Raw genomic sequence first — 68,692 nt, forward strand, 5'->3', positions numbered from 1 at the left:
ACATCCCATGAATAAACTTTTTTAACTGGCGTGTTTGAGGCCAGTTGCTGAGGGAATGTTCTGTAGCTGTTTGTAAACCTCCTGCTAACAGGAAAAGCCTGGGCTTTCAATGCCAGAAAGAGAAAGTTGGAGGTTGCTTTCTGTCTTGTTTTGTACTTTTGATGTGTGGTAGACGTATATTAGTCAGGAATATGGATATGCATTAAAATTTGAATTCAAAATGTGTTGAGTTTAATATCCACTCTGGAGACTTCAGTACCTGGTCCAGGTTGGCCCTCTGATACTGAGGGAGTGCTACACTGTAGAAGGTGCTGTCTTTCAGATGAGACATCAAACCACGATCCCATGTACCCTTTCAGATGGACGTGAAAAATCCCATTGCACTATTTTGAAGGAGAGAAGAGGGAGATATCCCTGGTGTCTTGGCCAATATTTATCCCTCAAACAATGGGGTGACAATGTGACACTGCTGCCTCACAGAGCCAGGGACCTGGGTTCGATTCCCGGCTTGGATCACTGTCTGTGTGGAGTTTGCACATTCTCCCCGTGTCTGTGTGGGTTACCTCCGGGTTTCCTTCCACAGGCCAAAGATGTACGGATTAGGTTGATTGGCCATGATAAATTGACCCTAGTTTTTAGGGGATTGACAGTGTAAACATGTGGAGTTTCAGGAATAGGCCCTGGATGGGATTATGGTTGGTACAGACTCGGTGAGCTGAATGATAAGGATTTTATGATTCTATGAATATCTGGGCCTAGATCTTTCTCCTGAGGCAGGTGAGCAGAATTGGGAAAATTCCCAGCTTGGCACACTCACCTTGGGCGAAACTGCCCCGAGCAGCCAGATTTCCATTACGTGATGGAGTTGAGGCCTCCTTCCTCACAAAGTTCAGAGGCGACCACAAAGACTAAAGTGGGCGGGCTAACTGGCTTACCTCGGTGCTCTGGGACACAGTCCAGTTGCAATAAAAACAGTCCAACCCTCAAGCTTCATCCTGCCCTGCCCCCTCCCCCACCACTCCCCATCTTTCATCCTTGTCACGTAGAGTTTTACAGCACACAGAAGAGGCCCTTCAGCCCATCGTGTTTGTGCTGGCCATCAAGTACCTATCTATTCTACTCCCATTTTCCAGCACTTGGTCCCTATTCTGTGGCATTTCAAGTGTTCATCTAAATACTTCTTAAAATTTGTGATTGTCCCTGCCTCTACCACCCTTTCAGGCAACAACTTCCAGATTCCCACCACCCTCTGGATATCTAAGTATTTCCCAAAATCCTCTCTATAAATATCCCTTAAATCTATGCCCCCGGTTACTGACCCCTCTACTACAGGAAAAAAATGTTCCTATTTACCCTCACTATTGTAACTCTATTTATTTATGTCACTCATTATTTTATACACCTCATCACGTCCCCCCACCCCCCCACGTCCATCCTTCTCTGCTCTAAGGAAAATAACCCTAATCTCTTTGTAGCTGAAATGTTTCAGCCCAGGTAATATCATAGTGAATCTTCTATCAGAGCTGCACTCAGTACTCCAGCTGTGGCTTAACGAATGTCTGGCCCAAATCATGGCCACTCATGCCTTTGATGCCATCCTATGCCCCTCCCTACCTACCACCATGGCTCCTTTAAAGCCACCATGCCAACTTAGTGCCAACCCATATCTCACTCACCCCCACACATGACACCACTGCCATGTTAGTTAAGGGGTGGACTCTCCGTGACTCTATGAAGGCCAATCTCATTGCCGCTGAAGGCCATTCTGCCCCTTCAGGCCACTCAGTTGATCTATACTTTCACCTCCTTTGCTCCATATTCCCTCACACCGATACTCAACAAAAATCTGTTCATCAAAGGCTTTGGAAACTCCAATTATTTGAAAAAGAATGTTTATTGGTTTCATGGTTGAGTGACCTGGACTCTGATGTTTCAGTCGCTGTGAAAGAGGCTTCCAGACAAACATGTGGACGCATTTCAGAGTGACAATGGAATAGTGGCGGAGTATGGATTGAGTGGTGGATAGAAAGTTGTCTGCCTAGGAGCCTCGGGACATTCTCCAGTCAATAGGACATTTGGGACTAAAGGTTTTCGATTCCTTACAGCTACAAAACCCAACACTGCCTCTTTTCAGCTGTAAGTTCTGAGTTCAATGTTCTTTTTCTCTCTTCCCAGATTTGAGTCTTCACCCTAGCGAAACACACACAGTAACTGTCTGAGGAGAAGCCATTGAAGATCTGCATTGAGAATTTCCTCACCGCCTTCACCGCAACCCCCCCCCCCCACCTCCTTTCCCCACCTTCAGCAGCCCACCTCCCCTCCCCCACACCAAACCCGGCCCGGCCCCCAGTCCGAGCTGTGGATCATGGAGCTGAAGGTCTGGGTGGACGGAGTTCAGCGAGTGGTCTGCGGGGTCAGTGAGAAGACCACGTGCCAGGAGGTGGTCATAGCCCTGGCTCAGGCCATGGGTAAGGAGAATACCTTGCGTCTGGGGTGTTGGGTGACACCTGGGAGGAGTGAATGAAGTCCCACAATATCCTGACCTCGTTCCAGACTGGAACTGGCAGGTTCACCCACATCATGATGACGATGGGAGATGTGGAGGCAGCTTTCAGTGATTTAGAGAGAGGTTTTGTTTCTGCTGTGCTGACCTGTCACACATTCTGGAATTCCTGTAGGATGTCAGGGAGGGAGTGGGCTGGACTTTGGGCAGTGATTATAAGCGTTTCTGTGTCTGTGCCCCCTTCAGGAATCCCAGAGTCAGACCACCTTTGAATCATGGAATCAGACTGCAGGAAGGTAGGCCATTTGGCCCATCATGTCGAGTTAGTCCCATTCTTCTGCTCCTTCTCCAAGGCCCCTTTTCCTTTCAAAATATTAATTCAAGCTGTGCTTTCTGGTTCCTTCCTGTTCACCCTGCGCTTGAAGGAGAACAGTCTCAGTTCTCTCAGCTCCACTGAAGTGGAGACACCAGTATCATTCTCACGAACCTCCTCTTCACCAACCTCAAGGCTTTGTCCTGAAATGTAGTTTAGGATTGGACACAATGGGTGGGATTTTCCAGCTCCTCCATGGCATGTTTTCCAGCAGCGGTTTGACACTGCCCACCAACAGGATCTTCCAGTCCTGCCAATGCCGATTTTGTTTTGCATGTCTCACCCACCCACCCTTTTTTTAATTCATTTGTGGGACACGGGCATTGTTGGTTGGCCAACCTTTATTGTCCATCCCTAGGTGCCCTTGGAGGGCAGTTCAGAGTCAACCACATTGCTGTGGCTCTGTAGTCACATGTAGGCCAGACCAGGTAAGGGTGGCAGATTTCCTTCCCTAAAGGACATTAATGAACCAGATGGGTTTTTCCGACAATCGGTAATGGTTTGATGGTCGTCTGTAGATTCTTAATTCCAGATATTTTTTTGAAATCAAAATCCACTATCTGTTATGTGAAGCCAGGTCCCCAGAACATAAGCTGTCTTTCTGGATTAATAGTCTAGCAATAATACCACTAGGCCATTGTCTCCCCCTGACCCTGTGGAGGGGGTCACCTCAGGTGGGACTCAACGATTCTGCTGACAGGAAGGGCTGGAAAATCCCATCCAATTTTCCAGCCAAAATAGAACCAGCTTTTTATAGATTCTTGCAGGATTCTCTGGCCGTGCTCACCCCAAGGTTAGAAAATCCCACCCAAGGTCAAAGTAACTTTGCGATGTCCTTGTCCCACCCACTACAATTCCCATGGCGGACAGGATCATTCCACCCTATGCCTCTGATTATAAAGCCAAGGATCTGGGGCTGCCACCGAACAGGTAGGTAGAATAATAGAGGATGAATTTGTGGCTCTTTACAACTGTCAGTGGGTCGATGGGCTGTGACAGGCACCTCCAATCACTTCACCTCTTTCTGTCAACTTTGACCCTTCAGTTAATTGCTTTGCTATTGGCTGCTTTTCAAAAACGGGCCTTTAGCTGCTGAAATGGGATTTCTTCCCCCTCAGCCATTGGCAACTGGGGGCAACAGGGTCATCCTGCATCCAGGGTATTGGTAACTGGGGGCAACAGGGTCATCGTGTATCCAGGGTATTGGCAACTGGGGGCAACAGGGTCATCCTGCATCCAGGGTATTGGCAACAGTGTCATCCTGCATCCAGGGTATTTAGGAGCAAATTAAGTTGCCTTCATCACATTGAAGATTAGAAAATGGAAGCTAAAAAAGACTATTTCATGGGGATGTGGTCAATGCACTCAAAGACATCTGAAACACATCCAACTTAGTGTCTTTTCAGGCACTCTACGTGCTGTTTATAACTGTAAGGCTCCCTTCCTATGAGTGTCTCACTCCTGCTCGATGGCCCCTTCCTGAGGTTAGGAACTCTGCTCCGACATTCCCACAATGAGTGTCATCATCAACGAGCAGTCACATGGAGCAAGGAGGAGCTGCTGCCAGCCTGATGGCTCCTTTCCTGTTCAGTCCCACTCAGCCCACCACAATCACTGCCTTCCCTGTCCTCCTCCCTGACCCCCCCCAGGGATTTACCTCCCTGAGACAGGCAGCTCCATTTGCATGGATTAGATTGGCCTAGAGGCCCCAGGATTGGCAGCTCACTCCAGTTACTATCATGAGGCCTGAGGCACAGTTTCAGGTGGGTCTTGGAATGTAAGGGTCTGTAACATGTTCCATTGATTATGTGCTCAGGGACAGGCTGCAATTCCACCAATGATAATTGTAAAATTGTCAGTACTGATTATTGGAAGTATTTCCTAAGGGACAAAAGTTTAATGGCCTGTATTTTCAGTGTAAATTTGAAGTGGTTGAGTTAAATGGGAAGTACAATTCAGTAGAAAATGCGAAACTAGTGGTCAGTTTAACCAGTTAGTTCCCCTTAGGATGATTAGGTTAAAATCACCCCTTGGAATTCCGAATTCTCTCTCACTTCCCATCGTGCTGCTAGGTTGGTAGAGGCAGTGAGAAGTCTCACAACACCAGGTTAAAGTCCAGCAGGTTTATTTATAACAAATGCCACTAGCTTTTGGAACTGGCTGTTCCTTCATCAGGTGGGTGAGAGCTCTGATCACAAACAGGGTGTATAAAGACACAAACTCAACTTGCATGAATAATGATTGAAATGTGAGTCTTTATAGCTAATCAATTCTTAAAGCTACAGACAATGTGAGTGGAGAGAGCGGTTAAAAAGATGGGTATTGTTTCCAGACAGGAAAGTTAGTGAGACTCTAAGTCCAGGCAAGTCATAGGGGTTACAGGTAGTGTGACGTGAACCCAAGATCCCGGTTGAGGCCGTCCTCATGTGTGCGGAACTCGGCCACCAGTCTCTGCTCAGCGACTCTGCGTTGTCGTGTGTCGTGAGCAGCAGAAAGTCCGAGGGATTCAAGGCCGCAATCCCACTGACCTTACTGCCCTTAGTCCATTGCAGAGTGGGCAGCCCCTGTGGTGACTGCTCCATCTGCTGGAACCAACAGGCACTGCGGTCTACTCATCGCAGTCGGAGCACCCTCTCCTGGACACCTCTGAGAAACTGGACAATGATGTGGGTATGCCGGCGTTGGACTGGCGTAAACACAGTAAAAAGTCTGACAACACCAGGTTTTAGTCCAACCTATTTATTTGATAATATACTCGCAAGCTTTTGGGTTAGCCCCTTCATCAGGTGACGAAGGGGCTAACCCGAAAGCTTGCGAGTATATTATCAAATAAATAGGTTGGACTAAAACCTGGTGTTGTCAGACTTTAAACTGGACAGTTGACAAAGAGGGAGAATTGCTCTGGCTTCCAGATCAGGATGAGGGGATGTTTGATGCCTTTGAATGAGATTCCAATGACCACCATTTAATAGAAGGTGTTATTACAGATTTACTTTTGATGAATCCTGAGATTCTGCTAAATTAACAGACAAAGGAACACCTTTAGAAAGTACCTTTCGTGTTTGTCTTCTGATACTGTCAATGATTATTTCTAGAATGCCTGTCGCAGCTCTAGAAACTAATTCATCGAGAATGTGTTCATGCATATCATAGAATCATAAAATCCTGCGGTGCAGAAGCCCATTGAGTCTGCACCAACTCTTTGACAGAGCATCTTATCCAGGCTGTACTCCCCTACCTCTCTGTTTAATCCCCTACACATTTTTGGACACTAAGGGGCAATTTAGCATGGTCAATCCAGCTAACCTGCAGATCTTTGGAACGTGGGAGGAAACCAGAGCACCCGGAGGAAACCCACGCAGACATGTGGAGAATGTGCAGACTCCACACAGAGAGTGACCCAAGGCTGGGAATCGAATTGGAGTCCTTGGCGCAGTGAGGTAGCAGTGTTAACCACTGTGCCACCCTCCAGTAATCCAGCATAATTACTTTCCCATAGCCTAACCCTAGCAAAGTTTAAAAAATCTTGAATTTACAAAGCGCCTTTTCATGAGCACCAGATTCTCAAAGCACTTTACTGTTACTGTCATAATGTAGAAAATATGGCAGCCAATTTGCACACAGCAAGATGCCACATGTAGCAATGTGATAATGCCCAGATAATCAGCTTTCTTTTTGAGTGTGACGTTGATTGAAGGATAAATATTGGCTGGAGCATCGAGGATAAATATCCACCCCAGCCCCCTATCATCCCAGTCTGTGCGCTTCTTCAAAGTCATGTTACGGAACTTTTTAAATCCACTGAGAGGATGTAAAAAATCCTGAGAGGGGAGATGGAGCCTCCGTTTAATAACTGATCGCAGGACGGCACCTCCAGTAGTGCCACCCAGAGGCAGCTTCGACTTTTACACTTGAGCTCCTGGAGTGGGGATTCAACCCAGAGCCAGAGATGGGAGTGCTACCAACTGAAGCACAAACCAGCCACGGTCAAGACAAGTCCCTCCAGATAAACTCCAGGCCTATTTAATCCTTCCAAAGAAACTCTGGGCATATTTAATCCTTCCAGAGTAACTCCAGGCCTATTTAATCCTTCCAGAGTAACTCCAGGCCTATTTAGTTCCTCCAGAGTAACTCCGGGCCTACTTAGCCCCTCCGGGCCTACTTAGCCCCTCCGGAGTAACTCCGGGCCTACTTAGCCCCTCCGGAGTAACTCCGGGCCTACTTAGCCCCTCCGGAGTAACTCCGGGCCTACTTAGCCCCTCCGGAGTAACTCCGGGTCTATTTAGACATCAACCATGCGAAGTTACTGTTGATTATCTTAGATTAATAACAGTTTGGAGTATTATCTGATTAGACAAGAGTGGATATAGCTATGAGTATTTCAGGTGGATATAAAAGAGAGGTAATTTCTCTCAGTATCACAGCCAGGAACCCAATGATTTATTTAATTTCCTGTTCCCGGGATCATGCTGTGCACAAATTGGTGGCAACACAGCATGTCAAAAAGTAGCCCGTTACAGAGACAGCACCTTGCACTGACCTGAGTCAGTGTACCATATTATCACCAGTTTGATTGATTTAACTGACTGTGAATCAGTGAGAGATGGAAGAAAGTTATCTTTTCAGGAGAGATACAGATGCTATCAGGCTGGGTTCAGTGGGCAGCACTCTCGCCGAGACGGTTCAAACCCCACTCCAGAGAACTGAGCTCCACACCTCAGCTCACATTTCAGAGCAACACCAAGGCACGTGCTGTCCTTCAGATGGGCCGTTAACCTGAGGCTCGATCCGCCTGCCTCCAGAGGTGACGGAAGGTGCTATACAAATGCAGTTTTCTTTCTTCCCGTCCCATTTGAGGATCAGGCAGTCAGCCACATCTTCCCTTCCTTCACCTACAAACCACTGCCGCCAGGGACACGGGTTCAATTCCAGCCTCGGGTGACTGTGTGGAGTTTGCACATTCTCTCCGTGTCTGCGTGGGTTTCCTCCGGGTGCTCCGGTTTCCCTCCCACAGTCCAAAGATGTTCAGGTCAGATTGATTGGCTATACTTAAGTTGCCCCTTAGTGACAGGGGGATTGGCGGGGTAAATACATGGGATTACGGGGATGGAGCCTGGGTGGGATTGCTCTCGGTGCAGGCTCGATGGGCTGAATGGCCATCTCCTGCAGCGTGCATTGATTCTATGAAAACCAGCATTAGTGACGCACCTTCACTTTCCTTTTGCAGGTCGTACTGGGCGCTACACCCTGAAGGAGAAGTGGAAGGACGTTGAAAGGCATTTCATGCCTGATGAGAAACTCTTGCCGTCCCTCAGCAAGTGGGGCCAGCAAGCTAAGGATGTCCAGCTGATACTAAACCGCACCGGACCCTCCCTCAACCTGCGGCCTGTCTCCGACAAGCCCCGCGGGCCGGAGAGGACCATCCACAGGCAGAGCCTTCCCCCGCTGGCAAAGCTCCGCAATAAAGGCGAGCAAAGCACTCACTCGAAAGAAGGCAAGAGGAAGTCCCTAAACTTTGCCGAGGGAGCTCGGGAATGGTTGGAATCCTTTGGGAAGGGCAAAGAAGGAAAAGGCAAGGGCAAGGATGCCGAGCCTGAGAGAAAGGCCCCAAGTTCTGAGCGGCAAGCGGGAGAGGAGCTGAATCAGCTACTCCGCCTTCAGCAGCAGCAGCTGAAGGGCCTTCGGTCTGAGCTGGCGTCGGCCGAAATGGAGATCGAGGAGCTGAAGGGGAACGACGCGCCCAGCGTCAGCGAGGAGATAACCAGGCTGCAGGAGCTGATAGAAAGCCGGAGCGCCGAGGCGGAGGAAGTGGAGTTCTGGGAGAACGAGCTGAAGGCCGAGCAGCTCCACGGGGGGGAGCTCAGGGCCCAGCTGGAGGAGGTGAGGGAGAAGCTGGAGGAGTGCGAGGAGAAGCTGAGGGACTGTGTCCGGAAAAGCCAGCAGCTGGAGGCCGACGCCCAGGCGCTCAGGTCCCAGAGGGAATGGCAAGAGGCCAAACCCTGCCACGGTCTCAGAACCAAGGTAGAGGAACTGAGAGAGGAGATCAGTGTTAAATCTCAGGAAGCTATTCAACTGCAGCAGGATGTAAGGCTGGTGGAGACGGCCATTCAGAGTGTGGAAAATGAAATTCAGGTCAGTCTGTAGGAGGAGTGTGGGCAATCCCAGTGCCGGTGACTTTTACTTTGTGTTGATATGTTTTACTTGCCATTGCTGAGTGTTGTGGAAAGGAGTTTTTTGTTGGATTTCTCAATGAGTAAACACACTGTGTTCCCTCGTGCCTGGGCTCTGTGTTCCCTCTACGTGACAATACTCTGTCCATGCTGCTGAGAACACTTCCCCAACTCATTTCCTTCTCTCCACTCCTAAAAAGGCAGATAATTTTCCGTTAACTCAGCCAACTGGTCATTAATAATGTGCTGCTTGGCTGGTCAACCACAAAAGCATCACAACTGAATCCTAGGTGTGTTCTGATCAAGTTACATGCACACGCACACTCACAGTTTATTTATTAGTGTCACAGGTAGGCTTTCATTAACACTGCAATGAAGTTACTGTGAAAATCCCCTAATCACCACACTCCAGTGCCTGTTCAGGTACGCCGAGGGATAGTTTAGCGTGGCCAATGCAGCTAACCAGCACGTCTTTCAGACTGTGGGAGGAAACCGGAGCACCCAGAGGAAACCCACGCAGACACGGGGAGAATGTGCAGACTCCGCACAGACAGTGACCCAAGCCGGGGGATTGAACCATGGTCCCTGGCGCTGTGAAGCAGCAGTGCTAACCACTGTGCCATCGCAGTGTGCTCCAGTAAGAGGCATTCAAAAGCAGTCTGAAGCTAGGCCCTGAGTTCAGTGGTACTGAGGCCAATTGGGAAAGATGGTTTAGAGTCCCGCGTTGTTCGGAGCGATGGGGTAGCTCGGTGTAACGTGTAAAGGTCTGGGCAGAGGAGCGGACATGAAAATGGCTAATCCAAAGACAAAATGGTTCAACAAACCTGCCCCACCCTTGTAATGGTAGGAGACACCTGTCTAAACATCCCCCCCGCCGACCCTCCCACAAACCCCTCCACTGCATTACATTCTCCCTCTCCATTCGTGTGTAACCCTTAATCACTTGGGAGAGGGGATAGGGCCAATAAGAGGAGGAAGAACCTCCGGAAAGGGCAATCTGGAATCATTGCGGGAGGTCACAGGGCCCGTGTGTGCATCACCTACCCCCTGTTTAACGTGACCCTGTCTGCTGCAGCCCAGAACCAGGCCAGATCTCTCCTGTTAGTGAGTGAGGCAGTGCGGGGGTAGGTAGGAGGAGAGGGGGTTGTGCGTGAAGAGGGAGGGAGGAGCAGGGGTGGGGAGTGGTGTGGATGAGAGGGAAGAGGGAGGAGCGGGCCGAGGGGGTGGTGTGGGTGAGGGAGGAGTTGGAGTGAGGGGGTGGGACTGAGGGGGGGGGGATGGTGTGGGAGGAGTGGGAGTAGTGTGGAAGGGGGGGAGGGAGAAGTGGGTCGGGGGTGGTGTTGTACACAGAAACGATCTGAGCCATGTGAATGAGTGAGGAGGGAGGGAGGGAGGGAGGGAGGGTCCCAGAGAGACAGCACAGTGCCTGGTATTACCCATAGGAGAAACATCGGACAAGAGGCAATTGTGGGCAATGTTGAAAATAACTCCAGTGTTTAACTTGCCGAGATCCAGTTTAATAAAACATCAGGCAGGAAAATAATCCCAATGGGTAGGAGTGGTTAAATATCAGTTTTGAAGTGTGAAAATGCTTATTGTTTCTGGATTGTGTAATGCTGCCTGTTTAGCACAGAATGTAACTCAATCCCAGATTAACACTAACCCGCATGAAACCTTATGGAGTTAGAGGCAGACTCTAAATCTACTGTGTACACACACACCCACGGATCTCCCGTCTGCTGCACACAGGATGAAGAGTTTCTATATCCCATTAGCAGACCAGTCAGACGCTTAGGGTGGGATTTTCCGGGCACGCTTGTCCCAAAGCTGGAAAATCCTGACCTCTGCATGGTCCGTATCCTGCCCACTATAATTCCACCCTTATTACTTACAGCATTGCTTAGGCACTCCTATCACATTGCGGGGAGGTAGCGTACCTTAAATAAACCAAAGGAGCCTGAATATATCTTTGCTCCCCTATTGGAGGCCACTGAAGGTATGGGACACACGGTCAGCTTCAGATCTCTTGCACCTAGCAATATATTACTGGCCGCTGTGTGTCCACTTGGACCAATTGTTGCACCTGGACTTGAGAATTGCCAACTTTACTTGGAGATTCCATCAGGTGACCTCCTGCTTGCACTGTCATTGGTCACTGAGATGGCCATCCTCTTGGCACACCTCCTTCCCAAACATTGGATTTGGTTGATTCTAGGCTCCTACAATATTTTTAAGCTAATAAAGAAAAGTATTCAAGAAAAATGAAAACTGAACACAAATCTTTCTTCTTGCTTATTCCTTTCTTGTCTCCTAGGTTTCTCGTGTCCAGAATGTTAAACTTCTTAATTCCTGGAGGGCAATCCTGGGGCCTTGGAAAGCCTACTGGCTCAATCTCCAGTCTTTCTCTGAGAGTCTGTGACCAGGCCAGAGAACAGGGCAAAATCTTTACTGAGCCATCAGAGGAGTCTCCCAACACAAGGGAGAGAAACATCTGGAGGTTTTTAGAGTTTTTACTCTGAAGACTCCCATCCTAACTAAATTCTGGAACATGGCAGGAGGGCCTGCAGTTAACCAGACCTCACCTCAGTGATTCCTGGCAAGATCTCCTCAACTTCTCAATAATCAACAGCTAATTTTAACTCCACTTCTCTCTCAGGGGCTGGGGTGAGCTTCAATGAATACTCAATCTCCACCTCCCCAATACTATACCTGGTGAAACTTGTAAACAGGCCATTTGGCCCATCGGGTGTCTGTGTCCTCCCACGATCTGTGCCTGCTCCTTTCTGGTCCAGAGTCAACAGGCTTCAATCAGTTGCCATTTGACATCCCCCCAATCTCTCCCCCAGGTCAGGAAGTGGAATGGTCATAACACTATGGGCAGCATGATGACACAGTGGTTAGCACTGCTGCCTCACAGCGCCAGGGACCCAGGGTCAATTCCAGGCTTGGGTCACTGTCTGTGCAGAGACTGCACATTCTCCCCATGTCTGCATGGGTTTCCTCCAGGTGCTCTGGTTTCCTCCCACAGCCCAAAGATGTGTAGGTTAGGTGGGTTGGTCATGCTAAATGCACAGTGTTATGGGCAGCACAGTGGTTAGCACTGCTGCCTCACAATGCCAGGGACTCAGGTTCGATTCCTGGCTTGGGTGACTGTAAGTGTGGAGTCTGCATGTTCTCCCCGTGTCTGTGTGGGTTTCCTCCGGGTGCTCCAGTTTCCTCCCACAGGCTGAAAGACGTGCTGGTTAGGGTGCATTGGCCGTGCCAAATTCTCCCTCAGTGTACCCGAACAGGCGCTGGAGTGTGGCGACTAGGGGATTTTCACAGTAACTTCATTGCAGTGTTAATGTAAGCCCACTCGTGACACTAATAAATAAACTTAAACTATGACTAACTGTGAGGTCAACGAGTTGAGACGAGACCGGTGAGTAAATCTGCAGCCTTCCTGTTCTGTCTGATTCCGCTGCCCAAACCTTGTAAGAGCAATGACTGATTCAGAGGTCGAGCAGTGCGCTCCTGGCCAATCTTCTATAATCTGTGTGCCAAAGATTGGATTGATGAAGCTGTCCCCATCTGCTGGGAACAGATTTACTTCTGTTATTTCTTGAAAAGTGTTTAAACCAAACCGTGGTCATGGATTTTAACTCATTGGCTCTGCTCACTGGGCCACATCACACAACTCTCCCCCACCCACTCCGCCCCTCCCTATCCCAGAGTTCACATACCATAATGACTAAGTTTTGTCTTTTCTTCCTCTTGCACTAGTGACTCAAGGCTTACAATCCACTCCAAATTGACACACAAGTATTCATTGCTAATTCTAATTATGTGTAATGTCAGCCATCGTTCATTGCTGCAGACTGTAATACATTTCAAACCTGTTTGTAAATGGCAAATTTCCTGTAATAACCCCTTTTTTATGCAAATAAAGTGTGTTTCATTTTTAAGTCATCCAAACAATCATTCATTTCAGACTTCCGCTTCTGAATTCTCTCTCTAAAGTTTGAGGCCTTCTTGTTTCGATGGTGTTGTTAAAAAGCTGTTCCTTCCCCACTGTCCACTCTGCCTCCCAACCCTCAGCCCTCTCTTCATTTAAACAGCCAGCCTTCCCTTTTCTTTTCTTGCAGACAGCTGTTTCAGAAAGGATTCCCTATTTCTAGATCCTCCTGCTACTTGTATTGAATCCGCTGCCCAGTCTCGGCGCACCAGCCTCGCTAAAAGCAGCTCGGGAGTTCAGTTTAGATGAGTATTGTACCTTGAAGGAGTCACAGTTGAGACTGATTCTGATGTCTACACATGTTCCCCATATGTCACAAGCTGGTGTTCGGAAGTAGATTATAAAACAGAAAATGCTGGAAAATCTCTTTTGCTCTATTTTCTCTCCACAGATGCTGAGATTTTCCAACATTTTCTGTTTTTTGTTTCAGATTCTGGCATCCGCAATAATTTGCTTTTGTTTCACAAGTAGCTACCTTCTTTGATCTCCCCTTCTTCCCTCTCCCCTTCCTTCCCCTCTACTTCCCCCTAATCTATTATATCCCACCTATTTCTCCCCTTCATCCTTTTCCTCTTCTCCTCCCTCTCTCCATCTCCTTCCCACTTTCTCCCTTTTCCTTCTCCTCCTCTCACAGGAATAAGAATTGGCCATTTGACCCCTGAGCCTACTCCACCATTCAAAGAATTCATAATTGATTTTGCTCCACACTCTTTTTTAATATCTTTGGATGACAAAAATCCATCAATCTCAAATTTAACATTTACGAATGATCGCTACAGTACCAATTACTGTTTGCAGGAGAGAATTCCAAGACTGGAATTTTCCCACCCCATCTGCCATGGAAATCGTAGTGGACGAGGGTGGACCATACGAAGGTCTGGTGACATCAGGTGGGATTTTCCGGTTTTGGGGTGAGAGTGGCCAGAAAATCCCACCCCAAATGTCCGCCACTATTTGTATTTGTTAGAGGTATACAAAACCATGAGGGGGCCAGGCAGAGTAAACAGGGAGAAAACTGTTCCCATTGATGGAAAGGTCAAGAACCAGAGGGCACAGGTTTAAGATAATTGTCAGACAGAAGCAATGGTGACAGGAGGAGAAACATTTTCACTCTGCGAGCGGTTAGGATCTGAATGCACTGTCCGAGGGTGTGGTGGAGATTGTTTCAACAGAGATGATTAAGAGGAAGTTGGATGATTATCTGTGAAGGAAAAACATGCAAAGAAGAAGGGATAGGTGAGGGCAATGGCTCTTGGTGCATTGCTCCTTCAGAGAGCCAGCGCAAGCGCAATGGCCCGAATGACCAGAAGAAATAGGAACAGGAGTTGGCCATTCAGCCCATCAAGCCCACTCCGCCATGCAATTGAGTCGTGACTGATCCAATATTCCTCACGTCCACTTTCCTGTCCTTTCCCCGTAACCCTTGATTCTGATCAAAAATCTATCTATCTCAGTCTTAAATATACACAATGACTCAGCTCCGGCAGCTCTCTGTGGGAAGGAGTTCCAAAGACTCTCAATCCTCCAAGAGAAGAAATTCCTCCCCATCTCAGACTTCAATTGGTCCTCCTTTAACCTGAGACTCTGCCTCTCCTAGACTCTGCCATGAGGAGAAACATCTTCTCAGTGTTTACTCAGCAAAAGAATCGTATATGCTTTAATGAGATCGCCTCTCATTTTTCTAATTTCCAATGAGTAGACTCCCACTTGTATAAACTTTCCTCATCAGACAATCCCGCCATGTTGGGGATCTTCCTAGTGAACCTTCTCTGAAGTGCACCCAATGAAATAATATCTTTCCTCAAATAAGAGGACGAAACTGCCCTCAGTGCTCCAGATGTGGTCTCACCAGTACCTTGTACAGATGCAGCAAGACTTCCCTACTCTTATACTCCAACCCCTCTGAAATAAGGGCCAACATTCCATTAGCCTTCCTGATTATCTGCTGTATCTGTGTGCTAGCTTTCTGTGTTTCGTGTACAAATACCTGCAAGTCCCTTTGTGTTGCAGCTTTCTGCAGTTTTTCTCCATTTAAATAATGCCCTGTCCTTTCGTTCTTCCTTCCAAAATGAACAACCTCACATTTTCCCACATTATACTCCATTTGCAAACTTTTTGCCCATTTACGTAACCTATCAATATCTCTCTGTAAACTGTATCCCTCTCACAATTTGCCTTTCCATCTATTTTTGTGTTGTCTATAAATTTAGCTAGAATACATTGGCTTCCTTTCTCCAAGTTGTTAACATATTATAAACAGTTGCAGTCCCAGCACTGATCCCTGTGGAACCCCACTGGTTACAGGTCGCCAACCTGGAAAAGAACCCCTTATTCCCACTCACTGTTTCCTGCCCATTATTCAATTCTCTATCCATGCCAATATATTACCTTCAACACCATGGACTCTTATGACTTAACCTTTTGTGAGGTACTTTGTTGAACACCAAATACTTCACATCTACTGGTTCCCCTCTATCTACTCTGGTTGCGACTTCCTCAAAAATCTATAAGAAATTAGTCAGACGTGATTTCCCTTTCAAGAAGCTATGCTAACTCTGTTTGTTTAGATTCGGATTTTGCAAATGTGCTGCTATTACTTCCTTCATAACTGATTCCAACATTTTTCCAACAATAGATGTTAGGCCTCCTTCTGTGCCAGAACTATTCTATGATTCTGTGCTTTTGAAGTTTGTTTCTTAAATTGTACTCCTGAAATGTTTGGATCTACTTTTCAGACAATGCCTCCTTCTCCTAGACTCGCTAACCGGTGGACTTATCTCTTTTTTTCCCTATCTGCTCATCTTATTATTGCCAATATACTACATACACCCTCCCCACCCCCACCCCGCACTTGTCCTCCCCCCTCCTTGTTTGGAGCTCTCCTCCATTCTTTTAATTTTATTCATTCGTGGGGCATGGTTGTCTCTGGCTGGTCAGCTTTTGTTGCCCTTTCCTAGTTGCCCTTGAGAAGGTGGTGGTGAGCCATCTTCTTGATCTACTGCAGTCCGTGTGCTGTGGGTTGATGCACAATGCCATTAGGGAGGGAGTTCTAGGATTCTGGCCCAGCAGTTACGAAGGAATGGCAATGTATTTCCAAGTCAGGGTGATGAGTGACTTGGAGGGGAACTTGCAGAGGGTGGCGTTCCCATGTATCTGCTGCCCTTGTCCTTCTAGACGGAAGTAGTCGCGAGTTTGGAAGGTGCTGCCTAAGGATCTTTGCTGAAGCTTATTTAAATTCTCCAGTGGAAGTGGGGTTCCTCAGGTGTCTTCCCTTTTGCTATTATTCAGATGTGAGCCTAGAAAGTAAGTGTTGACAGGTTACTGGTTCTGAAGGTCAGAGGTTATTGGCTGCTCCAATCTCAAAAGTCACATCATATCCCAAGGAAATTTAAACCCCTTTTGAGTCAACATTTGGTCCATTGTGCACTCAAATTTAGAAACCAGTAGCGGAACCTTCCCCCCCCCCCGCCAAATTATAGTGTCCTAACGGGGAGGGAGAGAGGTTGGGAGGGGGTGCCTAATTGCACCAGTGGAGCCAACTGCAGAGTGCTCAGGTGCCATTGCGCAGGGTGCTCTGATCTCCTACTGATTGGGAGACCTCCTTCGACCCCACGTGCATGGAATCGGACCCCACCTCTCCCTTCATCGGTGGCATTGTTGTCTTCCCCCCACCCCCAACAGGAACACAGGTCACCAGCATTGGGGCACCAGGACCCTCAATACCCCCCCCATCAGGACCCTCCCTCCACATGCCCACCTTGCATGCACCTCCCCCTGCAAACCCTTCCCCTTGCATAATCCCCCTGCAGGACCCGCTTGCATCCCCCTTTTGCATAAGCCCCCGTCATTTTGCATACTCCCATCATAACCCCACTGCCAATTAGGCCCCCCCCCCCCCCCCCGGCACTACCCAGGCACACTTATGCCCAGCCAGGCACTGCCAAGGTGCCAGGTGGGCACTGCCAGGTGGGCACTGCCCAATGGGCACTGCCTTGCCATGCCCCCAACTACCAACTGCTCTAATGCCCTCTGATTGCCCCAATGTGGACATGGTGTCTGGTCTCAGCTACTGCAGAGCAGTAGTCATTCTTACCAGCATGATGTCATGTTGGTGAGGGCGGAAGTAACGGTGAGGGCGGAATCTGCTGTTCCGAACCAGGTAACTCTTTTTGTCTGGGTGCAAAACTGTTCTCACCAGCAAAACAGGGCCAGGAGAATCGCAAACTGACTTGTGCCCAGTGTGAGTCGGATCTTTTCCCTCACTCGCTATCTTCCTGGCTTGCTATACTGATCGACTGATGCAGCAAGCCAGTAAAATCGCACCCCAGATGTTACATGTCAACACTCTTATAAATACTAAACCGTTGTATGAGAAGGAAAATGAAAGTCTGGTGTTTTCTCACCTCAGGAACTACCTTCCAAATGGTCTCAAGAATTTCATTTACCCTCATTCACGATTTACATACTCCTTCCCAAAGGGAATATGTGAGCTACGTCCCAGAAATAAGGCCAGTTCAGCATAGTGTTAATCTCACTGGGCTCGTAATCCAGAGGCCCAGAATAAATGACCTAACACCCATGAGTTCAAATCCCTCCAAGGCATTAGCTGGCTAAATCTAGAATAAAAAGCTAGCATTCATGTTGATGGGCAAGTGACTAAAAGCCTCTCTGCTTCATTCCTGTTCTTTAGGGAAGGGAATCTACTGCCGTTATCTGGTCTGTCTCTTGACCCCTCACAATGTGCTTGACTCTGAGCTGCCCTCTGAAGTGGTTTGATGTGCAAAAAGGACTAGGAAATAAATCATGGCCTTGTGTAAATAAATAAATCAAAGAGTTCCTCCAGCTGGTAGAATGTGAGCAATGCTGTAGGTCAAATGTATTGAAGTTGATTTATTGGACCAACAGCCAACGTCATGAGCTGTATGCACTAGGAATAGGCCCCAGCATTAACCTCCGCTCAGTGCTGAGATTAGTTTATCTACACTGGGGTGTAGATAAGTAGTTAAAGTTTATTTATTAGTGTCACAAGCAGGCTTACATTAACACTGCAATGAAGTTACTGTGAAAATCCCCTAGTCACCACACTCCGGAGCCTGTTCAGGTACACAGAGGGAGAATTTAGCATGGCCAACGCACCTAACCAGCACATTTTTTGGACTGTGGGAAGAAACTAGAGCACCTGGAGGAAGCCCACGCAGACACGGGGAGAACGTGCAGACTCCACACAACCAGTGACCCAAGCCAGGAATCGAATCCTGGTCCATGGTGCTGTGAGGCAGTAGTGCTAACCATTGTGCCACCCATGCCAGTGCTAGGTGTTGGGGAAGTGGACTTGTGTCCCCATGGGGGAACTGATAACCCCTTTGTGATCACCAAATAAAACTACCTGGTGGGATTTCCTTGTAGATTGATTGGAAACTTAAACATGATGGCTGCTTTCTGTGGGTGTCTCTGACTGACCAGACAAGGGTCACTCAATTTTTAGCATGCAGTGTTTTGTCAATCTTGATCAGTCTTCTATTCTGGGCCACTTTGGGGAGTTGTGAATGAAAGTCCAAAGATTCGTGGAGAACATTCTTCCTGAGGTGAAGTGAAGGAATTGGACTGCCAGTATACAGCCACTATAGAAAGGATATTATTAAACTAGAAAGAGTGCACAAGAGATTTACTAGGGTGCTACTGGGACTTAATGGTTCGAGTTATAAGGAGAGGCTGGATATACTGGGACTTTTTCCTTGGAGCGCAGGAGGCGTAGGGGGTGATCTTATAGAGGTGTATAAAATAATGAGGGCACAGATCAGCTAGATAGTCCACATTCTTTTCCCAAAGGTAGGAGAGTCTAAAACTAGAGGTTTAACGCAACAGGAGAGAGATACAGAAGTGTCCAGAGGGGCAATTTTTTCACACTGAGGGTGGTGAGTGTCTGGAGCAAGCTGCCAGAGGTAGTTATAGAGGCAGGTATAATTTTTTCTTTAAAAAAGCATGTAGACAGTTGATGGGTAAGGTGGGTATAGAGGGATATGTGCCAAACGTGAGCAATTGGGATTAGCTTCATGGTAAAAATTGGGTGACATGGACAACTTAGGCTGAAGGGCCTGTCTCCATGCTGTAAACCTCTATGACTCTATCACTGTGTGATTATTGTTCAGGGAGCTAATTCACAAATCTTTACCATCTTTAAGTGTCTTCAAAGCAGACATCAGCTTTCCATGAGTACACTCTCTCTACACATGCTCTCTATACTGGAACACAACCCACATTCCTGAGCTCAATATTCTTCAATACGTGTTGTGAGAGCCAAGGCTTACCCGTGACCTAGTACACGCGATGGTACTCAGAAGCTTCTCAACTGTTTGTCAAGCTAAGATAAATTTATCGCCAAAGTTTGAGCAAGGTACTGCTGGAAATCTGAAACGAAGATGGAAAATGCTGGAGATACTCAGCAAGTCTGGCAGCATCTGTGGAGAGAGAAACGGGAAGAGTTCTGATGAAGGGTCTTCAAAGAGAGATGTCGGGCTGGATTTTACCGCGGGCTTTGGGACCATCACAGAGTGAGCGCTGAGCCCTAATTGGCCAACTCCAGGCCTACCATCCAATTGAAGAGGTTGCTGGAATTTTCCAGCAACCCCCCACCCCCACCTTGGGCTAGCGAGCCATCAAAATCTCTGTCCACATCGGCCGGACTGGAAAATCATGCCGGCGTAAAGCATTGGAAAATCCTGAATGGTGAGTGGGATGAGATGCTGCTGAACCAATCAGCACTGAAGCTTCAGCATCAGGAGAGGTGGACACCACTGAGGCAGGTGGTGACTTTGAAGGTACCTCCAATATGGAGGTGCCCATGGACAGGTCAGTACAAATTAAAATTCCGGAAGGGGAAAGCTGTGTTGTTTGTTGGGAGATGTCTACTGGAGCTCCAGCGATGGTCTCCCCTCTTTGCCCTCCCTTCTTTGCACCACTGGTTCTGATGGCGTCCAGTGTAGAAGGAGGCCATTCAGCCCATTGAGCTTGTACCAACAACAACCCCACCCTAACCCCGTAACCCCATGTATTTACCCTAGCTAGCCCCTCTAAGCAGTCATTTACCATGGCCAATCAACCTAACCTGCACATATTTTGGATTGTGGGAGGAAACCAGAGCACCCGGAGGAAACCCACGCAGACACGGGGAGAATGTACAAACTCTAACCAGACAGTCAGCTGAGGCTGGAATTGAGCCCAAGTCCCTGGTTTTGAGGCGTTAGTTTCTGAGTGGATCCGGCCCTCTTTGCTTTCTAAAAAAAAACACTGATGCCATTCCAAAAACGGGAGTGGAAAATCTCCCCCTTTAGGATCTCTGAGGGACCAGGCTGCAGGTGAGTGAGGGTGGGGTGGGATGGAGGAGGCAGGATCAGCAGCTAGGACAGGCAGCAGGATGAGGCCCTGAAGCGAGCATTAATTGGGAACAGCGATCAGTTAATCGGCTTTTGGTGATATTGATTGCGGGATAAATATTGGCCAGGACAGACGGGAGAAAGAATTCCTTGCTTCCTGAAGAACGTGTACCTTTAACATTGATTTGTGCTGGCAGGTGTGGTGTCAGTTTGACATCTCAGCCAGAGATTTGTGGCTTAGAAAATCAAGTGCAGCCATACTGGAGCACGGGGATGGGGGATACGGTTTGAGGCTTCCTTGAGGGAACTGCCCAGGCATAATTCCCAAGATAGCAGCGACAGTAGAGTGTGAGCTTACCCAGCGGTGAAGTGGTTGAAAATCGGCTGTTGGTGTGGAAGTAAGGTTACAACAATTTTGAAAATTAAGGTTCCATTAATTGTCAAAAAAAAACTCAGTCAACAAATGGAAAATGATTATTACCAAAAAGTGCCTTCAGTCAGGCCTTCAGCAAGGCCAACACTGCTGGATAAGCGACTATATCTAAAACCATGTTCCATAAACACTGCATTCCAGGTCAGGACAGCAGGATGAGAACAAAGAACAAATTACCATGGTGATTACCAAATAGCAAGATGTGGGGATATATTATGCTAATGAAGGATTGATTTCCTATTGGATAAGAAAGGGCAAAAGACTACGTTATGATTGGTGGATATGTATAGTCAATGAAAGATGTGAAAAATCTCTTGTTCCTGATTTGCTGTAATTGATTGTAATCCTGAGCTGTTTCTCTGTAACCTCAGAACTGCTCTGGCTATTCTATATTGGCTGTAGAGAGTTCTCTTTGTGCACAAGTAATTAAACACCTTGCATTAGATGCATGGTGTCCAGCAGTGTCTGTGTAAGGAGTCGACTGAGTGCCTTTAGATTGCTGTTACCCAAGAGAACAATAACACTAGCTGACTGTGGCCTTCATTGAAGAGAATGAGGTGGAGATGCCAGTATCAGACTGGGGTGGGCACAGTGAGAAGTCTCACAACACCAGGTTAAAGTCCAACAGGTTTATTTGGAATCATAAGCTTTCGGAGCACTCACCTGATGAAGGAGCAGCGCTCCGAAGGCTCGTGATTCCAAATAAACCTGTTGGACTTCAACCTGGTGTTGTGAGACTTCTTATTAAGAGAATGAGGACAACTAATTTGGAAATTAGTGGGAGCTGGCAGAAAAGTGGGAGATTTTGCCACCATGGGGGGCACGGCTGGTGACTGGATGGGGCTGGAGTTTGGACAGAGGGGCACTTAGCAAAGCAGTGGTGCCACACATCCTTTGAATGTGGGGTCAGGATGCGCATTTTTTTCTCTTCTCTACTCCAGTTATATATATTTAAAAACTAACCATAATTGGTTAAGGCCCAACAGGCAGTCCTGAAAGTAGGCCGGATTTTCCTCAGACTACTCTGCTTTGCCTCAGGGAGCTTCAAATTCACCAAAACAACCCAAAATCTCAAACATGTTAAGATTATTCACAGTCTTGGAATTAAGCATTGAAATAGTAACGTGCCACACTTACTGTATTAACGTGAAATTCTGGTGTACTCGATTCTAAAGCGTTTAGAACTTAAGGGGATGGCGAATCTATTAATTAAACAGTGTGGCCTGGTGGCACAGTGGTTAGTACTGCTGTCTCACAGCGCCAGGGTTCGATTCCAACCTTGGGTGACTGTACAGAATCTGCACATTCTTCCCGTGTCTGTGTGGGTTTCCTCTGGGTGCTCCAGTTTCCTCCCATACTCCAAAGATATGCTGGTTAGGTTGATTGCCCATGCTGAAGTGCCCCTTAGTGTCAGGGGGACTAGCAGGGTAAATAAATGGTGTTGCGAGGAGAAGGCCTGGGTGGAATTGTTGGAGTCCAGACTCGATGGGCTGAATGGCTTCTTCCTACACTGTAGGGAGTCTATGAAAGATGTTCAGTGTGATGTTGTTTAAAGATTCTCATCATTCTTTCTATGTTCCAATGTGTATGCTTATGTTTTACATTCATTACAACGGAAGATTTAGAAAGAAAGTTTTGCATTCATATAGCGCCTTTCATCCCCTCAGAGCAACGCAAAGCACTTTGCAGTTACTTTTTAAATTTTGGCAATGCGCCTCCCAATTTGTGGCCAGTAAAGTCTCGCAAGTAGCAATGGGATAATGACCAGATAATCTAATTTAGTGATATTGGTTGAAGGATTGATCTAAATACTGAGGACAACTCCCCTGTGCCTCTTTGAAATAGCTATTTGGGGTTTTATAGAAACATAGAATCCCTACAGTGCAGAGGGAGGCTAATCAGCCCACTCAGTCTGCACTGACTGTCCTTCACAGTATCTTACCCAGGCCCGGTGCCCACTCTACCCTGGTAACCCCGTTCATTTATCATGGTCTGACATGCACAACTTTCAGACTATGGGAAGTAACCGGAGCACTCGGAGGAAACCCACGCAGGCATGGGGAGAATGTGCAAACTCCACACAGTCACTGGGAATTGAACCCAGGTCCCTGCCACTGTGAAGGTAGCAGTGCTAACCACTGTGCCACCTAGAGCGTGTGGCAGATTGTGGAACATCTCACCCTGAATTTAATCCGGTTTGTTCCCACTGGCAGAGAAAGGTTTAAATCGGGGATATCATGGTGTTGCTTTTCACCTGCTCCTTTTCCACAATAAATAGCTGCAATTTTTATAAATGCAATGGATGTTCACCCCAGACTAATTCCTAGGATGGTGTGTGTGTCGTGTGAGGAAAGATTGAGGAGACTGTGTTTGTATCCTCTAGAATTTAAATCAATGAGAGGTGATCTCATTGAAACGTACAATATTCTTCAGGGGCCAGGCAGGATAGAAAGAGTGTTTCACCAGGCAGGGGGTGCGGGTGGCCTTCTAGAACAATCCGACCATGGGACACAGCTTCAGAAAAAGGGGTAGGCTATTTAGGACTGAAATGCAAAGGAACTTCTTAGAGGGTACTTAGGAATCTTGGGAATTCTCTGCCCCAGAGAGCTATTTAAAGCTTATTTATTAGTGTCACAATTAGGCTTAAATTAACATTGCAATGAAGTTACTGTGAAAATGCCCCGGCTGCCACACTCCGGCGCCTGTTCGGGTACACTGAGCGAGAATTTAACATGGCCAATGTATCTAAACTGGCATGTCTTTTGGAGTGTGGGAGGAAAGTGGAGGACCCGGAGGAAACCCATGCAGACACGGGGACAATGTGCAGACTCCACCAGGTCACCAGGAATTGAACCCGGGTCCCTGGCACTGAGAGGCAGCAGTGCTAACCACTGTGCCACTATGGAGTTATTGGGGAGAATTTTCCCCTCCCACCCATGACGGGAGTCGTAGTGGGCGAAGGCGGATCACACAAAGATCCGTTGGCCTCAGGCAGAATTTTCCAGTTTTGGGGCGAGCAAGGTCGGAAAATCCCTGCCCATTGGGTCTGCTCCGGATAGAGATCAAATGGATTTCCAGTTCCTAATGACATCATGGAACATGGAGATACAGCCATGATCGAGTTGATGAATGGAGTTGGCTCAAGGGACTGAATGGCCTTATTCCTATTCCTGTGCTCCAACACTCTAGATGTTAGTTTGCTTTCAGTTGCTAGTGCTGTAGTTTGAACGTGTAGTTTGTTGGTTAATCTGCGCTGTATACTTGGGCACATGATCTCGGTTGGCAGAAGCGAGGGAATGCTGTGAAACTCTGCTTCAACTGAAACATTGAACAGCAACCTATCTGCTCATCCAGGCAGATTTAAAAGATCGCACTGTACTATTCGTGGAAGATCTGGGACAATATTCCAGGTTTTCCAGCCAGCAGTTCCCCTGAGACCAAAAACAATGCCCTGGGGGGTGAATTTTCCATGGAAATCAGAGTGGGCGAGGGCAGACCATGGAAAGGTCCGTTGACCTTGGGCAGGTTTTTCCAGTTTCGGGGCGAGCGAGGCTGGAAAATCCCCTCCCTAGTCTCTGAGCTAATTTGTGCACAGTTAGGATCCTGGTGGGCACAAATTGACTGCACTTTTTGCCTACATAAAACAATCTCTCCACATCAGATATAACCCATGGGGCTGGGAGTTATTGGGGAGGTTCTGAAACTGCGCTAAGTTGCTATATAAATGTAATTTCTTTCTTCATGGCAAAAAAAATGTAACTATGATCTCATTTGACTTTCACAATGGGGGCCAGGTCGGGGTAGAAATTGCAAAATTACAAGTTCATCTCCTTCTCAGTAATGCTAAAACTCAGCCATCCTCCCTCATTAGGGAGCTTTAGCAGATGCATTTTCTTGTAGGCGCCTCTAACTCGTCTGAAAATACGGTAATAATCAGCCACCCATTGCCTCCTATAAGTACCACCCAATTTCAGGATAAATGGATTGGCAGTGACCTCTTCTACACACAGCCTTCCAGAACAAAGCACCACATTAACGGTTCCTGCCATTTTACAAGGAGCCCCAACAACAGCCCTATAATTACCACAAGAAATTAGACACTTTAAGTATCCTTTTTTTTTGGTATCCTAGCAGGTGAAACTTAACCTTAAGGCACTGCAGATGAGATGCATGGTTTACAAAGGAGATTAACGGACTCTGTTGATTAGGTCAGTGGTGTTGGATTCTCAGGTGCTCATTACTCTAATGGTCCCTATTCATGGATGTATGCGTTGTCATTTAGGCCATTTTAACATTCAGTTAAATGATAATGTAATCAGCCTGTTATTGTGTTCATTATGAGTGCTTACTCGGCAAATGCTGATGAGGCTTCACTTTGAATTAAGGTAAACCCATATCAACCTCCTTGTCTCCTTCTACGTTCCATTTTAATCAGGGTACCTCTGAATTCTCCTACCTAGATGTTCCAAAGATACCATTCCATGCAGCCTTGCTACTTTTACTCTGTCTCTGTTGTGTTCAATTGAACAACAACAACCTGCATTTATAAAGCATCTGTAATCTAACAAAACTCGCTAGATTTATCAGTTCAGCATAATCGGATGGAAATTAACACCAAGCTTATTACAGAGATGTTAGAACAAGAGGCCACCAAGGGATGACATGGTGGCACATTGGTTAGCGCTGCTGCCTCACAGCACCAAGGGACTCAGGTTCAATTCCAGCTTTGGGTCACTGTCTGTGTGGAGCTTGCACATTCTCCTTTGTCTGTGTGGGTTTCCTCTGGTTGCCATGGTAAATTGACCAGAGTGTCAGGGGGATGAGCAGGGTAAATATGTGGGGTTATAGGAATTGTGGTTGGTGCAGACTCAATGGGCTGAATGGCCTCTTTTTGCACTGTAGATACTCTATGTATTTGAAGGTGGGAATTAGGAGAGGGAGTTAGGCTATACAACCCCTCAAGCCTCCTCCATCAATCAATATGATCATAGCTCAACTTCAATCTAAACTTCACTTCCTGCCTGATCCCCGTATTCCTTGAGACATCAAAAATCTGCCTTTCTCAGCCTTAAATGAATTAAATGGTGGCACATTTGCAACCTTCTGACAAAAAGAATTTTAAAGATTTACTGCTCTTTTAGTGAATCGATTTTCTCAGTTCTAATTGGCTGACCTCACATACCCAGCCATCCCTTCAGTGTTGTAGATTCTCCCGTCAGCGGAAGCAGCTTCTCCGTGTCTACCCTTTCCATCAGAGCTCATATGTTTCAATGAAACCCCCTCTCATTTTTCTAAGCTCCAGAGAGTTGAGGCCCAATTTCCACAGCTTTTCATCACAGGACAATCTCCTTATCCCAGGAACCAATCTAGCGAACTTTAACTGTACCACCTCCGAGGCTGGTATATCCTTCCTTAAAGATGCAAATCAAAACTGCACACAGTACTCCAGGTGTGGTCTGACCAAAGCCCTGTACAATTGTAACAAGACCCCCTTGTGCTCCAATCCTTTTGTAATACAGACCATCATGCCATTTACCTTCATAACTGCTTGATGTCCTCACATGCTAACTTTCCATGTTCCTTGTACGAAGACACACAAATCTCTGTAAGTATCAGCATTTAAAAATATCACGCCTTTCACAACAAAGTGAATAGGTTCATACTTGCCCACATTGTGTTCCCTCTACTACCCTGCTGCCACTCACTTAACCTGTCTGTAATTCCTATGTGGGCTCTTTGTGTCCTCCTGACAGCTCATATTCTGAACTAACTTTGTATCATCGACAGCCTTGGATGCATCAAGCCCAGAATCTCTGCCTGAATTTTCTCAGAGAGGGTCTCCAACTCAGCCAAAATGACACTGGAGACCCAATTCCAGAATTTCCGACTCTATACTTGCCACAAATTGGGGTGGATTATATTTCCCATATCTATGGTTCATGGGGGCATCTGCATATGTAAAAGTACCTTCAAACAGATCCAATTTTTAAAACTGGGATGCCAAAAACACAACCTGTGTGCTCTAGGACCTCTCAGGAGAACGTCTAAAGCTGTGAGAGTTTATTAGAAGAAAGGCTACCCTTTTGGATAGGTCCACAGACACCTTTGGAAGGTATAAGGTGTCATCTGGGACAGATCAAGTGCTTTTCAGAATCATTAAAAATAGATACGGATGTGCATAAAATATGGATTAACTCATTGGAACTGTCAAGCTGATTGGAACTGTCAAACTGTCAAGAGAACTGTCAAGTTGTCAAGGGAGTTGTCAAGCTGATTGGAACTGTCAAGCTGATTGGAGCTGTCAAGGGAACTGTCAAGCTGATTGGAGCTGTCAAGCTGTCAAGGGTGCTGTCAGACTCTGTTAAGGTTCCGTATAGTATGGACTTTCAATCAATATGTTATTTTTTGAAAGCCACAAAAGGCTACGAAAATGGTTGTCTGCCGACCACCTGACATCTCTTGTGGATTGACACACTCCCCTGTATTAATAGGGAAAGAATGAATTTTCCAGACTGATATTGACTCAATGCCTTTCCCTGAAGCTAATTCAAAAGGGTAATTTCTAGTTGAATAGGTCATTCAAATACACAGACACAGTTCATAGAATCATAGAACCCCTGCAGTGCAGAAGGAGGGCATTTGGCCCATCAAGCCTGCACTGACCACAATCCCACCCAGGCCCTATCCCCATAACCCCATGTGTTTATCCTAGCTAGCCCCCCAATACTAAGGGATGATTTAGCATGGCCAATCCACCTAACCAGCACGTCTTTGGACTTGTCATCACACGGGATATATAATTGACTTAGACACCCATCCCTTTTTTGGAAAAGGCCTTTGGACTTGTAAGCGGTCAGGTGGTGAGACAGCCGTGCTGTTGCCTGCTTGTAAAACAGCAAGAAAGTGTTCGCAGAGAGATCCCAACAGAGATCCATTGAACCAGCTGCATGTCAACTCAGCAGCCAAGGTAATAAATGGTGAAAGAAGGAGTCTCCTCAACCTGTTCCAACGTCACATGAGAACAACCTCCTAGATATTGGATTGCAGCTTACTGAAAATTCTCTGCGCTACAACACCTTCCCTTCAACTATGGCCTTAATTCATCTAAAAAACAGCAGGTTTGCCCAGAAAAAGAGACTTAGACAACCATACATTGTACTTGTATTTACTTTCCCTTGTCTGTATCTAACCTTTGTGTGGGTGACAGTGCAGGTAAGTAGAATGAATGAGATGTAACATTTAAACCTTTGGGTTAAGTGTGTGATAACTGATCTTGCTTATTTTTAAATTCACAGAAAGCTTGCTGCTCTAATTATTTGTTGGACAATTGCTTTGAGGTATTAAAACACACACTCCTTGCATGCAAAACACAGTGAACACAGGCAGTAATGAAGCACATACATTCTGTGTGTGATAAATTGGGTGCTGCAGTGCAGGATAAAATCCATCGTAAACAACCCAAATCTGACTTTAAAGGAATTGGAAGTGAAAAGGAAAAGCAACATAAAACCAATATTGTAGAAACAAGGAACAGAAGGGATTACAGCAATAAACTATGTGAGTTCTAGCTCTAGACAATAAGATGGTTACTTTTGATGTGAAAGCAAGAGCAGGCTTAAATAGGGCAAAAGAATAGTAGTCCTAAACAGCTAAGCAGATGGAACTCAATAAAACATCAAGACTTGAGATATTAAAGATGCTGTCCATGCATCTCAGCCTCACTATAGTACAGGTTGAAGTTTCAGAAACAGCTTCCTTAGCCAAAATTCACCTGGAAGAACAGAGGCTACTGTTCAGGCAAAACAGAGAAAATCCCAGGAGAGAGAAAAAAAAACTGGAAAGAGAATTACAGGCACAGGGAGATAGCAAACTGGGAAAGATTGCAGCCATTGGGAAGAATCTGATTTTACCCAGTGCTAATCAAACTATTCTTGGCTGAGGATCAGATGTGGATTTTGTGAAATATTCGCAATTGGTCACCAAGTTTGAAGAGGGTGACGTGGAAATTTACAGCCTTTGAGATACTGGCAGCTAAATTACTATGGCTGGCAGGGTTTTGGACACAAGGTCAGCTGATAGGAAAGACCCACGGGAGTTCCATTCTGCCTGCTGACAGCTGTAACATTCACGATCAGATCAAGGCAGCTATTTACATACCTGTGAGCTTGTGAAGAAGCGAACTACCCGGGGACTGCATGCCAATACCTATTTAATTATTTGTCAAGATATGACAAAAGGAGGGGATGTGAAGTTATACGAATGAAGTAATGGCATGATGGGAAAATTGGTCAAATATTTGGTACAAAATAAGGAAAGCTGACCAAGCTATTCCAAAATGCCTGACCTCTGTAAGACCTGATAAGGCTGACTCCGCATAACCTAGGGCTGTATGAGTGAGACAAGATAAGGTCAGGGATGAAAGAGTCTCCAACCTTCTTCTGTCCTATCAAAGGACAAGATAAAAGTATGACTGATGAAACAAAGAGTTCTAGGAGGTCATCAGGCTGTACCATGATTTATGACATTGCTTATGATGCTACTACTGATCGAATTCCTGAATAAGCTCTGATCATACAAACTGATAATGATTATGTATAAATACTGAACTGATTCTTTATGTAAGTGCAGATTTGAGAAGGAATTAGCAAGGGGCAATGACTGCTCTCCAAACTCGAGTTACTGCCAATACTGCATGCAGTCTTTCGTAAATAAAGGCTAGTTATTTTGTCGGAATTACTTCTGTTGAGTTTTACTGTCACAGTCAAGAAACAGGAAAATTTCCACTTCAACATTTATTAGTCAAAGTAAAAAACAGAAAATTTTGAAAATACTCTGCAGGTCTGATGGTATCAGTGGAGAGAGAAAAAGAGTTAATAGGGAATTTCCCCTGACAAGGGGAGGCAGATTTGTGCAACTGTGGGGGAGTTCAATTCTCTGAAATTAATATGATGTCAGGATCCTTTCTTTTGGGAGTGGAATGAGTGTAGCTACGGGGTAAGTTGAGCTGAGATGTGCCATGCAGGAGAATCTTGGGAAAGTCAATGTTTGGGGCTTGACATCTGAATGAGTTATACCACTGACTTGTCTCATCTTCCTGAACTCCTGAATCCTCGTGGCGCACTGGATCAGGTTGGAGAGACCACACGGCTGTGCTGAAGTCCTCAGCCATTTTCATCCTCAGGGAGGCAGTGGCATAGTGGTATTGTCACTGAACTAGCAACCCAGAGACCTAGGGTAATGTTTGGTGACTTGGGTTCAAATCCCACCAGAGCAGGTAGTGAAATTTGAATTCAATACAAAATCTGGAATTAAGAATCTACTGATGACCATGAAATGATGTTGTTAAAAACCTATCTGGTTCACTGACTTCCTTAAGGGAAGGAAATCTGGTCTGGCTTACATGGGACTCCAGATCTGTAGCAATGTAATTGACTCTTAAATACCCTCAGGGATGGGCAATAAATGCTGGCCTAATCATGAATAAATAAGAAAAACCTTTTCGGTTGGAGAGGTTGTTCATTTAGAGTCATGGAAACAGACCCTTCGGCCCAACTTGTCCATGCCACTCTTTTTTTTAAACCCCTAAGCTAGGCCCAATTGCCCGCATTTGGCCCATATCCCTCTATATCCGTTTTACCCATGTAACTATCTAAATGCATTTTAAAAGACAAAATTGTACCCGCCTCTACTACTGCCTCTGGCAGCTTGTTCCAGACACTCACCACTCTCTGTGTGAAAGAGTTGCCACTCTGGTCCCTTTTGTATCTCTCCCCTGTCACCTTAAACCTGTGTCCTCTGGTTTTAAACTCCCCTATCTTTGGGAAAAGATATTGACTATCTAGCTGACCTATGCCCCTCATTATTTTATAGACTTCCTCCCATCCTTTGGAGAGCTCAGTGCATGCCAACCCCTAGGATCCTATAGCAGGTCATCCCGGGAAGAGCCAGATTTTCCCAGTGGAGATGGGAATCAGAAGGCGGGTTCTTTTCTGAGTAACAATTCACCCCAATTGGGGAGCTGGAGGTTTTTGTAATTTTCTTGGAGGAATTAGTCTGGGATAAAATTTGCAGTGGCCAATCAGTGGAGCAGAATTGTATCAGTCAAACAGCCAGCAGCAGCTACATTGCTAATATCTATATGGAAACATTAAAGTTAAATTCTCCCACGTTTTGGAGGGCAGTAGGAGGGTGAGCGGACAGGTTAGGCTGGTAATATGGTCTCCAAATTTAGTGAATGTTTATATAATGTAGAGCTCTCTGCCCTGCTAAGCCCTTTTGAACTGAAGCCTCTCATATTAGTTTACATCTGACTCTGTCACCGCCATCGACAAGTGGGTCTGCACCAGGCAGCTGCTGCAAGTTGCCCGCCTTTGTGAGAATTACAGAAGTGAAGATCGTCTTCTAATGAGCTCATTAACTCTTGTAATTGGCCTCATGATTGACACGGGCAACTTGGTAGGCTTGTCCTCTCCCCAGTCTTGAGGGAAATTGTTGGCATCAGAAGTGCAGGAAGCAGAGTAACACATTGGCCATTGGTACAATCCCATGGTCCTTCTCCTCTGTTCCAGCCTGATTAAACCAGTGAAAATTCAGACCCTGGGCAGCAACCTTACCTGAGCATGGAGCAAATCCATTTGTGCTGCTGGACAAGAGCAATGTCAGATCTATTGCCTTTGGATGGCCATTCACAACATGCCTCACAAGTCTGAGTTCCACAAGCCCTCCCAGGAAGCAGACCTGAGCACCTGAACCAAGCTGCGAAGAATAGAATCAGGCCCATTCATCTCTGTGATGTAGGGATCAACTGGCATGAAGAAGCAAAGTAACACAGGAATAGAAATAGGCCATTCAGCCCCTCAAGCCTGGTGTGCACCTTTCAGTTAGGTCAAAGCTGACCTGTATCTCAGCTCCATATGCCACCTTTGTTACCCATCCTCTGACATCCTCACTGCACAAAACATCTTTCTCAATCTTGAAAGTTCTGGCTGTCCCCCAACATCCACTGACTTTTGGGGAAAGAGTTTTGCATTTCACCATCCTTTCGGTGCAACATTGCTCCTCGATCTCCCTCCTGAATAGCCTGTCTTTAATGTTAAGATTGTGTTCTATTGATCGTGACTCTCCCACCAGAGGAAATAGATTCCCAGCATCTGCCATATCAAATCCCTGTAATATTATAAATCGATTATTCTTCTAAACCCAAGGGAATACAAACCACGTTTATATGATCCATCTTCATAGTTTAAATGTTTGAATGCCAGTGTTTTCTTGAGGAGTGTAGTATTCAATTGTTTGTTTGTGTGATTTTTTGCTTATTTTTCTGAGTTTATCCAATCAAGCACAGTGAGCATTAATAGTAAACAGACTCACATAATCTAGCACACAGACAGTTGAGATCGCCTTAATATAAAGGACTTATTTTTCCCCCTTCCCCACAGAGGAAACGCTGTGAGCAGGAAGAACTGACTAGAGAACTACGACAGGCAAACCTCCTGCAGTTCATTCAGCAAACAGGGACAAAGGTCAGCATCCTTCCAGCACAGGAGGGACCGGCTGAGGCTATGGGTGAGTAACTACACATTACTGCTGGCCACTGGCACTCTGCTCTTTCTCTGCAATCCGATTCCCACAAAGAAATGGATTGAACCAAAGAGAATCATCCCCAAAACACTGGTTATAAACCTAGTAATTAACACTAAAGTTTATTTATTAGCGTCACAACTAGTCTTATGTTAATACTGCAATGAAGTCATTGTGAAAATCCCCTAGTCGCCGCACTCTCCAGCACCTGTTCAGATACACTGAGGGAGAATTTAGCATGGCCAGTGCACCTAACCAGCACGTCTTTCAGGCTGTGGGAGGAAACCGGAGCGCCTGGAGGAAACCCACGCCAACATGGGGAGAATGTGCCGTCTCCACACAAACAGTAACCCAAGCCGGGAATCGAACCTGGGTCTCTGGTGCTGTGAGGCAGCAGTGCTAACCACTGTGCTACCGTGCCACCTGGCCAATAAACCAGTGGCCCAAATTAAAGGGAAATGGAAATCCCATTGTACATTCTGGATTGTTAACTCTCTGTTGGCTCAAGTCAACGTTTCAACTGACGGTCAAATGTGAAGAAGCTACAGCAGTGCCTCAGGTAGAGAGAGGCAGCATCTTCCATCTATTTACAAAAAGCTGGTAACTGTCGACCCTTAGAGATGGTGACATCAGCTTGTCATGAAGGTGTGAAAAGGCATTTGCTGCATTTTAATAAAGCGAGCATGCTGGGTATGAGGAACATTGCGATTACTGAGTGACTTGGCTTCTGTTGAGTTGTAAGCTGTCTAGTTTTTATTTTGACCAGGTCCCTTGTATTCTGAGCAAGAGTTCTACTTCTGTTTTTGATGTGAAGTGAACAACAAATGTCTGGTTGGCGGAGGAGGAAAGGTAGGGGGGTGGGGTATGTCATTCCGCCCCACTCCCACTGACCCCCCACCCCCACTTCTCCTCCGGCCTTTACTGTTCCTTATTTATACTTTTATTTGACATTCAGGCTTTCAAATTAGTGATCAAAGATTGGCTAGCTCTGGACACTTGTTGGGACTCCAATGGGGATGACTCCCACCAGCACAGAGAAGAGGAGCAGGTCCTGGGGGTGAGGGACTTGCCGCTAGATAAGTGTTTATTGTGTTGGGGGCAGAGTCAGAGGATTGGCCATCACATAGGAAACAGAAGGGGAGATTCTCCAGGGTTGCCAGCCCCCTCTGGAATTCCTGATGGCCTGTCAAATCGGACATGAGGGACAAACCAGGATTCTGACCAGGTGTCCAACCCATTGCGAGTTTCCTGCTCGCCACACCCGACCAGATTCTCATCCAGAGCGGGCAAGAACCTGATCAGAACTAATTTAAATACGTTTGAATATGATGAGTGGGCTTGAACCCTGATTCCGTGGCCTCCTGGGATGGCTCTCCCCCCTCCTCTCGGCACCCAAGTGGGACGTCCCACGGGTGCCAATTAGTCCTGCTCCTGACAATCGGGGATTCAGAGGGAGGTGAATACAAGGAGGGAAGTATTGCTTTCAACTGTGCCCATGGGCTCCTCTGCTACTGCCAGGCTGCAGAGGAGGGACCCTCAGGGGACATGGGAGTTGGGCTGGGGAGTGGGGGAGGATTTGACCTTGGGATCCTGCCTCAGGGTGGGACTCTAATGCTGGACTTCTCCTTGTTGCTCTGGAAGCCAGGGAAATCACAGTATTTGGGCTCAGTGCTGTGAGGAGTGTAATAGACAAATGAAGGGAAAGCTATTCACCAAGGCCATAGCATGTGCTATCCAACTCCCTGTAACAACTCCCCAACTCTCTTCCTCTGCACCTCCTCAACCTCTGATATCCATCACCTCCAAGGACAAGGCAGCTGGTACATGGGAACATTATCAACAACAATATCTCGCATTGATATAGCACCTTTAAAGTAGCCAATTGTCCCAAAATGCTTCACAGGAGTATTATCAACTAAACTTTGACCTCCAAATACTCCCCCAAGTCACACATCGTCCTGACTTAGAAATAGATCTTTATCGCTGGGTCAATATTTTTGAACTCCCTGCTGGACATCACTTCATGGATTACAGTGGGTCAGGGGTAAAGCTCACCACCACCTTCCCAAGGCCAATGATGGATGGGTGATAAATTATGGTCTTGCCGGCAGCATCCCAAGAGGGAAAACAAACACAGCCACTAAATTGTGAAAGGCCATTCAGCCCATCTTAGTTCATTCATTCATTCTGCTCTCCCCACTGTTTCCATTGTGGAATCTCATTGCTGCTAAAATGATTCTTGAATTTTCACCTCTACCACACACAGACTCTCTGGGGTGAATTTTCCCACTCCACCAGCCAGGGGAATCGGAGCCGGTGAGGGAGAGACCGTGGAAAGGTCTGGCAGGATTTTCAGGTTTCGGGGCGAGCGCAGCTGGAAATTCCTGGTCTCTGTGTGAAGAAGATAATGGCCCTAATTTATGTTTTGAAACTTTTCAGCCAATTGAGGATATCCATATTCTTTGTATTGAAGTGATTAATTCTGCTTCAGATTCCTTTGTTTGAAGAGGGCATATTCTTCACATCTTCTTTTGTGAATACTTTGAGAAAGTTGTCATTCAGAATATTAAATAACTTCTCTTCATCCTCTTCCAAGTCCATTCGCTACTTTTATGATTTTCACCATTCATTTTATTGCCTGAAGTACTGACAAAAATTCTTACTGTTACATTTCACATCTTCCCCTAACATATCCTTATAGAACTTTTTCTTTCACTTTGAGAAGTCCTTTCATGTATTTTCAAGTATATGCCAGCTCTCTGTAGAACAATCTAGTCAGTCTCTTTCCCATTTTATCCTCATAACCAGCACGGTGGCACAGTGGTTAGCATTGCTGCCTCACAGCGCCAGGGACCCGGATTAGATTCCCAGCTTGGGTTGCTGTCTATGTGGAGTTTGCACATTCTCCCTGTGTCTGTGTGGGTTTCCTCCCACATCCAAAGTGTGGGTTAAGTGGATTGGCTATGCTAAATTGTCCCTTAGTGTCAGGGGGAATTAAGGACATAACATAAGAACATAAGAAATAGGAGCAGGAGTAGGCCATCTAGCCCTTCGAGCCTGCCCCACCATTTAATAAGATCATGGCTGATCTGTCGTGTCTCAGTTCCACATTCCCGCCCTCTCCCCATAACCCTTAATCCCCTCGCTTATCAAAAACCCATCAACCCGCGTCTTAAAAATATTTAGCGAGGCAGCCTCCACCACTTCAACGGGCAGAGAATTCCAGAGATTCACCACCCTTTGAGTGAAGAAGTTCCTCCTCAACTCCGTTCTAAACCGCCCCCCCTTTATCTTGAGGCTGTGACCTCTAGTCCTACTGTCCTTTCTGAGCAGGAAGAGCCTCTATCCTATCCATCCCATTCATCATCTTATACGTCTCAATGAGATCTCCCCTCATTCTTCTAAACTCTAACGAGTACAAGCCTAGTTTATTCAGCCTCTCCTCATAGCTCAACCCCCTCAACTCCGGTATCAGCCTAGTAAACCTCCTCTGCACTCCCTCCAAGGCCAAAATATCCTTGCGTAAGTACGGCGACCAAAACTGCACACAGTACTCCAGCTGCGGCCTCACCAATGCCCTATACAGCCGCAGCAAGATCTCCCTACTTTTATATTCAATCCCCCTTCGCTATGAAGGCCAGCATCCCATTCGCCTTCCTGACCACCTGCTGCACCTGCAGGCTGGGTTTTTGCGACTCATGCACAAGGACCCCGAGGTCCCTCTGCACCGTCGCCTGCTGCAGTTTTTCGCCCCGTAAGTAATAGTCCTTCCTACCATTATTCCTACCAAAGTGGACCACCTCGCACTTGCCAACATTAAATTCCATTTGCCATTTCCTGGCCCATTCGCCCAGCCTATCTAGATCCTTCTGCAGACTCTCCACACCCTCCGCGCAATTTGCCGTTCCACCAATCTTGGTGTCATCAGCAAATTTCGACACCAGTTCCCTCCTCCAGATCATCTATATAAATGGTAAATAGCTGAGGCCCCAGCACCGACCCCTGGGGCACTCCACTAGTCACCAACCGCCAATCCGAATAGCACCCATTAACCCCCACTCTCTGCCTCCTATTTGACAACCAATCCTCTATCCACGCTAACACCCTACCCCCAACTCCATGCCCCCTTACCTTCTGCAATAACCTCCTGCGAGGTACCTTGTCAAATGCCTTCTGAAAATCAAGAAAGACCACATCCACCGGCTCTCCTCTATCCACCGCCCTAGACACATCCTCATAGAACTCCAATAAATTTGTCAGACACGACTTCCCCTTAACGAAACCGTGCTGCGTCTGCTCTATCAAGCAATTCCCCTCAAGATGCCTCGCTATTTCCTCCTTGATGATGGATTCTAACATTTTACCCACAACAGACGTTAAACTAACCGGCCTATAATTCCCTGCCTTTTGCCTGCCACCCTTCTTAAACAACGGCGTAACATTAGCCACTTTCCAATCTTCCGGCACTTCCCCGGAATCCAGCGACGTCTGGAAAATAACCACCAAGGCATCCACTATCACCTCTGCCATTTCTTTCAGAACCCTTGGATGCATTCCATCCGGTCCTGGGGACTTATCCACAATCAGCCCCTCCAGTCTGTCGAGCACCGCCTCTCTAGTAACAATAATGTCATTGAGACCCTCCAGTCCTACCACCTTTCCATTGCTAACACCCGGCAAATTATTCACGTCCTCCTCCGTGAAGACCGAAACAAAAAAGTTATTCAAGACCTCAGCCATTTCCCCATCCCCTACCACTAAGTCCCCCCTCTCATCCTCTAAGAGTCCAACGTTCACCCTAGCCAGCCTCTTCCTTTTTATATGTTTATAAAAACTCTTGCTATCCTTTTTTATATTAAGCGCTAGCCCAGCTTCATAGTTTCTCCTACCCTTCTTTATCAACTTCTTTGTCAATCTTTGTTGACATTTAAACCTCTCCCAATCCTCTTCTCGCCCACTACTCTTAGCTACTCTAAACGCCTCCGCTTTTAATTTAACACTTTCCTTCACCTCCTTCGTTATCCACGGATTATTACCTCTCCTCCTACGGTCCTTTTTAACCATCGGAATAAATTTCTGCTGAGCACCAAGAAAGATCTCCTTAAAGATCCTCCACTGCTCCTCAGCAGACCTACCTTCCAACGCGCTCCCCCAGTCAACATTCGCCAATTGTTCTCTCATCCTACCGTACTCCCCTCTGTTCAAACAAAGGACGCGTGTCCGGGAACCCACTTTCTCCTCCTCCATCTGCACCAGAAACTCCACCATACAATGATCACTCTCCCCAAGAGGATCCTTCACCGCAAGGTCCCTAATTCTACCCGCCTCGTTACATAGCACCAGATCCAAGATAGCTCGCTCCCTCGTCAGCTCCAACACACACTGTTCAAGGAAACTATCCCGGCAGCATTCCAAGAACTCCTCCTCGAGCCCACCACGTCCAACATGGGTCGACCAATCAATATACAGATTGAAATCTCCCATAATTACGGCCGTCCCATTCCTGCACGCCGCACTTATTTGCACATTAACAGCCCACCCCACCTCCAGATCATTATTCGGGGACCTATAGACGACACCCACCAGCGTCTTCCTCCCTTTGCTGTTCCTAATCTCCGCCCACAACCATTCCACGTTCTGCTCTTTGGTTCCTATATCATCCCTTGCTACCACCTTGATGCTATCCTTAATCAGCAGAGCTACGGCCCCCCCTTTTTCCTCCCGCCTATCCTTCCTAAACACTTGATACCCCTGGACATTCAGCTCCCAGTCCCTGTCACCTTGCAGCCACGTCTCTGTAATGGCCACCAGATCATATCCATTTGTGCTGATCTGCGCCACCAGCTCATCCACTTTAGCAGGGTAAATGCATGGGTTATGGGGATAGGGACTGGTTTGGGGTTGTGGTCAGCGCAGACTCAATGGACCACATGGCCTCCTTCTGCACTGTAGATCTTATGATTCTGTTATTCACTGCTGTCCCACAGCCACAGGGACCCGGGTTTGATTCCCACTGTCTGTGTAGAGTTTGCACATTCCCCCTTGGTCCGGTTTCCTCCCACAGTCTGAAAGCTGTGCTGGTTAGGTGCATTGGCCACGCTAACTTCTCCCTCACTGTACCCGAACAGGCGGCAGAAGTTTCACAGTAACTTTATCGTAGTGTTAATGCCTTCTTGCAACAATAATAAATAAACTTTAAACCATGATTATGAACTGTGTGACTCAGGAGTTGCATTTCGAAAGTACAAGTCTACTTTTGAAGGAGGGAAATTTCTGGAAAATGCTGGAAATTTGTGCGAAATAGCAAAGACTGGGAATACAAGCATACTCAGCACAATTAGCATTCCCTGGGGGAGCAGCAATTGTGTCATGGCGTGCTTTAACTGTCGTGTCCTGTTGAATGTGAATTAGAGCCCAGTGTGGAAAATAATTGCAATCACAGTTCTGTTCAGCTGGTTGAATGGTACATGCCATGATTGTTAGTTCCCTGTGCTAATGTTCGCGTTGTCACTGTTCAGCTAGTTCAATGATATATTGTTCTGTTAGTAGATGTTCTACTCAGACTGTAAGCTTTTTAAAGGGACAGTCCAACTACCCTGCTGCTGCAGTCTACAAAGTAATTTACAGCCTAATTCGATCTTGCTCCATGCTACATTCATTATTTTCAATTTGGTTAAGAAGTTGACCCTATGCTGTGTAACAGAGAAAAGAAAATGACCTGTATGACATCTTATCGCATTTTGCAGAGAAAATTGTGAAGTATTTCACACGGAGTTAAAATCCTTTGCAATGGAATATATGTGAAAGCGTACTGTGAACAATTCCGCTCTCCAGGTTATGATGAGGAACTTGAGATATTGGGAAAATTGCAGAAGAGATTTACTGGAACGAAATCAAAATCAAGAGGAAAGAGGAAATAAACTAAATCCCCTTCCTCCAAGAATTAGAAGATTTGGATGGGGCGTGGCAGTAGGATGGGAGGGGTGCGGGGGAGGTGACCTGACTGAGGTGTCTAAGATTATGAACAGGGTTTGACAGGGTGAATGGAGAGAGATTGTTCTCACTAGTGGGGATACCAGAATGAGGAGTCGTCAATATGAGATAGTCACTAATAAATCCAACTGGACATTTCAGGAGAAACCTCTGGAAAGTGAAACACAAGAGGGAGAAAGGAATATTTTAATGAGACAAAACCAGACAAAAATACAGCAGCTAATGAAAATTTAGATTACAAGTGGAAAATGCTGTAAGTACTCAACAAGTTAGGAAGAAGCTGTGGGGAGATGGCCTGATTTACCCTGTCCCATGGGAGTGGAAGTGGAGAGGGGGTGTCTCAGGAAAACTGGAAGTGGCAGGGCCTGGGCTCCCCAATGCAAATCCCACTCTATGGGATGTTTCTCAGGGGCAATGTGGAAGTACATTGCCAGCTGCTGCATGAAGGCAGGCGGGCAATTTAAACAGTTAGGGCCCCCAAGTAGGGGTGTTGTGTGGCCAAGAGGTTCTGCACCATTTGGGAAGGCTGCCAGCTCTGTGGAGATGGCCTCCTACAGCAGTTGGGTGTGGGGAGGTGAGTGTCATTGGGCACTGGAACCAGTGGCCTTATCTTGTAAGGGTATTGGTGCCTCTTACTAATCCTGAGGGGGTGATGGGTGGGTGGGAGGCTGGGATTGGAGCTGTTGGCCTCATTTCCCAAAAAGGGCATGATTGGCATCCTCCACAGGAGGGTTTTCCCCTTTGATCCGAGGAGCTTGTCTTGCATTGACCCTCTCGCTTCAGCTGCACCCACGTTAGACAGAGCAGCCGAGGTTCCTGGGCTGTGATTGGGCCAGTAGCATTGGACAGCAAGTATGGTGGCAGCCAATTAGATGGCTGCTTCTGGAAAAATAGCAAACGCAGTCTCAGGACCACATATGACGGTGGTAGAATCAAGCCTGCCCTGCCGCAGAGTACAGCACTAGATGCATAATTAATGAGGTTGGTGCTGGAAGATGGCTTGGTTTCCCGTCAGTTTCCACAGTAGGGAACACTCTGTTCCCGCCCTTGCCAAGGGACTTAGTCCTAGATGGGAGAATCGAGCCCAATGTTAAGTGTGCCGTACAAATGCAAGTTATAGTTGGGCTGGGACACTAATGTGAAAAGAACACGTACATTTTAGGGGAACTGCAGTCTAGACAGTGATAGTCATAGAATCATAGATGTTTACAGCATGGAAACAGGCCCTTTGGCCCAACTTGTCCACGCCATCCTTTTCTTTTAACCGCTAAGCTAGTCTCAATTGCCCACATTTGGCCCATGTCCCTCTATACCCATGTAACTATCTAATTGCTTTTTAAAAGACAACATTGTACCCGCCTCTACTACTATTTCTGGCAGCTCGTTCCAGACACTCGCCACCCACTGTGTGGGAAACATTGCCCCTCTGGACCCTATTTTGTCTCTTCCCTCTCACCTTAAACCTATGCCCTCTGGTTTTAGAATCCCCTAACTTTTGGAAAAGATGTCTTGGAGGAGAGCAGCGAAGGTTTACCGGGCTGATTCCAGAGATGGCGGGACTGATGTGCAAGGAGAGATTGACTAAGTTAGGATTGTTTTTGCTGGAGTTCAGGTAAATGAGGAGGATCTCATAGAGATTTATAAAATTCTAACAGAACTGATCAGTTTAGAAGGATGTTCCCGGTGGTGGTGGAGTCCAGAACCAGAGGTCATTTAGGACAGAGGTGAGGAGACATTTCTTCACCCAAAGAGAGGTGAGCCGGAGGAATTCATTACCACAGGAAACAGTTGATGCCAAAATATTGAAGAGTCGGCTGGATATAGCACTTGGGGCGAATGGGATCAAAGGTTATAGGGAGAAAGCAGGATTAAGTTATTAAGTTGGATAATCAGCCGTGATCATGATGAATAGCGGAGCAGGCTCAAAGGGCCAAATGGCCTCCTCCTGTTCCTATCTTCTGTGTTTCTATGTTTTTATGTTGACTCTCTACCTTACCTATGCCCCTCATTATTTTATAGACCTCTATAAGATCACCCCTGAACCTCCGAGGCTCCAGGGTAAAAACTCTCCTTATAACTCAAACCATCAACTCCCGGTACCATCCTGGAAAGTCTTCAAGGGAAATCAAAGAGTTTGCGAGCTGACCAGGTTTTGGTGTTTTATATTTGTCAGCTGATTTCACATTACTCTTGTCGAGGATTAGTCAAACACAGGTTTTCTGTAATGATGGTATCTAGAGTAGCAGATGACACTGTCCTTGCAAAGTTAGGATGAGGTCAGTATTTACAAAGTATACCCCCCTCCCCCCATCCCCACCCCCACACAGTCCTCACCCCAACCTCTCACACACACAAATAAAACTACAGTGTGAAGAGTATTGAGAAAAGGAATGGCGGGTGAGATGAGAAGTTAATGAAGAGAAGCAAGAGGTCACGAGGAAGGAATGCTTAAGTTAACAAGTTAGAGGAATCACCTTCCTGAATCAACAGGAATCCTCCAGCCCCACTGTTCTCCCAACTGTAGCAAGTCTGTCAGCACTGGGGAGAACAGGACTCAGAATGGCCTTCAGATTGTCCCTGATCTCTGCAGCGAGAGAGGGATGATGGAATCTAGAAAGCTAGCTGGAGCCTCGCAAACCGAGAAATTCATGTTAATTCAGTACTACCTGTCTAATTGTCACACGAGGCTTTATGGAGACAAAGGGACAGTTGCTTAAGTTAGACACAGGTCTTGAAGCTCTAGTTGCCCAGCTATGAGGCAGGATATATACAGTCTGAAGGCTGGAAAGTACATTACATTGGCAAATCCCCCAGTCTCCTCCTGCTGCCATAACAAAAGGTGAGCAGGGCTGTGACATAGAACATAAAACATAGAAAAACTACAGCACAAACAGGCCCTTCGGCCCACAAGTTGTGCTGAACATATCCCTACCTACTAGGCTTATCTATAACCCTCAATCCTATTAAGTCCCATGTACTCATCCAGAAGTCTCTTAAAAGACCCTAATGAATTCGCCTCCACCACCACCAATGGCAGCCGATTCCACTCACCCACCACCCTCTGAGTGAAAAACTTACCCCTGATATCTCCTCTGTACCTACTCCCCAGCACCTTAAACCTGTGTCCTCTCGTAACCACCATTTCAGCCCCAGGAAATAGCCTCTGAGAATCCACCGGATCTATACCTCTCAACATCTTATAAACCTCTATCAGGTCCCCTCTCATCCTTCGTCTCTCCAGGGAGAAAAGACCGAGCTCTGTCAATCTATCCTCATAAGACATGCCACCCAATCCAGGCAACATCCTTGTAAATCTCCTCTGCACCCTTTCAATAGCTTCCACACCTTTCTTGTAATGAGGCGACCAGAACTGTGCACAGTATCCAAGTGGGGTCTGACTAGGGTCTTATAAAGCTGCTGGAGAATCAGACCCCTGACTCCATCCAGTATTCTAAGGATGAATTTGGTGGGTACATTTTGAGCTGCTTTCGGGATATCGTCAAATGAAGCCTTCCCACAATATTGGAGTTCCGATTGTTTTGGCCTGGAAGTTCCCAGTGAAGTGGTTCTGGGATTGGTTGCTATAAGGAGTCGGGCTGATTTCACTTTTGACAGAACTTGCCAGTACACCAAATGCGTGCAGGGCTGTGCAGCACTCGGGGCTATAGAGACGAAACAGGCCTCAGCTGCGTGAGAATTGGATCACTGTCTGTGTGGAGTTTGCACACTTGCCCCATGTCTGCGTGGGTTTCCTCTGGGTGCTCCAGTTTCCTCCCACACTCCAAAGATGTGCAGGTTAGGTTTATAGGCCGTGCTAAATTGCCACTTAGTGCCAAGGGATTAGCAGGATAAATACATGGGGCTGCAGGGATAGGGGCTGGTGGGATTACGGTCAGTGCAGACTCAATGGGCCGAATGGCCTCTTTCTGTACTGTAGCGATTCTATGATTCTAATTGCACAATGTTAGCAGGTTAATATCCCACAGTAAAGGGTGTGCGATAATTCCAAAAACCCAGTGGACGTTAGGCCTTGCTTTGAACTCCAATACATCTGTCTTTCCCAGATACATTACCCCAAAATCAATGGAGGAAATTTGGAGCCATCATATTGATATGGCCTCATTGAGAAGTTCTAAAGGCCCAATGCTTGTACCTATCCAAAAGGCTACAACACAATGTTGAAGGGAGATGGTGGTATACTGGCATTGTCAATGGACTATCACCATTATGTGAGGTTTAAATTCAATTACTAAAATATCTGGAATTGAAAGCTGGTTTCAGTAATAGTGATCATTAAACTATTATCAGTTGTTGTAAAAACCCATCTGGTTCACTAATGTTCTTTAGGGAAGGAAATCTGCTGTCCTTACCTGGTCTAACCTACATATAACTCCAGAGCCACAGCAAAGTAGTTGACCCTTAACTGCCCTCTGAAACAGCATGACACATATGTACAGTTCAAGGGCAATTAAGGATGGGCAACAAATGCTGGCCTTGTCAGAGATGCCCACTTCCTGTGAAAGGATATGGCCGGAATTCTATAACCTCACCCATTGCTGGGATTCTCCAGTCCCGCTGCAGTGAATTTGGCTGAGTGCCCAATTCTCCATTCTTGCTGACAGTTGTGGTGGGGTGAACAAAACTGGAGAACTCCAGCTTAAAAATCTGCTCTGTAAGATGTAACTGGGGTTTACATTTCATGTAAAATTCAGTGAAAGTCCAGTACAGGGGTGATGGTCCACATGACCTCCTGTGATATAAACACCAATTGTTCTCTAATAAAGAAGAGGTTGTGAGGAAGGGGGTAATTTTCCATGTACCTACCACCCTGGGAAACTTTCCTGTTGTCTGCAAATAGTACACTCAACACTTTCAGATCTGCTCCAGCAATGAGCAAGATCTCCAACCCCACTGTATACAAGGTAGGATTGCGAACCCTTCGGGATTAGCCTGGAGTCTCCAGGGATTGAAAATCCCCAGGATTCTGCTGTGTGCGACCCTGGAGAAAAATCACCAGAACATTAAAAAAAAATTGGCTTTTGTTTGTCATTTTCTTTGAGCATTTCTCTTTAACAGGTATTTAAAAAAATGAAAACGGGGGGTGGGAAAAGACTCTTTGGTTGACAATCACCCAGTTGGATAATGAGACAGTTTGTTTTCCAAATGTGTAGGAAAGCAGTGTGTTACAGGGATGGACGTGTTTGGTCGACTAAAGGCCAGAGTGTGGGGACAAGTCACATGATGGAACCTCCACAAAAAGGTTTAATCACAGTTGGAAACTCTAGCGGGAGGAGTTTTCCCATCCCGCCCAGCACGGGAATCATAGCGGGAGAGGGCAGACCACACAAATATCCATTAACCTCAGGCAGGATTTTCCCATCTTGGAGGAAAGCATGGTCGGAAAAATCCCACCCAACAACTCAGCTTTAATGCAGTAACAAGTAGGAATGTGCTTCACAAGCATAAAATCAGCTAAATGAGTGACACCAAACCATAGAAAAAGGCATTAGATTAGGTGTCCTATTGCTTGATTGAAAAGGTAGATTTTAAAGTGTCTCACAGGTGCAGAGAGACAGATGGGAGAAGAATCCAAAGTTTAGGGACCCAATAGCTGAAGATATGGTCACCAACGATAGGACAAAATAAGTGAGGGAAAAACAAGAGGTCACAGTGTATTTGGAAAGTACATAACTTTATCGTTTGTTTTATGACAGCACAATCTGTGGTGCATCATTAACAGTTTTCAGATTCCAAATAAGAGGTGGTTCCAACACTGTGGCTGCCATCTGGCCTCCAGTCATTTGGCTGCAATTGAATTGAGATCGACATTTCGAAACAGTTATCAACACTTCAGGGATTCACTCCGAGGTCAGAGCAGTCCTCACTCAGGGTATATTCACACCCTCTCTTTGATTCATTGGCACCATGTTTCAGAATCAATCCTCGTGTGAAGTTCCACACATCAATCGGCAGACAGGAGCTCATCAAAGACTTCAGCAAATCAATCTTTACAACTGATTCTTGTCCTTCTACCGCGGGCAATCTGTCACTTTCAGCATCTGGTTGCTGGCTATGAAGCAATTACTTTCCAACGAGCATTTCTTATTGCTTTACACGTGTGAGTATAACTTTCTCCCAGCATTAACATTCCCGCCTCCGAGTTAGACCCCAGTCCAGGGAAGAACCGTCCCGAGACCCCTCTCCCCATGCCTGCACCCGCTCCAGTAGCGCAAGCCACTGAGGGCGCTTCTGTCCCAGAGCAAGAGGCCCATTTCAGGGTGGGATCCCTCAGGGCTCAGAGAATGCAAGCCAAGGTCATCACAGATAACAGGGTATAGCATGGTGCTTGGGAATCAGGGTACAGACTTCTTCTTGTAGCTGCTAGCCTTTTGCCTCTGGGTTGCTGGTATCCTGCACAATCCATCAAAGACAGGTGGACTGGAGAGAGTGACATGACCATGCTGGATTGGTGTTTAAATATAGTGGCTGGACCTTCGAACCCAGCAGCTGATGCCGGGCAGACGAATCAGCTCCTGACCCACCCCCAGGTGATTTGGTGAGATTCTCGCCCCTGCATAACTAATGAAGATTGAAGCACGGAATCAGATGTAGGTTCAAGCTTTTCCGGCCAGTGGGAACGACACCACTGGAACACCCGTCACCGTCACTTACATAAAAAATATGAGAATTGCAACCTTTACTTTAAAATAAAATGGAGTTGAGAGTTCCAGTGACCTTTCCTGCAATACCTGAGCTAATCTTTGTGTCTGGATAAGCCTTCACATTGTCATGAAAAATGTGAAAAACGCTTCCTGTAGTTAACAGCTGCCTTTCTCCAAACAGTTCAATAAAACTAGTTTTACAATACCTTTTTCTTTATTTCTTTAACACTACAGCAAAAACAGGCCCTTCGGCCCACAAGTTGCCCTGATCATATCCCTATCTACCAGGCCTATCTATAACTCTCAATCCCATTAAATCCCATGTACTCATGCAGAAGTCTCTTAAAAGACCCCAGCGAGTTCACCTCTACCACCACCGACGGCAGCCGATTCCGCTCACTCACCACCCTCTGAGTGAAAAACTTACCCCTGACATCTCCTCTGTACCTGCTCCCCAGCACCTTAAACCTGTGTCCTCTCGTAGCGACCATTTCAGCCCAGGGAAATAGCCTCCGAGAATCCACCCTATCTATTCCTCTCAACATCTTATAAACCTCTATCAGGTCGCCTCTCAACCTTCGTCTCTCCAGGGAGAAAAGACCTAGCTCCCTCAACCTATCTCCATAAGACATGCCACCCAATCCAGGCAACATCCTTGTAAATCTCCTCTGCACCCTCTCAATAGCTTCCACATCCTTCTTGTAGTGAGGTGACCAGAACTGCACACAGTACTCCAAGTGGGGTCTGACAAGGGTCTTATAAAGTTGCAGCATTACCTCCCGACTCCTAAACTCAATACTGTTCACAGATTTTCAACTGCAGACTTGAAATCGAGAGCAAGAGTGTGAGGAGACAGGATGGTATGTGAATGGCCAATACTCAGACCCCAGTGTTTGATAAGGGCCTCGACATCTGTAAGGACAATGGAAATGGTAATTTGGTCACCTCAGTTAGGGGGGACAGCAGCAAGCAGCAAGTTGTCCCCTGTGGAACCTTCCATAGGGAGCAGGGCCCTTGACAAACCAAGGAGATGTGAAAAGATGTCATGAGGCAAGAGAGAAAGCAGCAGGGGAAAATCCAGGACCTGTGAGGGTGGCAGGAGCCTAGGGCAACCAGAAGCCCCTTGAGGAGGCTAAGGAGCAAGGAAGGAGAATTAGAGACCTCCGTCAGGCAAACAGGCAGCACTCCTGAGCCTGAGAAGCTTTATAGAGGGAGAGGAGAGAAGGACTGCAGCCAGGAGCTAGGCAGCAGATGTAGTCTGGTGAGTCATTGTGTCGAGGAACTGAGGCCCAGAATAGGACCTGGATCTGGAGCATTGGCAATGAATATTCTCTGGAAATAGTTTATTTCTTGAAGTTACACTTTCCCTTGAAAGTTTATATGGTTTTGATGTCGGCGGAATAAAGGAATGTGTTTTTTTTTAATCTTTGTGCAGTCAGAATGGCGGTGGCACGGTGGGTAGCTCTGCTGCTTCACAGCGCAGGGACCTAGGTTCAATTCCCACCTTGGGTCACTGTCTGTGTGGAGTCTGCACATTCTCCCGTGTCTGCGTGGGTTTCCTCCAGGTGCTCCGGTTTCCTCCCACAGTCCAAAAAAACGTGCTGGTTAGGTGAATTGGCCATACTAAATTCTCCCTCAGCATACCCGGACTAGGGGATTTTTACAGTAACTTCATTGCCGTGTTAATGTAAGCCTACTTGTGACTAATAAATAAACTTTATTTTTAATCTCATGTTACATAAGAAACATCAGCCGTCTGGGATTTGAGTTGACCTTGATCTCTCTGAGAACTGGAGCAGGGTTTAGCTGCAGAGATTCAATATCACACCTTGCCTGGTGAGAAGCAAGAGAAACCGCTGCCTTTAAACTCTACCCAACTGCGAAGCCATCTTTTTAAAACATCCTGTTGATCAAAGAAGTATCAAGGCTTCTGTCTCTCCTAGAGAGAGACAAAGAACTCTTAAGAATTAAATGCATGATACCTTTGTGTAATCATAATCTTTTCTTGAGCATATAAGTGGGTGTGGTTGCATATATATATTTGTCTGTTAGATAATAAACATTTGTCTTAGAATCCTGCAGAATTTTGCAGGAGGCAGAAGGAGACCATTCGGCCCATTGAGTCTGCACTGACCTCAATCCCACCCAGACTCTATCCCCATAACCCCATTTACTCTAGCTAGTCTCCCTGACACTAAGGGGCAATTAGCATGGCCAATCCACCTAACCTGCACATCTTTGGAGTGTGAGAAGAGACCAGAGAACCCGATCTTCCTTTTAAGAACTTACAAGAAAGCTTGTCTATTCCACAGTTACAGGACACGGGGGTCAAACACATTTTTCTTTTCAAAACACTCTGTCTGGGATCAGCTGTGAGGTGTGAAAACAGGAGTCATTCCTATCATCTCTGCCCTGCCCATAACAGGATCAAGAGCTCTCACCCAAATGGACATTCTATATGATTGAGTCTAGAAATCTAGGAATTTTCCCATTCTGCCCACCACGGGAATTGTAGCAGGTGGAACACGGATGATGCAAAGATCCATTTGCCTCAGACAGGATTTTCCGGTCTTGGGACAAACCCAGCCGGAAAGTCACACCCCGCCCCCACCGAGGGTTCTGTTCCCCTGACACAGATGTCAGATTTATACATCACATCACAAAGTTCCTGGACAAAGTGCAGTGAGGATCCCTATAGTGCCCAAGAGGCCATTCAGCCCATCGAGTCTGCACTGACACTCTGAAAAAGCATCCACGCAAGCCTTCTCCTCCTCCCTATCCCCGTAACCCCGTGCATTTCCTATGGCTCATCCACCTAACCTGTACATCATTGGAGTGTGGGAAAAAAACCACAGCACCCGGAGGAAACCCACACAGACATGGGGAGAACATGCATACTTCACACAAGCAGTGACCTAAGGCTGAAATTGAACGTGGATCACTGGCACTGTGGGGCAGCAGTGCTAACCACTGTACCACTGTACCACCCAAAGAATTTAAGTGGATAGATTTCTAATTCATTGTAGATTGGAGAGACATTTAGGCCTTGAGCTGAGGCAGAATTGGAACACAATGATCCAGGACTGACTGGCTATTTTGCGGAGAAGAAAGATTTACATTCTTGTATCACTTTTCATGACCACCATATGTGTCAAATTGCTTTTGAGTCAATTAAGTGGTCTGAAAGTGTAGTCACTGTTTTACTGTAGGATCCACAGCTGTCAACTTGTTCACCAATTCCCCATTTATATAAATATGTTAGAAACCCCAATGGAGTGATGTCATCCTGCCCACGAGGCCAGGGGTACTTTTGTACGTGTGGGGAGGTCCGCTAATTATACTTAAACTAATTTAAGCAGGGTACCTGTCACTGGCGGGTGGGGGGGTGGTGGGACATGTACAATTGAGTGGGGAAATCTCGTCAATGTAACCGCCATTTTGTGACTCTCCCTCCAAACTTTGCCCCCTCTGCCATTCCCGCCTGCTGAAATTGGGGCGGAAAATCCCCCCTGCACTCCTCCCGACCTCCCTGCCCATACCCACCAGATAATCTAATTATTTTTGTGAGGTGACTAAGGGATACATATTGACCAGGGACAATAAATTCCCTGCAGTTCTTTCTTGTTCAATGTGTAGGCCGAAGGGCCTGTTTGTGCTGTCGTGTTCTATGAATGATGTAAAAGACCCTTTGATGCGATGCCCATTTCCATTCGAATTCCTGAGGTCTGTTGAGGAAGGTGTTGGCCATTCCCTCTTCTGAATCTTTGATGGCTGAACTCTCACGTTAATGCGAACTTGTGTATTTAGGCATGTTTGTTCTCTCCTTCCGCAGAGTCTCTGCTCCACCCAGACTCCTTCAAGTATGGAATGTTTCCTGCCAAAGCCAAAGTTCTCCAGTACTCAATGGCCTCCAGTTTTAACCAGGAAGGGATCTACGTATAACTGTTTATTCATTTTATTCTGGCCTTGGACTCATTTAAGAACACCAGATCACTCTGACATATGCATGGCCTGTGCTAGCTGGTGTGGCTCTGGTGGCGTTGACAGGCATTAGACAAAAAGAGTGCTTCACTGAAGCATTGGAAGTTTCGGACGGGGGCTTGATTCTTGCTTTATGGCTTCTACCACATGAAGGCAACCTGCAACTGGTTGTACCCTGGATTTGGATCCAGCTTTTGGACTGCGAATTGCAACCCACACATTGACAGCACGTGCATTGTCCTAATACACTCTTATCACATCCAAGGGACATATGTGTGGATACGATGCTGAGAATAAAAGCAAACATATCACTGACAGTATTGAAGCTGGTACAATGTACTTGGCACCACTGATGGTGATGGCCTGGTGGTATTATCCCTAGGCTAGTCATCCAGAAACTCAACTAATGTTCTGGGGACCCAGGTTCGAATCCTGCCACGGCAGAGGGTGGAATTTGAATTTAATAGAAAATATCTAGAATTGAGAATCTACTGATGACCATGAAACCATTGCCGATTGTCAGAGAAACCTGTCTGGTTCACCAAATGTCCTTTAGAGAAGGAAATCTGCCCTCCTTACCTGGACTGGCCTACATGTGACTCCAGAGCCTCAGCAATGTGGTTAATTCTCAATTGCCCTCTGAAATGGTCTAGCAAGGCACTCAGTTCAAGGGCAATGATGTTGGCCAGCCAGCGATGCCCATGTCTCACGAATGAGTAAAAAGAAAGCACTATATCATGCACTGTACTAGGCCAATGGACAATGACTTGTATTTATATTGTGTCTTTAAATTAATAAAATCACCTCATGCACTTCACAGGGACTTTGAGCCTAGGCAGCTTAAAATTTGGTTACCAATAACATACAAATTAAAATTGGGGAGCTAAGGAGACCAGAATTATAAGAGTGTTGATATTTCCAAGGTTCACCAATCAGATGCCAGCCATTGGGAGGGGTGTCCATTGAGTAATTGTACATAAATTTGGGATTGCAAGTAACGTGGTGCACATTTGTCCATTAAGTGATTCACAGTGTATTTAGACCTAGAATTGTGTGTACTTTATTATTCCATTGAATACTTTAATACACATTTGGAAATAAGACAAGCCACATGTTGCTGTATTAACACTACATACAAATGAATCCAACACAGTGACTGAGGCTAATGTGATATATAGACTATTTGAATGCTTATGGACATTTGTTACCGTCAGGAACTGCAAGTCCATTGTTCTATAGCAACATGTTGAGTTCCTGTGCACCGATCATGTACTGAAACAGAAAGTCATGTTTTCATACTCGTAAGACTGCTGCTTTCATATTCACTGCATAGCCTTATTCAGTTTGAATGTTGTCAATGCACAACAGATGCAAAACTGGTGCAGTGGTACAGACACTTTCCAGAACACTGCAAGTGCAGAATGTGTTGAATAATCAAAGTTAACAGATTTTTTCACGAATAAACAACAAAGTTTTTCATTCTTAACAACAGCAGGTAAAAGCTCTATGCTAATGACTCATAAAGTCGATGAGTTCTGCTAAATAAAAAGACATGTTGTCGAACTTTTTCATCTTGCACTTATCAGATCAGGTGCAAGAGTACCACTTGTAAAGAACATAAAAGAACATAAGAACATAAGAAATAGGAGCAGGAGTAGGCCATCCAGCCCTTCGAGCCTGCCCCGCCATTCAATAAGATCATGGCTGATCTGTCGCTGCTCAGTTCCACTTTCCCGCCCTCTCCCCATAACCCTTAATGCCCTCTCCTATCAAAAACCCATCAACCCGCGTCTTAAAAATATTTAGCGAGGCAGCCTCCACCACTTCAACGGGCAGAGAATTCCAGAGATTCACCACCCTTTGAGTGAAGAAGTTCCTCCTCAACTCCGTTCTAAACCGCCCCCCTTTTATCTTGAGGCTGTGCCCCCTAGTCCTATTGTCTTTTTTGTGCGGGAAGAATCTTTCCACCTCTATCCTATCCATCCCATTCATCATCTTATACGTCTCAATGAGATCTCCTCTCATTCTTCTAAACTCTAACGAGTACAAGCCCAGTTTATTCAGCCTCTCCTCATAGCTCAACCCCCTCAACTCCGGTATCAGCCTAGTAAACCTCCTCTGCACTCCCTCCAAGGCCAAAATATCTTTGCGCAGGTGCGGCGCCCAAAAATGCACACAGTACTCCAGTTGCGGCCTCACCAATGCCCTATACAGCTGCAGCAAGACCTCCCTACTTTTATATTCAATCCCCCTCGCTATGAAGGCCAGCATCCCATTCGCCTTCCTGACCACCTGCTGCACCTGCAAGCTGGGTTTTTGCGACTCATGCACAAGGACCCCGAGGTCCCTCTGCACCGTCGCCTGCTGCAGTTTTTCGTCTCGTAAGTAATAGTCCTTCCTACCATTTTTCCTACCAAAGTGGACCACCTCACACTTGCCAACATTAAATTCCATTTGCCATTTCCTGGCCCATTCGCCCAGCCTATCTAGATCCTTCTGCAGACTCTCCACACCCTCCGCACAATTTGCCGTTCCCCCAATCTTGGTGTCATCAGCAAATTTCGACACTCTACACTCGGTTCCCTCCTCCAGATCATCTATATAAATGGTAAAAAGCTGAGGCCCCAGCACCGACCCCTGGGGCACTCCACTAGTCACCATCCGCCAATCCGAATAGCACCCGTTGACCCCCACTCTCTGCCTCCTATTTGACAACCAATCCTCTATCCACGCTAACACCCTACCCCCAACTCCATGTCCCTCGACCTTCTGCAATAACCTCTTGTGAGGCACTTTGTCAAACGCCTTCTGAAAATCTAGAAAGACCACATCCACCGGCTCTCCTCTATCCACCGCCCTAGACACATCCTCATAGAACTCCAGTAAATTTGTCAGACACGACTTCCCTTTAATGAAACCGTGCTGCGTCTGCTCTATCAAGCAATTCCCCTCAAGATGCCTCGCAATTTCCTCCTTAATGACGGATTCTAACATTTTACCTACCACAGACGTTAAACTAACCGGCCTATAATTCCCCGCCTTTTGCCTGCCACCCTTCTTAAACAACGGCGTAACATTAGCCGTTTTCCAATCATCCGGCACTTCCCCGGAATCCAGCGACGTCTGGAAAATAACCACCAAGGCATCCACTATAACCTCCGCCATTTCTTTCAGAACCCTCGGATGCATTCCATCCGGTCCTGGGGACTTGTCCACAATCAGCCCCTCCAGTCTGTCGAGCACCACCTCTCTAGTAACAGTAATGTCATTAAGACCCTCCAGTCCTACCACCTTTCCATCGCTAACACCCGGCAAATTATTCACGTCCTCCTCCGTGAAGACAGAAACAAAAAAGTTATTCAAGACCTTAGCCATATCCCCATCCCCTACCACTAGGTCCCCTTTCTCATCCTCTAAAGGACCAACATTCACCCTAGCCAGCCTCTTCCTTTTTATATATTTATAAAAACTCTTGCTATCCTTTTTTATATTAAGCGCTAGCCCAGCTTCATAGTTTCTCCTACCTTTCCTTATCAACTTCTTTGTCAATCTTTGTTGACATTTAAACCTCTCCCAATCCTCTTCTCGCCCACAAGGAAACAATGATTTATGCTGCATGGAAAGAGATTTGTGATTGGTTAACAACTCTAATCAGAAGCAGTGTTGCCATGAAGAATGTACTAGGGAACAGTTTACTGTCAACTTTTCTATAAATTTGAACCAGGCAGGCTAATTCTGATAGGTCAAATTATAACAAAAGCTTGGCAGTTTACCAATTCCTGGTGCATTCTTTATGGCAATGCCTCTCTTAGTCAGAATCCACTTACCAAACAGTCAGCACTCTCATTCTATGCAGTACAAATTGTTGTTCCCTTTACAATTAGTATTTATGCATCAGTCCTGAAGAGTGCAAGATGAAAAGCTTTGGTAGTATGTTTGTTTCTCAGCAGAATGCAGAAAGTGCATGACTGAAATCTACAGGAAGGAAAGAAGCTCTGTCTTACTTTTTTTTATCAGCAATCTTTTTTTATATTAAAATTATCTCTATAGGAATTCACAGGACCAACGAAGGTTGTTTCAGACCAACTCGGTGTCAAACATTTATTCAAATATCAGTCTATCTCACTCTTGGTACTGCCATGCTATCAGCCATGCTCGCCACCCTGAGGCAGAGGTGTGCAAATGCTCTGGGATGGTCCTGGACTCTCCAGTAATTATCAAGTTATATCACAGCACAGCAGGAGGCAAGCTGACCTACTGGGATTTTGTTGGGTTAATTAAAGATCAATTTCCATGAAAATGTATGTGGAACACAGCTATTCTTGGTTATGATAATGTTGAAACTGAGGGAACTTGGATTGTCAGGTTAGAGGCAGGAGGTCACATAATGATTCCATAGAATTCCTACAGTGCTAAAGGAGGCCATTTTACCCATCGAGTCTGTACTGACTCTCCAACAGAGCATCCTTTCCAGGCCCTATCCCCACGCCTTTACCCCACTAATTCCCTAACTTACACACACTGGAACATTAAGGGACAATTTAGCATGGCCAATCCACCTCACCTACTCACCTTTGCATTGTGAGATGAAACCGGAGCACCCAGAGGAAAGCCACGCAGACACAGGGAGGACGTGCAGAGTCCACACAGACGATGACCCAGGGCCAGAATTGAACCCAGGTCCTTGGTGCTGTGAGGCAGCAGTGCTAACCACTGTGTCAGCGTGCTGCCCTAATGTACAATCCACTCCAACCATTCACCAACATCTCAATGTGAAATAACTTGATCTGATTCATCCATTCACCTGCCCTCTGCTGTTCTTGTTGGGCCAAAGGTAAGCAGATTTTCAGCTGTTCCTTGTGTGGTTGGTGGTGGGACAGGGAGAAGGGAAGCTGAGTGAGATCACACACACACACACACACCATCACACACACACACACACACACACACACACACCATCACACACACACACACACACATACACACAAACACAATGTCACACACACATACACACACACACATCACACAACATCACATACACACACACACACACACAACATCACACACGCACACACACACACAATGTCACACACACACACAACATCACACACACAGACATACACACAAACACAATGTCACACACACACACATCACACACACACAGACATACACACAAGATCACACACACACACACAATGTCACACACACACACAAGATCACACAGACGCACAACATCACACACACACACACAACATCACACACACACACTCACACAATGTCACAATCTGGTGGTGGAGTATTACTCAGAGTGTCTACATTGACATGGCAACAAGCACTTTGATACGCACATTGTAATTGGGGAGCTATAGATCATGATGGTTGAGGCTCCAACATTCTTTCTATCGTATGGCTGACCAGGGATCCCACCCATTCATACGCCCTTGTAACTGGCATGTGCCGGAAGGAATTGCGGGTTGACTTCCAACCTTTTTTGTAGTGTCCTGAACACACCTTCCTTGGCCATCAAGTCCTGAGGTGGAGATTGTTCTCTAATCCATGCCAGTGACAGGCAACCGAGGCATGAGTGGCCCTCCTTCACCCCAATGGGCCAGAAGATTGAAATCAGGCCTGTTCACTAACCGTGATGCCATGAAAAAGATCACATACATTTAATACACGCCAAATATTTCACAACTTATAGAAAATGCTTAATCGTTTATATATTAATAGAATTACTATCAACTTCAAATAGTAAAAACAAAAGAAATATTTACACTTTGGACACAGAGGCAGACACAGCTTTCACCGTTAATGTTGTGAGCAATCAGCACACATCATTTGTTCTTGCTTTATGCGTGCAGACATACCATTAGGAAAAAAAATCTACACAAAAAGATATCAGAGGAATGTGGTAACACTGCAAGTGGACCTCACTCAGAACCCAGATGGGCCCCCCCCAGGCTGCAGGTTGGCCATCACTGATCTCCGGACTTCCCCAATGCAAACCTGGCACTGTCGGACTATCACTTGTCAATTGCTTTTGTCTTCCTTCTCATTGCTTTGTAGCTTCACTCATATCTGAGTGGTTAGCACTGCTGGCAGCATGGTGGCACAGTGGTTAACACTGCTGCCTCACAGCGCCAGGGACCCGGGTTCGATTCCGGCGTTGGGTCACTGTGGAGTCTGCACATTCTCCCTGTGTGCGTGTGGATTTCCTCCGGGTGCTCCGGTTTCCTTCCGCAGTACAAAAATGTGCAGGTTAGGTTGATTGGCCATGCTAAATTGACCCTAATGTCAGGGGGAATTAGCAGGATAAATGAGGGTTATGGAAATAAGGCCTGGATGGGATTGTGGTCTGTATAGACTTGATGGGCCAAATGGCTTCCTTCTGTACTGCAGGGATTCTATGATTTCACTGCTGCCAGGGACCCGGGTTTGATTTCCAGCTTGGGTCACTGTTGTTGTGGAGTTGGCACATTCTCTCCGAGTTTGACAAAGTCCCTCACGGTAGGTTGGTAGAAAAGATTGAGGCTCATGGGATACGTGGCCAGGAATCTAGATGGGTTGAGAACTGGCTTGCAAAGAGGAGACAGAGAGTAGTAGTGGAGGGGTCCTTTTCTAGCTGGAGGTCTGTCACTAGTGGTGTGCCGCAGGGCTCAGTACTGGGACCTCTTCTCTTTGTAGTGTATATAAATGACTTGGAAGAGGGAGTAAGTGGTGTGATCAGCAAATTTGCTGATGACACCAAGATGGCTGGATTGTCAGGCAGTGAGGAGCAGTGTCTGGCAATACAACGGGATATCGATAGGCTGGTATATTGGGCAGATACATGGCAAATGGAGTTTAATCCGGATAAATGTGAGGTGATGTATTTTGGCCGGAATAATGTAGGGGGGAGGTATACGATTAAGGGTAAGCCCATAAGGAGTATAGAATCGCAGCGAGACCTGGGGGTGCAAGTGCACAAGTCTTTGAAGGTGGCAGTACAAGTGGAAAAGGTTGTGAAGAAAGCCTATGGTATGTTAGCCTTTATACGAAGGGGTATAGAATATAAGAGCTGGAGTCTAATGTTGCAGTTGTACAGAACATTGGTTAGGCCGCATTTAGAGTACTGCATCCAGTTCTGGTCACCTTACTACCGGAAGGACGTGGAGACTCTGGAGAGAGTGCAGAGGAGGTTTACCAGGATGTTGCCTGCTATGGAAGGACTGGGTTATGAGGAAAGATTGAACAAATTGGGGCTGTTTTCCCTTGAAAGACATCGACTGAGGGGGGATCTAATAGAGGTATATAAGATTATATACCTATAGGGTATAGATAGACTAAACAGAGGTAAGCTATTTCCTACGTTAGAGACACACAGTACGAGGGGCCATGGGCTTAAGGTGAGGGGGGAGAGGTATAACACAGATATTAGAGGGAGGTTTTTCACACAGAGGGTAGTGGGGGTATGGAATGCTCTGCCAAGTAAGGTGGTGGAGGCAAACACGCTAGAGATGTTTAAGAGTAACTTAGACAGGCACATGAGTGGGTTGGAGATGGGTGGATATAGGACATTGTTTTAAATAAGGGTCATTAGCATTGGGGCGTCCCTGGTAAGGTAAATGGATATGGTATGATAATAATGTTTTTTCTCTTTTCATTCACAGGTTTTAAGTCAGTCCGCCTTGTTGTCCAACAAGGGGCATACACGCGATGGGTCATACTTGGGCTGCTCTTGATTGTTTGAGATTGGCCTAGTGCTTCATGTCGTTAGTGTGTGCCTAAACTGGACCAGATGCTGGGCAAGACGACAGCTCAGTGACTATCACTGATTGCTGTGCAGACACATGGATTTGGGCCGGTGTCTGTGGGAGTTTGCGCATTCTCCCCGTGCTTGCGTGGGTTTTCTCCGGGTGCTCTGGTTTCCTCCCACACCCCAAAGATGTGCTATTAGACTGATTGGCAGTAATAAATTGTCCCTAAATTAGTTTCCCTTAATGTGGATGGCCATAAAACAATAGATAAGGGTCATGGGTGGAGGGGGGTACTGGTGGTGTTAAGATGGTGGCGCAGGCTCTTTGGGCCTGTTTCCCGGGCTGTTTTTGTTCTTTGTTCTTTGTGTATGCTTGGGTTTACTGTCTGCTCCAGTTTCCTCCCACAGTCCATAAATGTGCTGGTTAGATGCGATTGGCCATGCTAAATTGCCCCTTAAAGTCCTGGGATGTGTATGTTGGAGGGATTAGCATGTTAGGGTAATAACGTGGGGTTTCGGGGATAGGGCCTGGGTGGGATCATGGGTCGGTACAGACCCGATGGGCCAAATGGCCTCCTTCTGCACTGTAGGGATTCCATGATTGTATGGGCGGAATTTTACTGGCGTGTCTGCCCAAGTTTCGCACGATCCCACCCGAAGCCAACAGGGAATGCTATTCACCGAGCTGAGCCGGCCCCCGGAATTGGGGCTGGCATTCCGGTAAAATTCCGGCCTATCATTCAAATGTTGCCAAACAATGACCACATTTAAAATCCAGCCTGTAATTTCTACACGGCCTTGGTGCAGGAACATTTGCAAAACTGGTCTCATTTGACGAGACGAAAATGCCTGCAATGTCACTAAAACAGAGATTCTTGGCTCTTCTCTCTCCAAGGGAAAGTTTACTCAATATCCTTTTCACACAGGCAAGAGTGTTTTAAAGAAATCACATAGTTGGGGAATATATCTGTGTGAGTTTCATGTTCATCCCCAGTGTCAGCATGGAGATGGTGGAACTACCCTATTGGTGCGAGACTTTCTTCTGCTTGTTTCTCAGTCTCATTCAGCAGTGTGGCAAACCCACGATCCCTACATTCTGTGTGGCACGTAATCATAAATGTTACACCACATGAAGGGTGAAGCAAACAAATACTAACTAAAGCCCCACAATTCTGGAAGTAGAATGGTCATCCAGAGGGTCAGGCTCATAGTCTGCAGACAGAGGTTCAAATCCCACCATGGTAACCCTTAAAATTTAAATTTAATGAATAAAGAAATTAAAAGTTAGTCTGAGTAATTTTGATTAAACTAGCATTGAGTTTTAAAAAGCCCACCTTCTTTGCTGATGTCCTTAAGGGAAGGAAGTCTGCTATTCTTACCAGACTGGCCTATATGTGATTCCACACCCACAGCAATGCAGTTGACTCTTAACTGCCCTGTGAAATGGCTGAGCAAACCACAAAGAATATAGAACATTACAGCACAATACAGGCCCTTCGGCCCTCAATGTTGTGCCAACCTGTGAAACCAATCTAAAGCCCATCTAACCTGCACTATTCCAATATCATCCATATGTTTATCCAATGACCATTTAAATGCCCTTAATGTTGGCAAGTCCACTACTGTTGCAGGCAGGGCATTCCACACCCTTACTGCTGTCTGAGTAAAGAACCTACCTCTGACATCTGTCCTATATCTATCACTGCGATGTCATTAAAACATGGCTGGAGCATTGGGGATGGACAATAAATGTTGGCCTTGCCAGTGATGCCCACGTCCCATACTCCCTTCCCAATTGGCTTTAACTACATAAATGAACAATATAAACGTTAACTATATAAACATTAACCATATAAGCTATATGCATCTTCCTTTTTGATTTGATTTGATTTATTATTGTCGCATGTATTAACATACAGTGAGAAGTATTATTGTGTGCTATACAGACAAAGCATACCATACATAGAGAAGGAAACAAGAGAGTGCAGGATGTAGTGTTACAGTCATAACTAGGGTGTAGAGAAAGATCAACTCCATGCGAGGTAAGTCCATTCAAAAGTCTGGTGGCAGCAGGGAAGAAGCTGTTCATGAATCGGTTGATACGTGACCCCAGACTTTTGTATCTGATTCCCGACGGAAGGTGGAAGAGAGAATGTCCGGGGTGCGTTGGGTCCTTAATTATGCTGACTGCTTTTCCAAGGCAGCGGGAAGTGGAGACAGTCAATGGATGGGAGGCTGGTTTGCGTGAAGGATTTACCCTTGTGTTCCAGCAGTATGGTGGGTTATGCAGTGGAGTAATCGGTCATGGCTTGGCACTGTGATTAGCACTGCTGCTTCACAGCACCAGTGACCCGGCATCAATTCCGGCCTCGGGTCTCTGTCTGTGTGGACTTTGCACGTTCTCCCCGTGTCTGCATGGGTTTCCTTCGGGTGCTCCGGTTTCCTCCAACAGTACAAAAATGTGCGGGTTAGGAAGATTAGCCATGCTAAATTAACTCTAGTGTCAGGGGGATTAGCAGGGTAAATATGAGGGGTTATGGGAATAAGGCCTGGGTGGGATTGTGGTCAGTGCAATGGATCGAATGGCCTCCTTCTGCATTGTAGGGATTTATGACTCTCTGACTTCCTTCCATAATTATGTTCACCCTGTGACCATGCAGTATGTATCTCTGGGCACGGCAGACTAAGACTGAAAGAACGAATCGCATGTGGAGGTAGAGTTATTGTGCGCTTAGTAATGATACTCAGAACATTACAAAACTTTTGTGTGGACATTATTTATGGAGTCCTTGCTCACTCATGTGTACAATTAACGTGTCGATGCAGAGGTCTCAACACCTCTGCAGTTTGGGCAAAGCCGAGCATCAGATAAAAATCCAGCTCTGATATAAGGTCTGTGTTGAGTGGCAGGCTGCTGCCAGTCAGTTTCAGGGAGATGCATTCAGCACCCCTCATTAGCAGTGCACAAGTGGCCTTCATTCACTGGAGACCTGGTTGACTGACAGATTGCTGCATAATCACGGGAGCCTGATGAGAGCCACTGGAGTAGGTGTTTGTGACAGCAGTCACTTTCAATGACAGCTAAAGGAAAAGCTTGAGCAATTACAGAGCACAATTTAACAGTGTTGCCAATCCAGCCACAACCTTTGCAGCAATGTGGTAATGTGAACAGGGATCTCTATTTATCTGGAATACTGCATTTGGCTCTGAGCACTGTGCAGCAGGAAAGGTTATAATGACCTGGGTGCAGGACAGATTCACCAGAACGATACTGGGCCTAAAAAGGTTACATTATAGAGACAGCTTGCACTGACTGCATTCGCTTCAGTGTAGAAGATTAAGGGGCATTACAGATTTGACAGACTAAGTGAAGAGAAAAGCTTTCCTGGGATCAGAGAGTACACAACAAAGGGGAATAATATTCAAGTTGGGCTGCATGGTGGCACAGAGGTTCGCACTGCTCCCTCCAGCGCCAGAGACCCGGGTTCAATTTCCATCTTGGATCACCACCTGTGTGGAGTCTGCACACTCTCCCTGTGTCTGCGTGGGTTTCCTCCGGGTGCTCCAGTTTCCTCCCACAATCTGAAAGACGTGCTGGTTAGGAGCATTGGCCATGCCAAATTCTCCCTCAGTGTACCCGAACAGGCGTCGGAGTGTGGTGACTCGGGAATTTTCACAGTAACTCCATTGCAGTGTCAATGTAAACCTTCCTGTGACACAAATAAAATGTTTAAAAATAAGTCTAGTGATGATATCAGAAAATACTGTTTCACATGGATAAATTGAAAATTTCAGAACGGAAATTGATGTATTTTTGCTTGGTAGCAGTGAGCCAAAGTGAGTATGTTGCATTGTCACAGTTCTCTACGTACAGATTAGCTATCATGAATGGTGGAATAGGCATGATGGCCTGAATGAGCCATTCCTGTTCCTTTCAATGTTTTATTTTATCCTTTTATTATTTTTCTTTTCACAAACCGAGGACCTTTACTTCTCCTTTAGATTTGGTTCGCCACTGCGGAATTCATTTGCTAGCAGACCCATCCTCCAGATCATCTCTAACGCTCACTGCCACACCTGTGACTAAGTTCAGTCAAATTGCCATTCGAAAGCAGAGCACTTTGTCTAAATATAGGAGTGTTATACACCATATGGTGCTCTTTAAGAGATGGCTAAAACGCAATCAAAGCAAGAAAAGATGAGAATTTGGCTCAAGCCCAGTCGTCAAAAGACTAATGTTTTGTCAGAACTTTCTTGAAAGCAAACAAGAGAATCCCTGTATGCAAACTAACTGCCTAAGCTAAGTTTCATGCTTTCCCCAGTGATACTGCCTCTCAAAGCCTTGTCCTTACTATAAACCGCGGGAGGTCTGTGAGACCTTTTCTGTGGGGCTAATTAGACACAACATAGGACCCACAAGTTGCCAAAATCTGACATCCAAGTGACAGTTCAGGTGGTGCGAATCCTACCGGGACCAATTTGGGGAGATGGGGGGGTGTAAGCTGCTGGTCAAATTGGCACTGAATGAAACATTCTGAATCGCAATGGCTGCCTGACATCCTGATCTCAGCTGACAAAGTGTCATTTCGTGTCACGAGAAGATCTTGCCTCCCCCACCGAGTTTGCAATGCAAATGGGGCATTCCACTTGTAAATCACAACCTGGAGGAAGATGTGGGGCTCAGTGTACACGCTGTTTGTACTGAGGTATTCTTTATCAGCACTAACAATCCCATATTCTCCGGCACGTCATCTGTGCACCTTCTCCTTATTTGCAATGAAGAGAAAGGACGTTTCATTCCTCCCTCCCTCCCTCCCACTCAAGTTGCTAGGTTACTGTCCATTGGTGTCAGGAGCTGTCCAGTGCTGTGGCCCAGTGGTGATTCTTCACACATGAGGTTAGCCTGCTGGCCATTTAACTGTGGGGGGGCCTCACAGCTGCTGCCAATCCTTTTCTCAACATCCATTCACAGATTTGCACGTTGCGACAGGGGGTCCCACGGGATGTTGAGGAAGAGCAGGAACACTGGCTGGTTTTTTCCCCCTCCCTAGCTCTCGAACTACTACTTCACTGAGCAATCAGCGGGAGTTTTTTTTCAGAAGGACATCAGTTTGCTGTGATCAAACGAAAGAGGGGAGGGTCCACATTTCCAAAAGCTTAAATACATGCTTGAGAAGGTTCAGTTAGGTTACACTGTTATTTTCTTTTATCTGCTGACAGAGGCTGTAACATTTTGAATCCTGAGAGCGCAGCTCCAGTTCCCATCAGCAAGACATACGCACTAGACATTTTCACAGAACCATAAGGTCCCTACAGTGCAGAAGGAGGCCATTTGGTCCATCCAGCCTGCACTGACAACAATCCCACCCAGGCCCTATTCCCACAACCCCATGTATTTACCCTGCTAGCCCCTTGATACCAAGGGGCAACTTAACACAGCCAATCCACCTAACCTACACGTGTTTGGACTGTGGGAGGAAACTGGAGCACCCAGAGGAAACACAAGCAGATAAAGGGAGAATGTGCAAACTCCACACAATCATCCGAGGCTAAAATTGAACCCGGATCACTGGTGCTGTGATGTGAAGATGCTAGCGGTGGTCTGGGGTGGGCACAGTAAGAAATCTCACAACACCCGGTTAATGTGAGGTGCTGTGAGGCATCAGTGCTAACCAGTACACCACTCTTTTGTAAAATCAGATCTGCATTTTTAATTTCTTTTTTCACTCATAGGATGGGCGGCACAGTAGCACAGTGGTTAGCACTGCTGCTTCACAGCTCCAGGGTCCTGGATTCGATTCCCAGCTCGGGTCACTGTCTGTGTGGAGTTTGCACATTCTCCTCGTGTCTGCGTGGGTTTCCTCCAGGTGCTCCAGTTTCCTCCCACAGTCCAAAGATGTGCGAGTTAGATTGATTGGCCATGCTAAGAAATTGCCCCTTAGTGTCCAGGGAGGTGTAGGTTGGAGGGATTAGTGGGTATAGTATATGGGGGTAGGGCCTGGGTGGGATTGTGTTCGGTGCAGACTCAATGGGCCGAAGGGCCTCTTTCTGCATTGTAGGGTTCTATGATTCTATGATCTAGGGTGTTGACATTACCAGCAAAGGCAGCATTTGTTGCCCAATCTTTCATCACTACAACTGAGTAGTCTGCTAGGCCATTTCACAGGCCTGTTGAGAGTCACCCACATTGCTGTGGGTCTGGAGTCACATGTAGGCCAGACCGGGTAAGGACAGCAGATTTCCCTCCCTAAATGGCACTAATGAACCAGATGGATTTCTATGACAATCGATGTTAATTGCCATTATTGAGACCAACTTAGAGTTCCAGATTTTATGTTAATTAATTGAATTTACATTCTGCCAGCAGCTGTGATGAGATTTGACCCCAGGTCCTCAGAAAATTAGCCTGGGCCTCTGGATTAATAGTCCACTGACCAAGCTGCTACACACCACCTCTCCTTTTCACAGTGGCCCGATACGGTTACAGTCTTGTAATTATCCTGATATCACAATGTTACAGTACCTCACCACAAGCCTACGGTGAATACAGTTGGTGTTTTCATGCTGGCATGTAGTGTATGGAACATGCACATGTGGGTGAGATTCACAGTCACTTGTGCACAATCACATCTAGTGCACACCTCTGTGTTTGAATGGACTATGTTAAAACTGCTATACAAAAATAAATTTTTGTTATAAGTTGAGTTTGTTATCTGATGAAATAAAAATATTGCACAGCATCAAAATAGCATACCTGGAGTAAATGTTGGAGTTTGGGAAGTACAGCTGCAGAGACATCTTTGATAATGGAAGTTTTAAATTCCAGAGTTGATCAGAGTGCAGCATCTACCCCACCGACAATCTCTCAGAATCCAGCCCTTCCATTATTTAATGATGAACAATACAATTGAGCGAGGCCCCACATTTAAATCAATTATATCCTCCAAGCCCGCCTGGTACACTCACTGACACAACTGCTCACTATAACATCAGAATGTGTGTGTTGTGTTCTGTTCTGGGCTCCCCTGAATTCAATAAAAATCTGTTTTCAACATTGTTTTGGAGTTGTTTGCAGTTATTGTAAAATTGTTACTGTCTTTTTAAAACCTGGTTTAATTACAAAATTCTGTTCTATTATCTTCAGTAATGTAACTCACAATGCAATGGTACATGTGTCATCACCTAAATCAATTACTAAATCTTAAGGTTTTTATTTCATTCATGGGCATCACTGGCTGGCCAGCATTTATTGCTCATCCTTAGTTGCCCTTGGAGGGCAACTAAGAGTCAACCACATTGCTGTGGATCTGGAGTGCCATGTAGGTCCGACTAGGTAAGGACGGCAGGAATCCTTCTCTAAAGGATTAGTGAACCAGATGGGTTTTTACAATCGACAATGGTTTCATGGCCATCAGGAGATTCTTAATTCCAGATTTTAAAAAACTGAATTCAAATTCCACCAGTTGCCTTGATGGGATTTAAACCAAAGTTCCCAGGACATTAGTTGAGTTCCGGGAGTAATATTCTAGCGATAATACCACTAGGCCATTACCTCCCCCAGGCTTCAGACTTCTAAGCTTCTTGGCCAGTCCATTTCGACAAGTATGCAATCCTGCAACAAGTGTTAATGTTATAAGTAACGAAAGGATCAAATTAGAATTGGCATTATTCTAATATGAATGTTAACATGTATCAAAATTCAGAACTGAGCAGTGTGGTATGAACAAGCAGGAGAATACAAGTTGATTCCCATTTTTACCTAATGGTTGCTGAAAAGTCAGCTACAATATAAAGGTTTGAACATCAGAAACCTTTAAATAATAATTCTGTTCACTCTTTCAACAAATACTTTGTTTTCCATTAATTTTTAATATTATATTGTTACGATCCCATGTTACAGTAACAATGATACTACTGGGCACTCAGGCCCCAGAGTGCAATCCTGGCTCGATAGATTGTAACTTTTATTTTTGTGACATGGATGAACAGAGTCACAGGACTGTGATTAACTCTTAACAAAAGGATAAAACCTTTATTAAGCAAGAAAAGATGTGATAAACAGTACTCCTTCACCTTGTTTTTACCTTTATAAATAGGTTTGTAAGGATAAAACAAGTTACAAGATATAATCTTTCTCTAATGTTCTCAGAAAGTACACAGTCCACGTAAACTAATAGGCAGCCACACTCTGAAGTCTAATGAAAGATGTCACCCGAAAACAACTTCTGTTGATTTCTTGTCAAAACCCCCCAAGTGCTTGTCACACGGTGTCACGGTGGTTAGCACTGCTGCCTCACAAAGACAGAGACCTGGGTTTGATTCCTGTCCTGGGTCACTGTCTGTGTGGAGCTTACATGTTCTCCCTGTGTCTGTGTGGGTTTCCTCCAATAGTCTGAAAGGTATGCAGGTTAGGTGCACTGACCTGAACTGGTGCCAAAGTGTGGTGACTATAGGAATTTCACAGTAACTTCATTGCACTGTTAATGTAAGCCTACTTGTGACTAATAGATAAACTTTAACTTTTTAAGCCAACTGGTCTCACTGGGACTCTGGCTTTCACATAAAGGTTTCCAAACTCCACTCTCCAAGAATCTTCCCCCAAACAAAATTTTCTTTAATGTCTTCACCAAGGAACCATTTCCAGGATTTCAATCTTTCCTTTTGGCATTCCTGTGCCTTGGATTGCCAAGTGCATTCAAGTTTCCACACAATCTCTCAGGTATGGTGCCCAAGATGGCACTGAAGCGTGGCAACTTCTTGCAAGCTGTGTCCAGCATACCTTCTAATTCTTTTACTCTTGTTCTTTGCTTCTAACCCTTTTAAACTCTCTCTTTCTAACTATGACTGTAACACTACATTCTGCACTCTCTCCTTTCATTCTCTATGTACAGTATGTTTTGTCTGTATGGTGCGCAAGAGATATACTTTTCACTGTATATTAATACATGTGACAATAATAATGCAAATAAGATCAAATCAGGTACTTAGCCCGGTTGCTAAGCAACAACCTACTTTTCCTTTAAATCTTGTTTGCTTTCACATTGTAAACCTTCACCATCATGCATCTAAACTGAAGAACTGAAGTTTCAAATGCAGAAACACAAAATTAAACTTACTTAAAGCTATACCCCTAATTCCAATACACACAAATACAAATATAAATTAGTTAAATCTACTCTTGTATTGTGGCAATATTTTTTCTCTCAGTGCTTTTTCTCTCAAAAGTTAAGAATAAAGGCAGGTTTGTTCGACCCACCATCCATTCCGGTAGGAAAAAATGATACCTGCTTGGTTAAACTGTCCTGAGTGGAGTACAAAAATCTAAAGGTTGCCCATTGTTGAATATGGATGTGATTGTTACTGTCCTTTAAAGCATGAAACTGGCAAGCTCAAAAAACTAATAGTTGGGTTCAAATGTGAAAACTTTTTCATGGTAATTGGACTTGGTAGGTGGACTTGACCAAAATAAGCCAAGCTAAATAGAGATATGTCACCTGGAAGGACAATGGCAAAAAGTGCGGGGCAACATAATAGGAATGTACTTCTGACTTGGCCATATAACACAATGTGCCGAATTTTCCCATGTTTTTTCAAAGCGTCAGTTGAGAAAACCAGAGAGAAGTCTGCATCCCTCCCTGGACTACAAGTCTGACTGTAGGAGTCCCATTATCTTCTGTCCAAGGAGATAGTGCCGTCACTCTGACATAACAAGGCCAATGATTTCATTCAACATATAGTTCTTCAATTTTGTTAATAGCAAAATACTGCTGATGGTGGAATCTGAACCAAAAACAGAAAATCTCAGAAAGCCTGACAGCTTCTGTGGAGAGAGAATGGAGCTAATCATAGAATCCTACAGTGCAGAAAGAGGCCCTTCAGCCCATCGAGTCTGCACAATCCCACCCAGGCCCTACCTCCATATTATATCCACTAATCCCTCTAACCTATGCATTCCTGGACACTAAGGGGCAATTTCTTAGCATGGCCAGTCAACCTAACCCGCACATCTTTGGACGGTGGGAGGAAACCAGAGTACCCAGAGGAAACCCACACAGACATGAGGAGAATGTGCAAACTCCACACAGACAGTGACCTGAGTCGGGAATCGAACTCAGGACCCTGGAGCTGTGAAGCAGCAGTGCTAACCACTGTGCTACCATGCCACCCCATAATGTTTGGAGCTTGGATGACCCTTTATCAGGACTGAAGACAAAGAAAGTAGAACGAAATTGATACAATGGGTGAGGTCATGTAAATTGATAAAAACTGTCCTTGCATTCGCTGCTCCCATTGTGGTCTCCTCCACATCGAGAGACCAAATGCAGACCGGGTGACTGCTTTGCAGAACTCCTTCGGTCCATTCGCAAGCAGAACCAGACCTTCCTGTCACTTGCCACTTCAACACACCAGCCTACTGTCCTGTCCACATTCGTCCTTGGCCTTTGCAATGTTCTATTGAACCCAATTTCATTTATTTCATTTACCTTAACATTAATTTTTAGGATTTTAATATTTTTCAATTATTTAAAAATGTCCATTTCTTCCATTGTTTCAATTATCCACTTTTTTACATCTTGCTTTCCATCTTGTTTCACCAACCCTTTCCTTGCCCACTACCACTCACTACAGCCATCTGTCTCAGATTCTTGCTCAGCTTTGTTCAGCAATTTACACATTCAGATCTCATGATAGAATCCCTACAGTCCAGAAGGAGGTCATTTGGCCCATCGAGTCTGCAGCAACAACAATCTATTCCTGTAACATCCCATATTTGCCCCACAAATCCCTCTAACCTACATATGCCGGGACACTAAGGGGCAATTAGCATGGCCAATGCACCTAACCCGCACATCTTTGGACCGTGGGAGAAAACCAGAGCACCTGGAGGAAACCCA

The 68,692-nt window shown here is 45.9% G+C and overlaps 1 protein-coding gene across 2 annotated transcripts; it reads left to right on the forward strand.

The window, feature by feature from the left end:
• The first annotated feature begins 2,362 nt into the window (after nt 1-2,362).
• Nucleotides 2,363-50,878, forward strand: LOC145356895 (ras association domain-containing protein 8-like). 2 transcript variants are annotated; one of them, XM_080209878.1, is made up of 4 exons: nt 2,363-2,468; nt 8,104-9,008; nt 32,285-32,411; nt 49,914-50,878. In XM_080209878.1, the coding sequence occupies exons 1-4, from the start codon at nt 2,366-2,368 to the stop codon at nt 50,021-50,023; spliced, it is 1,245 nt and encodes a 414-aa protein (XP_080066004.1). In that variant the 5' UTR covers nt 2,363-2,365; the 3' UTR covers nt 50,024-50,878. The 2 variants fall into 2 exon arrangements, with proteins under 2 accessions (XP_080066004.1, XP_080066003.1); XM_080209877.1 differs by lacking the exon at nt 2,363-2,468 and adding an exon at nt 3,723-3,806.
• The last annotated feature ends 17,814 nt before the right edge of the window (nt 50,879-68,692 follow it).

This window comes from Carcharhinus amblyrhynchos, chromosome 22, assembly GCF_965287045.1.
Source record: "Carcharhinus amblyrhynchos chromosome 22, sCarAmb.v2.hapA, whole genome shotgun sequence".
Taxonomy (NCBI): Eukaryota; Metazoa; Chordata; class Chondrichthyes; order Carcharhiniformes; family Carcharhinidae; genus Carcharhinus; species Carcharhinus amblyrhynchos.

What these genes read in the sequence shown, in the direction of transcription:
- LOC145356895 (XM_080209878.1), top strand. Translation starts at nt 2,366, where the DNA reads ATGGAGCTGAAGGTCTGGGTGGACGGAGTTCAGCGAGTGGTCTGCGGG. An exon ending in AGCCCTGGCTCAGGCCATGG is followed by an intron (nt 2,469 to 8,103) that starts GTAAGGAGAATA and finishes TTCCTTTTGCAG; the next exon opens with GTCGTACTGGGCGCTACACC. An exon ending in GTGTGGAAAATGAAATTCAG is followed by an intron (nt 9,009 to 32,284) that starts GTCAGTCTGTAG and finishes CCTTCCCCACAG; the next exon opens with AGGAAACGCTGTGAGCAGGA.